Raw genomic sequence first — 68,702 nt, 5'->3', positions numbered from 1 at the left:
CGGCATTTCAAACTCCTTACGTACAGCTGCAACCGAAACCATTGGTTTTCGGAAAGTGCAAAAGAGTAGCTGGTACGACGAGGAGTGCCGTGTCGCAGCGGAGAGAAAACAGGCTGCCTACCTCGCAACGTTACGATCGACCACAACACGTGCGGGATGGGATAGATACCGAGAGTTGAAGAGGGAAGCGAGACGCATTTGCAGACAGAAGAAGAAAGAGGCCGAAATGCGTGAGTACGAACAGCTGGATAAGCTGGCCGACAGGGGTAATGCTCGAAAATTCTACGAAAAAATGCGGCGGCTTACAGAAGGTTTCAAGACCGGAGCATACTCCTGTAGAACCCCCAAAGGTGATCTAGCCACCGATGTCCAGAGCATACTTAGATTATGGAGGGAACACTTCTCCAGTCTGCTGAATGGCAGTGAACATATAACACCAGGAGACGGCGAACCCGATTCCCCAATCGGTGACGATGGAGCAGACGTTCCATTACCCGGCCATGAAGAATTTCGAATAGCAGTTGCTCGCCTGAAGAACAACAAAGCGGCAGGGGCCGACAGATTGCCGGCCGAGCTATTCAAACACGGCGGCGAAGAACTGATGAGCATGCATCAGCTTCTTTGCAAAATATGGTCGGATGAAAGCATGCCCAACGACTGGAATTTAAATGTGCTATGCCCATTCCATAAAAAAGGATACCTCACAATCTGCGCCAACTACCTTGGGATAAGCCTCCTCAACATCGCGTACAAGGTTCTATCGAGCGTATTGTGTGAAAGATTAAAGCCCACCGTCAACAAACTGATTGGACCTTATCAGTGTGGCTTCATACCTGGCAAATCAATAGCCGACCAGATATTCACCATGCGCCAATCTTGGAAAAGACCCATGAAAGGAGAATCGACACTCACCACCTATTCGTCGATTTCAAAGCTGCTTTCAACAGCACGAAAAGGAGCTGCCTTTATGCCGCGATGTCTGTATTTGGTATCCCCGCAAAACTAATACGGCTGTGTAAACTGACGTTGAGTAACACGAAAAGCTCCGTCAGGATCGGGAAGGACCTCTCCGAGCCGTTCGATACCAAACGAGGTTTCAGACAAGGCGACTCCCTATCGTGCGACTTTTTCAATCTACTGCTGGAGAAAATAGTTCGAGCTGCAGAACTCAACAGAGAAGGTACCATCTTCTATAAGAGTGTACAACTGCTGGCGTATGCCGATTATATTGATATCATCGGTCTCAACACCAGCGCCGTTAGTTCTGCTTTCTCCAGACTGGACAAGGAAGCAAAAGAAATGGGTCTGGCAGTGAACGAGGGCAAGACGAAATATCTCCTGTCATCAAACAAACAGTCGTCGCACTCGCGACTTGGCACACACGTCACTCTTGACAGTCATAAATTTGAAGTTGTAGATAATTTCGTCTATCTTGGAACCAGCGTAAACACCACCAACAATGTCAGCCTGGAAATCCAACGCAGGATTACTCTTGCCAACAGGTGCTACTTCGGACTGAGTAGGCAATTGAAAAGTAAAGTCCTCTCTCGACGAACAAAAACCAAACTCTATTAGTCGCTCATAATTCCCGTCCTGCTATATGGTGCAGAGGCTTGGACGATGACAACAACCGATGAGTCGACGTTGCGAGTTTTCGAGAGAAAAGTTCTGCGAAAGATTTATGGTCCTTTGCGCGTTGGCCACGGCGAATATCGCATTCGATGGAACGATGAGCTGTACGAGATATACGACGACATTGACATAGTTCAGCGAATTAAAAGACAGCGGCTACGCTGGCTAGGTCATGTTGTCCGGATGGATGAAAACACTCCAGCTCTGAAAGTATTCGACGCAGTACCCGCCGCGGGAAGCAGAGGAAGAGGAAGACCTCCACTCCGGTGGAAGGACCAAGTGGAGAAGGACCTGGCCTCGCTTGGAATATCCAATTGGCGCCACGTAGCGAAGAGAAGAAACGACTGGCGCGCTGTTGTTGACTCGGCTATAATCGCGTAAGCGGTGTCTACGCCAGTAAAGAAGAAGAAGATGATTGCGAAGATAGTGTAACTTTATACTCATATTTGCTCCTAGAATCTGAAAATATGTCAGCATAATTTGCACAATTGTTTCATAATTTGGTGCTTTATGAATACCTAGGAAATTTTTGACTACCAATACAAAACTTTCCCAAGCTTTACTTTCCGGAACAGTCATGACTTTGATAAAATCTGAGTCTTTCATCATTAGCCGTTTATGAGGACCATCAAATATTCCACCTTTTAACTTTACTATACTTAGGAAATTTTCTACAAATGTAATTAAAACAGTCTCCGTCTTTGTCTAATGCTTTTACAAATTGCTTGATCATTCCTAACTTAATATGTAATGGTGGGAGTATGATTTTGTTTCTGCTTACCAATGGCTCTCTGATTACATTGGCTTTACCGACATTTAAAGAACCTCTCACAGGCCAAACATCTTGATTCCAATGATGTTGCTTTGCTCTACTGTCCCACATACAAATAAAGCACGGGTATTTCGTGTATCCACTCTGTTGACCGAGTAAAAAATTACCCATTTTCAAATCTACACAGATGTCTGTTGCCACTGTTGTTCCGAGTATTTAATTTTTTCTAAAACTAATTTTACATTTTAATACTCCTCTTTGAGTTTTGTTGAATGGGCGGTTGGAATAGATGCAAATTTATTACCATTGTGCAGTAAAACGCATTTCAAACTTCTTTTAGAACTGTCAATGAAAAGTCGCCACTCAGTAGGTTTATATTCTGTTAAACCCATGTCTAAAAGTAGTTTCGCGATATCATTACAGTACACCAGACCTTCATCTTCATTAAAAAAATTGCAATAACTCTTTTTCTCGTGTCCTGCATGTCGTAATTGTCACTGTTGGGGCCAACAAATTTTTTTCTTTCAATCTTGAGGCTAACAATTCTGATCCTTGTTTTGATAAATAGAGATCACGTATTAAGTCACTGAGTTCATTTTGAGAAAATAACTTAGGCGTAAATGTTTCACCTTCCCATTCACTTCTACTTGTAGACTGTCCCGATTTCTGTGAATTTGGTAACATCATTGTTTCTGAGGGCATTCGAATTACTTTTGGAACGTAAATAGGCCAAGGAAGATTTTCACTGTGTAGCATAGGGCATTTTGTAGATTGTAAATCTGGATATCTCCAGGTCTGATTGCGATTAAAACCTTTAGCATCAACAACGCAAAAGTAACAATCATCGAAATGGTTTGTAGGCTCCAGCCAGATCATCGGAATGCCAAAGTCTAATTCAGAACGTTCTCCTTTTTTCCTTAACAAAGTCTGTGATGTTTCGTTGTTGTTTTTTTGTTAAAAAAAAAACACCGCAAATATAACAAAACAAATCAGTACTATATTTACACTTTCTTCTTGACGAACTCATATTTTAAAAGACAAAACAAATATATATTTAAATATGTGCAGTGATTGAAACGAAATATTAACTTATCAGAACTTATTTAGATTCACGTAGAGGTACTTCGTATTGTCGAATAACTGCGATCTCAGCTGTTCTGCGGAGCAAAGGGTGGGGATCGCTAAGAGTAGGGATCACGTGATGTTTGCATGCGCGAAAAAGTTGTGCAGAAGCCTAATCATGACTGATAAAATCGTTTTTTATGAATAAAAAGCTGATTATTGTTGAAATTATAAGATTTGTGAAAATCATAAAAATAAGGGCACATTCAGTACTTTCATATATATAGATTCGTGATCTGGACACTTGAAAACATAAAACTTTTCACAGATATCCAGGGCAACAAAAAAAATCTTTTTTGTAGAGCTGTGAAACCAATGATTTCGGTTGCAGCTGTACGTAAGGAGTTTGAAATGCCGTCCCACAGTTCCCTTATACCGAGTTGTGACGAGTGCTCTCAGAGAGCAGGAGTGCAAGTCGAGTAGAAAATCATTCGGATGTCTTTTGTGATTGCTGCTTCTTGACGTCGAACCTTCCTTGTGTTTGTTGGCGTGCGTTTTTTGCTGCACAGAGGCGGGTGCGAATTTTGGCTGCAACAATATAGTGGTCCGAGTCGATGTTAGGACCTCGGAGCACACGCACATCCAAAACATTGGAGACGTGTCTTCCGTCTATCACAACATGATCGATCTGGTTGGTGGTTTTTTGATCCGGACACAGCCAGGTAGTTTGATGTATCTTCTTATGCTGGAATAATTATTTTCTACTTAGTCATTATTGATACTGCATTTCTTCATGAAAGATGCAAAAAGTTGAAACAAGTTACTGAAACTTTTGGATATATTTAATGCTAGAGGACCCGTCCAGGATTTACTGTGGGTGACTTATAGATAAGAGTACTACTACTACCATCTTTATGGTTTCTGTTGGCAACCCTTGCCCATATACATATACATAAGTATTGTAATATTCAATTTCTATGTTTATTTTACAGTTGAATGTTTCATTTTCATTTCTCTTCAAATTGCCGCGAGCTTCATATTATATACATTATTCCAACTGTAAAGCTTCTGCTTACTTGTTTGTGCAATTTGTATATTTGCCATTTCCCCTTCTTCGCATAAGCATAAGCAGGTAGGCGCAAGCTCTAATTAGTTTGGGCTTACATATGCTATATACTTGTTGTTTGTAAGCTGCAATATGTTTTCCCTCTATCCTAGCTGTGCTGATCTACACGGTAAATGCAAGTGCCTTTGTGCATATATGCCAGTGCATATCGTGTTTCAGTTTATTCATCGATCTGCCAGGAAAGTGGAAGGACATACTGCGGTAAGTAATAATCAATAATGTATGTAATTATTTATAAATGTATATTGCCTTACAAATTATTATTTAGAAATAAACCATTTGGAACCATTTTGAATTATTTGGAACTATTTAAACACTACTCCATTTGAAGCCGTTCGGAAACAAACCAAATGCGTTAAACTCGCCCCACTTGATTGATGACATATCTTTATTTCGCATTCCAATTGTTTGCCTATTTGGTTTGTGAATTTTAAAGATTCGATGGGTAAATCACCTCGCCGCCAGACTTCAGTAAATTTGCCAAATATGGACAGCGGTGCTTCTACGTCATCATCATCAAAACCCAGCCAGGGTAGCAGTGCATCAGCCGCCGTCAATGTAGCCAGAGATTTACCAGCCGCCCCTACAGCCACCGGAGCCACCACTCGATCATCGTCAGCCGCTGCAATTGCGCGTCAGGAAAACGTGATTGCGGCTCTACAAAAACGAATAGCCATGCTTGAGATCAGTTTATCGGCCTCTCAACCCCAGACACGTGATGAAGCGCTCAACGTGGGTACATCCAACACTAATGTCGCCGCCGAAGTTTCGTCGAGGATAGCAACACAATTGCCAGAATCGCAGCAGCCAGCTATTGCCAACTGTACAGTTCCGTTGTCGCAACCTACCGATATCCGTTACACGCCGCCGTTATTTGCAGCAAGTACCGCTGCTGCAAACCACATGTACAGTTCAACTATTGTTACGCCTTCGACCCATTCTAATTCGACTACAATGCCTACATTTGTTAATACAAGTGCTACATCTATACAGTCATAGAGTTTGCCGAGGAAATTGCTGGAATTGCCCGATTTTTGTGGAAAGCCGGAAGATTGGCCAATATTTTATACGGCTTACATAGAGTCAACTGCAATTAATGGATATAGCAATTACGAGAATAATCAACGTTTGTTAAAGTGCCTGAAAGGTTACGCACGTGAAGCGGTCAAGTCCTTGCTAATCCACCCGGACAACGTCGGTAATATAATTGATTTATTAAAATTTGGATTTGGGCGCCCCGAGCAGTTGATCCGCAGCCAGCTGTGTCAGGTGAAGGAAATCGCACCTATTTCGGAAAATGCCATGATGAAAATAATACCGTTTGCAACGAAGGTATGTAATATTTGTGTATTTTTACAATCTGCTCATGGTGGTGAATTGCATTTGTCAAATCCTACGTTACTCGACGAACTTGTGTCAAAATTGCCTTTGAGCAAACGTGTCGAATGGGCCAGCTTCGCAGCGCTTATGCAGCCTCATGCAACAGTGAAACATTTTAGTGATTGGCTATCAAAATTAGCTAATATAATTTGTACGGTTTGTGAAGACCCTTATAAGGATTCGAAGTGCCGCATGGTTCTACATACAGTTGAGCCACAACGATCAGTGAGATGTCCAATTTGTCAAGAGCAACACAAGGTAGCAGAGTGTGCGCGTTTTGTAGAATATTCAGTGCCGAGAAGATAGGCAGAAGTGAAACGACGTCGTTTGTGTTTTGCGTGTCTCAATATAGGCCACTGTACAAGCAATTGTCATCGGCGCAGGTTATGTTCAATTGATGGTTGCCGGAGAGTGCATCATAAGCTCTTACATGAAGTCGCGGAGAACATTTCCAATTCGTCAGGACAGCCAACTCCAACTTTCTCCGCTGCGAATATACAAGGTAATCGTTAGCCTATATCACCAAATCGTTCACTCAACAGCCAGCAGACATCACTGGAAGCAAGATCAGTAGTTCTGAGTTGCAGTTCCACTGAAAACAAGCTCCTCTTCCGTATTTTACCGGTCACCGTATACGGAAATAACAGACGTGTTGATACATACGCACTGCTGGACGAAGGTTCATCTATCACGATGATTGACAGTGCCCTTGTTCGGGAACTGGGAATGCAAGTAAGCGAGCAATCTTTGTTGTACAGTGGTTCGGAGGACGTGCAGCGCAGGAATCAGCATTTGTAGTGGACTTATTCATCAGTGGCGCCGGTATGCAGAAACAACACAAACTCCGTAACGTGTATGCTGTGTCGAACCTACAGCTTCCTGTACAGAGTTTAAGCAGAGACGATTTGTGTCATGAATATAGACACGTAAGCCAACTACCGGTACAACCTTACGCCCAAGTCAGGCCCAAGCTGTTAATTGGCCTTGACCACTGCCATTTGGGATTACCATCGACGACTGTGAGGGTAAAGGAGCACGGACCATTCATTGCTAATACAGAGTTGGGTTGGGTTGTATTCGGCCCCACATCTTCTACACAACCGTCCCCAGTAGCGTGTTTATGCGTAAATAGTCAAGCTGATCAGAGACTTCACAATATGGTATCTAACTTTTTCGAAATTGAGAGTTTTGGTGTTAGAGCTGCACCGCCGATAGAGAGTGAGGAGGACATCCGTGCCAGAGATGTCTTGAAGTCTACCACATGCCGCGTAGACGGACGTTTTAAAACGGGTCTTATATGGAAAAGTGACAAACTTAATTTACCTGATAGCTACAATATGGCGTTGAAACGATTAATCAGTGTAGAGCGAAGGATGAGTCGTGACGCAGATTTTGCCGCCGAATACAAGAACATCATGGACTCTTACGTCACAAAGAAGTATGCACGAAAACTGCCGCCAGAAGAAGCTGCTGTGTGTACACCTACAACTTGGTATTTGCCACACTTTGCCGTTGCTAATCCCAACAAACCCGGAAAACTACGTATGGTTTTCGATGCCGCTGCTGAGGTATGTGGAATCTCCCTCAACTCACAGCTCTTGAAGGGTCCACAAGAATATCGCCCATTGCCGTCGATATTATTTCGTTTTCGCGAGGGCGCAGTTGCTGTATGTGGAGACATCAAGGAAATGTTCCACCAAGTCCTTATACAAGAAGATGACAGATGTGCACAGCGGTTCCTTTGGCGTAATGGTGATGCTACGCAACCGCCGGATGTTTACGAAATGTGCGTGATGACGTTTGGTGCGCAGTAGAAGCAATATTGGACCACCATTATGTCGATGACTTCGTTGATAGCTTCAGCTCGGAAGAGGAAGCAATTTCCGTGTCAGAGCAGGTCCGAGCGATTCATATGGATGCTGGGTTCGAGCTTCGCAATTTCGCATCCAATTCTTCGAAGGTATTAGCCGCGCTTGGTGGTACTGATGTTACACGATCGATTAGCAAGAAAGAAGGTGTCGTTGGTGAGAAGGTACTAGGCTTGTTTTGGCAGCCATCATCAGATTGTTTCGGCTTCAAACTGAAATTTCATAACGTTTCTGAAGCGGTGATAAATGGGTAGAGACGCCCTACTAAAAGAGAACTTCTAAGTATCGTCATGTCGATTTTTGACCCTCTTGGGTTTCTAAGCCATTTCGTCATTGGGGCCAAGTTACTTATGCGTGAGCTTTGGAAACACGATGTCCACTGGAACGACCCATTGCCAAACGACGTAAACGCTGCTTGGACGAAGTGGCGTAAACAACTACCCGAGATTGTCAAGTATGCCATACCTCGTTACTATTTCAGAAATGGTGCACCTCTAGTACTTCAACTCCACATATTTGTTAATGCTAGTGAAGATGCCTTCGCCGCCGTTGCTTATATTCGATCTCAATCTATGTCTGGTGAATTTGATGTTGCATTCGTTTGTGCCAAGACAAAATGTGCGCCAATAAAAACCCTTACAGTGCCACGCCTCGAACTTCAGGCAGCGGTTTTGGGCACTCGTCTTATGCAGTGTATCCGCGACGAACATTCTCTAAACATCAAAGATTGTATCCTTTGGAGTGACTTAAAAACGGTCATCAAATGGATACAGAGTGAACATCGTCGTTACAAGCCTTTCGTTCAGCATAGGATAGCAGAGATATTGGCTTCTACAAGCATATCAAATTGGAGATGGATACCCACTAAGCACAATGTAGCCGATGAAGCGACGCGAGCAAATGATTGTATCAATTTTAATCCAACAGCACGTTGGTCACGGGGGCCTCCGTTCTTACGCCAGAACGAGCAAGCCTGGCCTTCTGAAGACATAACAGTTTCTGGAAATGATGAACCTGATGAAGAGCTCCGGCCCAAATTCGCTTTAGTCATCGTGAATTGTAATTTTATTGATTTTAATAGATTCTCTTCTTTTCAAAGATTGGTAAGAACCGTTGCCTGGGTATTACGCTTTGTCAACCATTGCCGTCGTCGTACACAGCCAAATCAATGTTATGGTTTAACAGCCCAAGAAGTAGGCAATGCTAAACGCCTTTTATGCCACATAGTACAACGCGAAGTGTATGCAGCCGAGCTCCAGTCCATTGAAAATGGTCACGACATTGCCCACGACAGTACACTGTTACAACTCTCACCATATATAGACAAAGAAGGTGTTCTTCGAGTATAGGGACGCATTGACGCCGCCAGCTGGCTTTCAATCAGCACACGACGTCCTATTATTCTACCGCCTGATCATGCCTTTACAAAATTATTGGTGCTACATCACCATAGCGTTATGTGCCACCAAAACATTGAAGCTACTATTGGTGAGATCCGCCGTAATTATTGGGTGCCACGACTAAGAAGTGTGTTGCGCAACGTCATTGCTAGTTGCAATGTATGCCGTTTGAATAAAGCTACCCCGTCAGCGCCTTGGATGGGACCGCTTCCGTCGGACAGACTTACTCCTTACGTACGCCCGTTTAGCTACACTGGCCTTGATTACTTTGGCCCAGTCACTGTGACTGTTCGACGCAGTACCGAGAAGAGATGGGTTGCGCTTTTTACGTGCCTTACAGTGAGAGCTGTGCACCTAGAACTGGCTCACGATTTGTGTACTGACTCCTGTATTATTGCTTTACGTAATTTTGTGAATAGGCGTGGTGCGCCCATAAGGATAAGGTCCGACACTGGAAAGAATTTCGTTGGCGCCGACCGAGAAGCAAAACGATTTGCAGAAGTGTTCGCCTGCGGTCGCTTACAAAGTGAATTATCACAGAAAAACATCCAGTGGGTGTTTAATTCCCCATTTAACCCTTCAGAAGGTGGCGCGTGGGAGAGAATGGTACAGTGCGTGAAGCGAGTTCTACGTCACACATTAAAAGAAGTTTCACCAAGAGAGCATACTCTGATTAGTTTCCTGATTGAAGCTGAGAACGTCGTTAACTCTCGCCCACTGACGCATCTGCCTATCACTGCCGATCAAGAACAGCCTCTGACTCCTAACGATTTCATTCTGGGAGCAGACAACACGCCCGAGACTCCTATAGCAGACACTGACTTGGGAAATACTTGTATGCTACGCAAGCAGTGGCGCATCGCTCGTCAATTAAGGGATCATTTTTGGAAGAGGTGGATTACTGAGTATCTACCTACATTGACTCGCCGTGTGAAATGGTGCCGTAGAACGAAGCCATTAAAAGAAGGAGAATTGGTGTTTATATGCGATCCTAACGTTCCACGACGAGAATGGTGCCGCGGTAGAGTGGAGGAAGTATACCCTGGGACTGATGGCGAAGTGCGACGAGCAGATATACGAACTTCCACGAGAGTAAAACAGAGAGCAGTCTCAAAACTAGCCGTTCTGGACATTGATGGTGGTGAATCTGGTTGATTCACGGGGGTGGGGATGTTGGCAACCCTTGCCCATATACATATAAGTATTGTAATATTCAATTTCTATGTTTATTTTACAGTTGAATGTTTCATTTTCATTTCTCTTTAAATTGTAGCGAACTTCATATTATATACATTATTCCTACTGTAAAGCTTCTGCTTACTTGTTTGTGCAATTTGTATATTTGCCATTTCCCCTTCTTCGCATAAGCATAAGCAGGTAGGCGCAAGCTCTAATTAGTTTGGGCTTACATATGCTATATACTTGTTGTTTGTAAGCTGCAGTATGTTTTCCCTCTATCCTAGCTGTGCTGATCTGCACGGTAAATGCAAGTGCCTTTGTGCATATATGCCAGTGCATATCGTGTTTCAGTTTATTCATCGATCAGCCAGGAAAGTGGAAGGACATACTGCGGTAAGTAATAATCAATAATATATGTAATTATTTATAAATGTATATTGCCTTACAAATTCTTATTTAGAAATAAACCATTTGGAACCATTTTGAACCATTTGGAATTATTTGGAACTATTTGAACACTACTCCATTTGAAGCCGTTCGGAAGCAAACCAAATGCGTTAAACTCGCCCCACTTGATTGATGACAGTTTCTATTAATAAGATTATAACTACTAGTTAATGAGCTATGCATTTTTGTAAAGCAACTTGTGTTAGTTTACAAAAAAATTGATCTTAAAAGCATTTCGTGTGTTAATAAAGCATTGCTTTTTGGGGGAAAATACTGGTGAATTTGGGCTCTGCACCAGGGAAATCACCCGTTGACAAGAGATTTGCTTAGTGGGAAAGAGGCGGTATGAGCACCGAGGAAATTGAAGGCATTGGACGCCCTAAAGAGGAGAAAACTCTGTGCAAAGTGGTGACTCGCAAGTTCATAATCTAACGAAATCTAACAAAAACAACGAATTGCTGATTCTAAGAAGTGTTTGAGTTCTCTTTAATCGTAATAAAACCGAACTTTTGCGCCGGTGTGTGGCAATGCGTCTCTATCATTTCACACTGGAGTATAATCGACAGACATTATAGTGGACTGCACATGATGAACCGGTCTTCAAACGTGGAAAGACGAAAAAGTCGGCTGGCAAGGTTATGACATCAGTCTTCTGGGATGCACGTGGTATAATATTCATCGACTGATTACTGAGCCAGTTACAATCCTTTACACTGTGTATTTGGTTGCTGTTCAATTCCACTATTCCAAATATTTGAAGAAGGATCAGTTTGAAATAGTACGCATATACTTCATCGTTTCCGTTTAAATATTCCTCGCTAGAGAGCTCCGATAATAAACGCGTCCGATCGCTGCTAAATTCAAAGACACGCCCACAATTTTCAAATCTGTAATATACTCGAAAATATTTATTTAAGTCATATTTTTTACAATATCTTTTTATGAATTGAATCTGCTTTTTGTTTTAAAGCCTAACAATAAGTTATAAAATCTTACATCTATTTAAAAAGGAGACAAGCTCAATCAAGCGATTGAGCTGTTTTGATTCACGAAACCCGAATGGATGCGTTGGTATTATATTATTTTCGTGGAGGAAAGGAGACATCTTTGATAGTAACACTTTTTCAAATATTTTAGAAGGACAGGGTAGAAGACTAATTGGTCGGTATGAAGACGCCTGTGTTAAGTCTTTCTCAGGTTTATCTATCAAGATAATCTGCGACTGTTTCCTTGAATTAGGATAGTATCCGAGATTAAGAATTGCATTGAAAAGCAAAGAGAGCACTTCTACAGCAATATTTGGTACTTCAATTAGCATTTTTGGGGTAATATTATCATGTCCTGGTGACTTTTTTGGGTTAAGTTCTTTATTAAATAAGGGCCATATAGATCTATATTAAATCAACAATGTATTATATTTAAGGTATTTAATTGCATAACGATTAATACTGATTGGTTAAAATCGCTTCGAAAATTAGCCATTATTTGCCGTAAAAAGTAAATTACAAAAAAATATTATTGTAGGACATCCATAACAGAGAGACATATTCCATCAGGAAGTTTTCTATAGACCTTTCCAATGTGTACGATACATAATACATTATTTTGATAAATTTCGTAGGGTTCAGCCTGCACTGGCAACATAATTGAAAAAAATAAATTATTTACGACATCATAAAATAATCATCACTCAAAAATAACAGTATTTAATAGATGTTATTATACAAATAAACCTTCCTCTTCAATCACTCTATCTCCTAAAAAAACCGCATCAAAATCCGTTGCGTAGTTTTAAAGATTTAAGCACTCGTTTTTAGACTTCTAACTCTTCTTCAGTTTTCTTTGTTTTATCCACTACTACTAAAACCATGGCTTTTGCGTTACGAGGGCTGTTATATATATTTCTGGCCTAATAATGAAAACAGGAATATTTATACACTTTTGCATGTGCTCAAACCAATTTTCGAAGCACGACCTTCACGGAATTCGTCTTTGAGCGAGCGTCGGCCACGATTGAATTTGTTGTACCAGTTTTTCACAGTGTTATAGGATGGTGCTTCATAGCCATACAAAGATTTTAGTTAATCGATGCACTCTTGTCGTGATAATCCACGTCGAAAGTTGTGAAAAATGATCGCACGAAAATGTTCACAAGTTAATTCCATTTTTTGGCCGAGATGAATTTTTTAATTCCCTGTAAATAAAACAACTCACGATTAAATGACAAAACGTTCTGAGTGATGTTATGCTAAAAAATGTCAAACTTTCCAATGGAAATGTCAGATTGCACCTGGCAACACTTAGTGTTTCCTAGTCCAGAAATATATATAGCAGCCTACGTACGAGCTAGCCATTGAAAGCATCCAAAGCAGAGAACGTATATAATAGAGAAGGTACACGATTTAGATATCGTAACTCATCGCAGGGGTAATCGTCTGAGATGAGGGAGTTTCATCACAGACAAATTATAAGCGTGTTTCACCAGAGTTTTTCACCAGGGGACTCTTAAAAAAGAGAATGGAGCATTCTCAGTGTTAAATTAAAAAAATAATGATAATTTCAATCTAATATGTAGTTTGCTTACAGATTCGCCAACAAGCCATCGTAAATATGTATGTTTACAAATTAGCTTGCATACATATTGCGAGCCTCGGAAAAATATTTTAGAATTGTCAAATATTATAAATCGACAACAGCTATGTTGCCACTTTTGTCACTCATTTCTGTGTTTTGCGAGTTTGTAGGGTTGTCAGTTTTCCATTCTAGAAGAAACATCAGACAGTTGTTCAATTTATGATTTTTAGCGTTTACCATCGTCGCAAAACGCCGCTTGTAAGCAAACGCATGGTCGGAGTTGTGATGGTGTCTGCTTTTATGAATGGCTTAACTCTGATTGTTTGTAGTGGGATTGGGTTAGTTACATGAAGTAAAAATTAGTCAAAATAATATATTTTTGAGCAGCACCGAAATGTGTACTCTTTATTAATACTCTTAAGACTAATTTATTACATGTTTCTTACTTCTTTTTATACTAACTAGTATGTTAACCTATTAGTATTTTGTTTATGTACAGATGTATGTAGATTATATTATTTGTTTAGGTTTGTTTACATACACATATATTGTTTCCTTTCCTTTGTTCTAAAGGGTTGTTGTGGTATTCAAACTCAAAGTTGTGTGATGTTTTTTGTAGGGATAGTGCATTTATAATGTTCCAAAGTAAGGTTGTTTTGATGCGTTTTCTTTAATTTTATTTTGATACATTCTGTTTATATCATAAGGAATACGTTCCTTAACTCTTTCATGAATGAAAATGTTTTTATTGTAAGATTTACATAATTATTATACAATTTGAAGAACTAGATTTTCTGTGGTTGGGTCTGTCCCGAATGCGTTTTTCAAAATTTGGTTTTCTTTGTCATATTTCGCTCAATGGAACATTTTGTGCTCCACATTCTCGATAATCCCATATTTCGTTGCCTTCGTGTTTGAATCACTTTAAATATGGTTTGTTATGATGAGGTGACTGCTAATGATGTTTCGTGTTGAAGGTATGTTGACTACGCTGTAATCGTTTGTTGATATTTAGCCTTTGCCCACTGAATTCACCTCGAAGGTAGATGGTGCAGCAACTAAGCATGTAGCTCTGTAGTATAGGCATTGCAGCCTGACGGTTCGGTGATCGGTGAGTCTTGTTGCTCCAAGTGAATGGAATAAAGTCCGCATTGTTACTAGAAAAGGTATTTGCCGCTTTGGCGTTAACTGACATTTCCTCAGATATTCCTAGAGCAATCCACTAGTATTGGTGATACTCGGAAATTCCTCAGGATTAAATCCTGTGGGTTGCGGTATCTAATGTTTCAGTGAGAGGGAGAGAGAGAATATGCCCCCTTTGCGAATTCTCTTTTCTGCGAACGAACGTGTTTCTGTGAGTGGTACAAGCCAAAAATGCAGCGTTCGTTAGAGCAGAGGTACGCGATTAAACTGTGTATGAAACTCGGTAAATCTGCGTCAAAGACGTTTGATATGATCAAGCAGGCTTACCCAGATGTAGCTTTGGTAGTGGTGTGTTTCGGTGGCACCAGGCCTTTTTGAAGGGCCAGTAAGAGGTCGCTGATGAAGACCAAAAAAGGGAAGAATAGGTAGGTAGGTAGGAGTGCAGCCCTACCGGGATCAATTAGCACTTGATGTGCCATTTTGATACACTGTTCGTAGAACCTCCTGTATCTACTATTACGTTTCACTTTCTCTCTCAAACCATTTTGAGGTTTCGATGAAACTACTTAAGTCCGATATGCTTTTAGTTGAAATCCATTTAGGTTTTGGTGCTTGATGGATTCCAAGTGTTTTGTGTCGGATATGTGCTAGAGCTGGGCATTCGCAGAGAAAGTGGAAGATTGTTTCCTTGTTCCCTGCTTCTCCGCAGCCACGGCAGATGTCGTTGTAGGGCAGACCCATTTTGGATGCGTGTTCCCCAAATGGCCAGTGCCCTGTTGTGGTAGCTGTTACTCTGTAAATACTTCTTCTTGACCTATTCTTTTCCTGTCATACGAGTATGTTGGCCATAATTGTTTTGTTATGACGCATTTTGTAATGTTTTTCCACTTGTTATTTGCAACTTGTTGAAATTGTCTACTGATCTCTCTTTTGATCGATACTAGCGGGCTTGATATTAGCTCCGCCTCGGATTCGTTGAGGAAAGCTCCTGCCTTTGCCAACTCGTCTGCTTTTTCGTTACCGAAAATGTTCTTGTGGCCGGGAACCCAGATCAAGTTTAGTTGGAGCTAGTCTTTTATTGAGCTTAGTGCTCTCTTGCAGTTGTGAACTACGCTGGAATTTGTCATGGGTGAAGACAATGCCAGGAGCGCCGCCTGGCTATTCGTAAATATAGTTGCTTTATTTGTATTCCCGTGGTTTTCTAATAGAGCTTCGCAGGCTTTTTCTATGCCCAGTACTTCTGCTTGGAAGATGCTAGCCGAGTTCGGTAGACGTATAGAGAGAGATATGCCCAGATCAGCAGAGAACACCCCCTGCCTTCTCCGCAGTCCATTTTGGACCCGTCGGTATACACTGAGATGACATCCTCCTCTCCTATTGAACCTCTTTTCCATTCTCGTCTAGATGGTATCCTCACCTGGTAGTGTCTATTGAAGTCCTGTTTTAGGAGAATGTAGTGGGATTTATTAATGGTGAGCTTATTTAGGATAACACTATGTCCGTAGTTCTGCTGATTCCAACCACCCAATTCTTTTATTCTTGTCGCCGCAATAGCTGCTGTTTTGTAAAGAAAAATGTCCATTGGTAGTTGATGCAGGATCACATCGGACATGACCTGATTGCACCAGTAACACCTGCACATGCTGCTCTTTATATAACATTTAATTTTTTAATGTTGTATTCTTTGTTTGGCGCTGGCCACCATACCAGAGCTCCATATGTAAGTATAGGTCTTATGACAGCCGTATACATCCACATGATTATACTTGGTTTGAGGCCTCAATTCTTGTTCACGATTCTTTTACAAGTATAGTAGGCCACGTATGTTTTGTTTATTCCTTTTTCTATATTTATTTTCCAGGACTGTTCGGTGTCAATCTCCACCCCCAAGTATTTAGCTGTGAGTGATAGAGTGAGTGTTGTACCGTTTAGTACCGGATGTTGAAATTGAGGTATTTTGGATCTGCTTGTGAATAGCATCAGTTCTGTTTTATTCGGGTTAACTCCTAGTCCATTGTTTTTAGCCCACAAGTTTAACTTTCGAAGTGCTCTTTCCATAATCTCGCTGACTTTTGAAGGATACATGCCTGATACCAACAACCTTACATCGTCTGCATACGCTACTGCTTTCACTCCTCCACCGTTTAGTTGAAGGAGTATTTCGTTCAGCGCTACAACTCATAGAAGCGGAGAGAGTTTTTGCAACATTATGGGCATAATCCCGTCTGGACATGCTGCCTTAAATGGTGCAAAACTATTTATGGCATATTTGATTTTGCTTTTGTCTACTATTTGGAATATCATAATCAGCTGCGTTCAACGGTGGTTCTGATTGAACCCTCGTTTAAGGTGTTTGCTGACTCCCGGGGAAGTGCGTTGTAATTAGTACCTCCAGAGACTCTTTTGCCGAGGAGGTCCAATCACTTCCCTCCGTCCTAATGTAGCCAGTATTAATATGATCTTTGGATAGCATTTTGCTCAGCCTAGCGGTTTCTCTGCAACTTTCTATAGATGTGCAGAAAGATCGCCATGAGTCGTTTTTTAACTTTCCGGACTGCTTTTTTGTATCTTTTCATAATATCTTTATATGGCTGCCAGATTTTGGTTCTAAAACTCTCATTGAAAGCTTTCCTTAGTTGTGTTCTCAAATTCTTGAGTTCACTGTCCCACCAAGGAAGAGACTTTCTCTTTTTCAAAACTGTTAGCGGAGTAGATTTATTGAAAGTTGGGGTTAAGATTTTTTCCAACTTCTCTACTTCTGAATCTAGTTCCTGAGGATTTCCGATACTCTTATTGCCTCCCTTTTCGAGGCATTTTGTTGCTATACTGGGTCCGAATCGCGGCACACGTTAATGAGCGAAATTTATGCAATTTTTTTGTTTTCGGATCGTTGTACTCGCTATCAAAAACGCACTTTCGAAATTTGAAATTTCCTCATTCCATTACGTGTTCTCGTTTGTACGAAAGAATCGAAATCTCACTCGTTAGCTATTTGAGAAACGTTATAGTACAATTAAAAAAAAAAAAGTTTTGAATATATCAGTTAAAAATAATCGGAGGTAAAATGTAAGTTATTTTTCTCTTATTGAGTTTATTTAACATGTATTTTAATTATAGCTGATGATTTAAGGACAAATGTAAACAAAATAAATATGAGTCAAAAAAAGTTGATAAGTAGCTTTATGGTACAGCATCAGAACTTAACAAATAATATTTTGCCTAATTGTGGGCAAGGCAAAGTTGCATTAAATAAGTTATGGGATGCACTGTCGTTAAAACTTAACTCTGCCGGGCCGCCGATGAAAGACGCTAAATTTTGGCGAAAAGTAAGATCAGTAAATAATATTAATTAAATAAATAAAATAATAGATGATTAAAATAATAATAATATACAAAACTAGGTATTTGCTGACCACAATATAAAAAAGAAAACTTCATTCAACAAAGCCTCGAAAGAAATGACTGGTGGTACCGTACGAGGAAAAGCTTCGAACTGTAGCAGAAGAGCAACTCCTTCAAGTTACAGGGATAGATGTTGCCCTAGAATTAAACGTCTTGAGAAACTAATTTCTTTAAAGAAGAGATCGCTGCAAATAAAATAAGAGGTACATAAAGCAGATATGCAAATAAAGGCTGCGGAGTTGCAGATTAAAACTCATGAGCTTGATATTTTAAAGAAAAAAGTTCAGAAATAAACACCAATATATACGATATGTTAATTCCAAGTTCCTGTTTTTATTGAAAATATATTTATTAAAACAAAATATGAATGCAAATGTTGTTAGAACGTTTAATTCATTTATTATCTAAAGACAGCATAATGTAATATCTAATTTTATGACCAATTTTAGTTAATTGAGTCTCATTTCCCGTATCTATTTCTGTATCATTGTTTTCATTTACAAAATATCTGCAATATGTTGAATTTTTAAATTGTATGCAGATGTTATGCAACGCTGCACATACATTGCCGAACTTTGCCATCTTTTCAGGACAATACCGACATATTTTATCATTATGTACTGAGAATTTTCTACCGGCCCACCGGTTGATTGAAGTATTGATGCTACTGCGGTTGTTAAATGCCCGTTAAATTTTATTTCCGATAGGATGAAAGTAAATGCGTCTTTGGTCAGTCTAAATCACTTCCTGTAACTGATTCAAAATTATATGATCTATACTAAGTTAAACGCTATAATTATTTTTTTTTCTTACGCTGCTTCAGGTAAAGCCATGGGATTACTCTTATTACGAATCCTGAACCTTATGGCCATTTGGTGATGTTTTTCATCTGAATCAGATGAACTTGTATAAAAAAAAACACTTTGACCCAGGTCCGTTTTATTGAATGCAAAAACTAAATTTAGTGAATTTATATACAATTTATTACACATATTGTATAAACGTATATTGAATATTTACATTCAATTCAAATTCAAATACTTGTTTTGTTTCGTATTTGAATGTATTCGAAAATGTCATTTACAGCTACACCAGGGAAGTTATTTCATAAAATTTCTGTTCGTTTCGTATCGAGTGCGACGATCCGCACACTCGACACGTTTCGAAATTTCACTCGATACGATTACTTGCTCGCTCACGACTGCCGCGATTCGGGCCTTGGTAAATTTTTCCCATGCTGTTCTTCTAGGGTTCCGGTATGTGAGAGGAGCACTGTATTTCTCGCAGATGCTGAAGAGTATCCAGGAGTGATCCGACATGGAAAGCTCATCGGATACCCTCCAGTTATCCACAACGAGACTGTCTGTGTCTGTTGATAGCGTGAGGTCAAGGACTTCCTCCCACCCCGGAAACCTATCAGAGCTTGGGAAATTAAAAGTTGGCTTATCGCCCTTGTTGCATATACTTAGATTACTATTAAGAATATATTGCAAGAGTGCCTCACCTTTGGTGTTTATGCTGGAGCTACCCAATACGGTTTGCCTTGCGTTTGCATCACACCCTATTAGGATATCTTCCTTCCTGTTCTTCTCTACTAGTCTGGCGAGCGGGGCCGGTGGTATGTGTTCGTCATGGGCCAAGTAGGCCGAGACCAAGAAGAAAGGCTTTTCCTTTTGTTCCACCTTTACCACTGTAATATCTGCTGTGCTGTAATAAGGACAAAGAAATGCGTTTATACCTTTATTGATAAGAATGCATGCCCTAGGCTTATCTTTGTTCCGTGTGTAAAACAGGTTGTAGTTGCTGCTGTTTAGCCCTTTAATGGTATCTTCTTTCTCTTCGAGTGCTGCAGGTTTATCTGTACGCATCTTAAGTTATTGGGCATTTCGGATTTCTTCGATGCCCACATTCCTTAGCAACTGGCTGGCGTCGTCGACTTCTTCCGTGTCGTCTTCGTCAGCCGTTTTGTCGCCTCAATTGGAGGCCTACAAAGGCGTTGCTGATTTTCGCAACACTAGCCGTCAGGAAATCTAGCGAGGCCTGGTCCGCGCACTTGATGACCCTGTAGCCCCTAAGGGTCTCAGAGGAGTCAAATTCCGTGTGAGGACCCGCAGGATTGTCGAGTACAAAGGTTAGCACCATACTCGACAATCTGACGTCGATCTCCACCCATCTTTCCTGTACCGTGCTCTGAGAGGAGGAATTTCCATCTATGATGGTCAAATGCAGGCTATCCCTGGCCACATCGCAGAAATGCCTTGCCGTTGTTGCGCTACTGTGTTCGCCTTCACTCCGCCTCGGTTTTTTAGGCAGAGTTTCTGATGTTTCTGTAATAGAGCGATTCCTTTTCTGTGAAGTGCTCTTCTAGAGGTTCTGATTTCTTCCTTTTCAGGTAGCTTTCATACTCCTCCACTATTAATTTGAGGCGCTTTGTTTCTGCCTCATCAACTGAGGTACCGGCTGCCTGGTCTTTGGCTATCTTCCCTAGTATGAAAACTGCCCTCTGGTACCGGTTTTTCCTCAGCTGATTCTGGGATTTCTTGCGCTTTTTTTTGTTTTCTTCTTTAGCCGCCAGTGCACTTTGGTTGGTGCTCAAGGCAGCTTTGGAGGTGGACGCTTCCTCCCTTAAGTCTTCTGTTTTCACTGCTGTATCTACCGGTATACTTTGGTTGGTATGTCCGGCAGTACACTTACTCGTCTCCTGGCTGGAGGCGAGTAGTTCGTCTTCTTCGGATTCCGTAATGGGAATCCTGTAGTTCATGTCCTTAGTCGTCGCTGTTGTCGTCATTTTGGTTGTTGTAGTAGTTGTTGTTGTTGTTGATGTTGTTGTTGCTGTTGTATTGTTCATATTTGGTCCCGCGAATAAAGCGGAGCCGGTATGCGGAGAGAAGGCTTTTATACCTCCGACCTCGCCCGGGCATCGGAGGGGACCGTTCGCAATCAGCTATTTATTACCCCCCGTTGACCATTCAGCCCTCGGCACGGGTACCTCGACACCTTGGCTTAGGGTGGTGTTAGTGCGGGTATCCTCATACTTCCACAATAAGAGATGGGCGTAAAACCTAGGGTTTATTCATCCATATCACTATTGTCGGATTTATCAGGTGTCCCTCTTAGTTCGTAAGATTGGAGTGCGTTTCCTTTGGGATGCACACTTTACTCTTACTTAAGCCCCTTCGCCACGACAAGGCGAAGAGGAGGAAAGAATAAGCAAATCCAAAATGAAAACGATGCTCATTATGTTTTTTGACATCAAAGGCATCGTCCACCATGAATTTGTTCCTCCTGGACAAACCGTCAACGCCAAGTTTTACGTGGAAGTCCTCAAGAGACTCAAAGGGTCCATCGGGTCCGACAAGACATCGCAGCCGATTGGAAGTTGCACCACGACAACGCCCCCGGAACAGCTATCTAACCAAGGACGCAGAAGGAGCCTATTTTGAAATTTTTTTTTAAAGAATTGTAACGATTGGTTCAATATTTTTTTTTTTAATCGTCTCAGTCTTATTACTTTCCGGACAAACCTGGATATCTAGGTTTGTGTATGCATTATCTGTGTGGCGATGAGAAGATGGTTTTCCAACTCGGGAACACGCCACGCATAACTGGCACGCACTCATGCAATCGTAGTTACGATAATTTGGCAAATTTAGCATAAACATTCGTGATGAGTTCATATTTCGTCGAAGTAAATTGACAAAAGGCAGGTGGAATTGATATCAAACCACTGGAACCGAAATTTGCCTATTTTCAATTCTTATCGAATACGATGTAAAATGTCTTCGGCAATGTAATTTTGTTCGTATTCCAAAATTGACGCGGATTTGAAGGCTGATATGTCGAAGTGACCATCGCGAAAAGTGTGCGAACTTCAGTGGCATCGTCCATCGTTTCCATTGATTATCATGTTCCAGCAATTGTAATTGCTTGCATGCGTCTCAAATGAAATTGGACCACGTACATTTATCAATAGCAACCGAAGGTATTCGCAATCGTCGTTTTTCGGGTGGATTATGTAAATTCGTCCTCAGGAATTAGTTGAGAACACACCTGGATGTCAATCTACTGGTTGGCCTTGCTTTCTGCGTAACTATTTCTTCGACGATGCATTCCATGTATAATATCAAGGCATTTCCGAATAGAACAGTGTTCTCGCAAACGAATCACTGACGCAGAAAAAACTCGTCAATGTCAATGTTGCTGGAAGTGTTTTCGCTGGCTGTATTGTATTCTCTGGGTTGAAAAACACTATTTAGCCATTCTGCAAACGAACTGCGAGACGCACAACAGTCGAAAAACGTTCATGAATTGCAAAAGTAAATACCCTACAAAGTGCTTTACTGCAGCTCACGTATCGACCGTATCGTTCAAGACCAATAACCGCCATATTGGTTCCTTTGGTGGCGTACTTACAAACGTATTTTATAGATTACACCAAACTGCAATACTAAATATTGATATGCGTTTTGAATGTGAATTAGACAACAGTGGAGAATATAGTACGATCCATATGTTGTCAACTTCGATATTCACTACTCTAAGTTGTATGGTCATTTGATAAGCTACGACGATAGAGTGGATATCCATCATTTCCAGTTTGCGATTCCGAAAGAAAAGCAAGTGGATAATGTTTCGTGCATTTATTGTTAGACATACAAACCGAAGTGGGATTGTGGTGTCCGCAAGGTCCATGAACCATATTGGTTTTCATCAATTCGTTTGATACTGGATCTTTCTCTGCATCAGGAATTTCCGCAGAAATGATTTCATCAATTTGATCTGGTGGAACCACTATCCACCATCCAAAGAAGAACATCGTAACTGTTGTTTGAAAAGTCGTGTTGTGACAACGCGACGTTCGCTTGCTGATTGACCCCGATCACGTATGTCATCACATCCTGGGTGTACTCGTTCATGTGCCTTGGCGTTGATGGCAAAAAGAACGCCGACCGATATTAGCGCGATGTCTTCGTTGCTTCGTAACAAATTTCAATCTGTAATTGATCACTTCATTTGAAACACACATAGAGTTTTCACTGAATAATTTTCAAAATTTTTTTTTTTTAAATAGCCGGAATAAAAGAGCAAGCGACCGAAATTGAACGATTCAAATAATTTACAAATCAAAATATTGAAAAACAAAAGAAAAAAGAATTGTATTAAAAAAGTCAATTTTTGCAAATTTCCAATTTTTCGACTTTTTCTTGTGAGAAGTTTTTGTTTTATTTCTGAACCTTTCCAGATCCACAGCGAACAACTTCTGAAAATATCATGAAGATTGGTTTCGCCGTTCTCGAGCCTTAGCGTTACTAACAAACAAACATTTATTTTTACTTACATATGTACATATGTATGTATGTATATACAAAATAAAACGTTTGTATGGGAAAAAGAAAAAGGCTGTTTTTAGGGGTTTTCCAGCAACTTTCGTAATTTTTTCTTACATAAGAACCTTCTCCTAATAATAACAAATACAACAAAAAAAATCAGCCAAATCAGTTCAGCCATTCACGCGTGATGCCGTGACAACGAAAACGGTTTCATTTTTATATATGTATATATAAGATTTTAAAATCGTATTTGAAAATTTATTTTCTTCATATTTTTTTTCGGAAAATTTTCCAGAATTTTCTTAAGTATTCTCCTTGTTTTTGCGGAGACCTGTCCGAATTGGTTGTAATCACCGAAATCGGTCCCGGGGTGCTCCAGTTATAAGGGTAGTAACTAACGTCACTTTCTTTTATATAAAGGGTGATTTTTTAAGAGCTTGATAACTTTTTTAAAAAAAAAAACGCATAAAATTTGCAAAATCTCATCGGTTCTTTATTTGAAACGTTAGATTGGTTCATGACATTTACTTTTTGAAGATAATTTCATTTAAATGTTGACCGCGGCTGCGTCTTAGGTGGTCCATTCGGAAAGTCCAATTTTGGGCAACTTTTTCGAGCATTTCGGCCGGAATAGCCCGAATTTCTTCGGAAATGTTGTCTTCCAAAGCTGGAATAGTTGCTGGCTTATTTCTGTAGACTTTAGACTTGACGTAGCCCCACAAAAAATAGTCTAAAGGCGTTAAATCGCATGATCTTGGTGGCCAACTTACGGGTCCATTTCTTGAGATGAATTGTTGTCCGAAGTTTTCCCTCAAAATGGCCATAGAATCGCGAGCTGTGTGGCATGTAGCGCCATCTTGTTGAAACCACATGTCAACCAAGTTCAGTTCTTCCATTTTTGGCAACAAAAAGTTTGTTAGCATCGAACGATAGCGATCGCCATTCACCGTAACGTTGCGTCCAACAGCATCTTTGAAAAAATACGGTCCAATGATTCCACCAGCGTACAAACCACACCAAACAGTGCATTTTTCGGGATGCATGGGCAGTTCTTGAACGGCTTCTGGTTGCTCTTCACCCCAAATGCGGCAATTTTGCTTATTTACGTAGCCATTCAACCAGAAATGAGCCTCATCGCTGAACAAAACACGCGCGCGAAACACATTTCGAACCGAACACTGATTTTGGTAATAAAATTCAATGATTTGCAAGCGTTGCTCGTTAGTAAGTCTATTCATGATGAAATGTCAAAGCATACTGAGCATCTTTCTCTTTGACACCATGTCTGAAATCCCACGTGATCTGTCAAATACTAATGCATGAAAATCCTAACCTCAAAAAAATCACCCTTTATATACATAGATACATAGATGATAGTTTGTTATATACAAATGTGATAAAGTATACACATATGTATGTATGTACATTTCAAACATATGAAATAATTAAAAAAGTAGGTCTTATTTTCACATTAGCTACAAATATTGTTTTCAAAAAGTATATTCATTAAAATGTATTCAATGTATTGTATCGAAAAGCATCGAAAGCCGGAATGCGGGACTTTAATCCGCTGAACCTATCCTACTCCCAACTCAAGACTCTCCCACGGAACCACCAGATAAGGTATTACTTCATGGGAGTGACAAGATGTTTTACGTCTCTTCTATTGCTCAGACGGACTGACGCCTATTCTGCTGTAACTGTCTTAGTATTGTCATGATGGAAGTTGGCGCTTCGCGAACAACAATTGACCTATATTCATAAATATGCACCGAACGAATTCATATGTTTGCATATACGAGTAAAAGTATAAAAATACTCGTATAAGCAAAACAGCTAACATACGTCTGTAATAGCAATATACTCGTATAGTCCTGAGCATAATTTTTATTCAATTCTCTGTTAAAAATATTTTTAAGTTCTCTGCGCAGTGAACCTTCTCTATACTATACATTCTCTGCATTCTCTATTATATACGTTATCTGATGAAATTGTGTCTGCGGAACAATCCGGCAGTTCTTATATAGTAGATAATAAAACTTCGCCACTCGAATATTCTGGCAACTACGATTTTAGCTGCCTTGTTGTTTATCACATTTTATGAATTATGACAAAAATGTACAGAGCAATTATAAATAAAACACAATTTAATTATTCTTTAATATTTATTTTGTCGCCTTCAAAGTAGTTGCCACCAGATGTAATAGACTTATGCCAACGATCTTTCCAGTCCTGGAAACACTTTTCATAAGCACCTTTTGGGATGGCCTATGCTCTTTCAGCAAATTTTGTTTTATCTCTTCGATCGACTGAAAACGGGTTCCACGGAAGGACAAGGGGAGCAAGAAAAAAATCACAGTAAGCCAAATCTGGTGAATACGATGGTTGATCTATGGTATTCTTTGTGGTTTTGGCTTTAAATTCAGTCACAATGGTAGCTCATTGCGATGGTGCATTATCAACGACTAAAATCTACAAATTGTTCTTTCACAATTCCGGTCGTTTTCAACGGATGTTCTCAAGCCAACTCTGATCCTTCTGATTGACCGTCTGTCCCTAAGGAAAAAATTCATGATGCACCAAACTACGAATATAAAAAAAACAGTAATCAAGCGGCATTTTGAGTGGCTTTAGCGTGTTTTTTGGCTGAACCAATATTGATGAAATTTTAAGAGGTTGTTCGTCATGGATCGGGAAAGGTTTAGAAATAATATGTATGTCTTTCATGAGGAAAAGTCGGAAAATTGAACAATTCCAAAAAGTTAATTTTTTCCATACAATTGTTTTTATTGAATTTTTTTGTTTTGTTTTTCAATTATTTAAATCTTTCAAATTTGGCGTTTGCTTCAAAAATTTTTGAAAATTATTCCGTGAAAATGTTATGTGTTTTTCACACAAAGTGTTCAATTACAGCTTGAAATTTGTCACGATGCCATGAAGAGGTTGCGCTTATATCGGTCGGCGTTCTTTTTAGCATCAACATACATTAGCTGCCCAAGCCACATGAACGAGTACTCCCAAGATGCGATGATATACGTGCGGTATTATGGGTCGCGATCAATCAGAAAGCGATCGTCACGATGTCATAGCAAGACTTTTCAACAGCTTCGATGGACATTATCTTGAAGCAACGCATATATGGTGCTGTTAGATGCTAGATGTACTCCGTTGAGTGGCAAAAGAGAGGTTTGCCGCACGCACACATTGTTCCTTGGATGGTGGAAGGTGGTTACACCAGATCAAATTGATGAAATCATTCAATAATGCGGCAATTCCTGATGCAAAGAAAGATCCAGTATTATACGAAGTGATGAAAACCAATAAGGTTCATGGACCTTGCGGACACCACAACCCCACTTCGGTTTGAATGTCTGTCAATAAATGCACGGAACAGTATCCACGTACTTTTCTTTCGGAAACACAAACTAGAAATGAAGGATATCCACTCTATCGGCGTTGCTCACCAGACGACAATGGCAGAACATTTAGCATTCAATTTAGAGGCGTGAGTATCGAAGTTGACAACACATGGATCGTACCATATTCGCCACTGTTGTCTAATTCACATTCAAAATTCATGTCAATGTTGAGTATTGCAGTTTGGTGTAATCGATAAAATACGTTTGTAAGTACGTCACCAAAGGAAGAAACATAACTACGATTCCTTAAGTGCACGCACAATGTTAACTGCCAAAAAAACCGATGTTGTTGACTTCAGCTGGAAGATTCAAAGTCAAGTTCTGGGAGACTTGCGCTCATACAAATCGATCGATCGTCTTGACTATGAAGACGACGCTGTGAATTATCCAGTGGTATTCCTAAATTCTTTGGACAGGCTTGGTATGACACCGCATCATTTGCGTCCCAAAGTAGGATCTGTCGTTATTATGTTTCCCAATCTTCATGCGCCGAAACTTTGTAATGGAAACCGACTGATTGTGACGCACCTATCGAATACAAAGGGACAGAATGCTTGATCCTATGAATTCCTTTGAGTTCTAACGATTTGCCATTTTCTCAGAAACGTACTCCGTTTTCGTTGAGATGACAGCCAACAAGACCTAAAGATAGTCGCATAGTGTGAGGCATAAATTTATAAATGCTATGTTTTCTACACGGCCGTAGCGTGCTCACGATATGGAAAACCATCTTTTCTGTACACCGGAACAGAAACCGAAAAATGTTGTTTATACAGCTGTGTTACATTGAAAAAATAAATAAATAAATAAATGAGATGATACATTTAACTTTCTTTTCATTTCAAACCATATAATATCACGCAGGACAACGGCTGCGGGGTCAGCTAGTATGTATATAAAAATGAAACCCGTTTTCCGTTGTCACGGCATCACGCGTGAATGGCTGAACCGCTTTCACTAATTTTTTTTTTTTTGTATTTGTTATTATTAGGAGAAGGTTCTTATGTACAAAAAAAAAAATTACGAAAGTTGTCGGAAAACGCCTAAAAACAGTCCTTTTCTTTTTCCCATACAAACGTTTTATTTTGTATATACATATGTAAGTAAAAATAAATGTTTGTTTGTTAGTAACGCTAAGGCTCGAGAACGGCGAAACCAATCTTCATGAAATTTTCAGAAGTTGTTCGCTGTGGATCTGGAAAGGTTCAGAAATAAAACCAAAACTTCTCACAAGAAAAAGTCGAAAAATTGGAAATTTGCAAAAATTGACTTTTTTAATACAATTCTTTTTTCTTTTGTTTTTCAATATTTTGATTTGTAAATTATTTGAATCGTCCAATTTCGGTCGCTTGCTCTTTTATTCCGGCTATTTAAAAAAAAAAAAATTTGAAAATTATTCAGTGAAAACTTTATGTGTGTTTCAAACGAAGTGATCAATTACAGATTGAAATTTGTTACGAAGCAACGAAGACATCGCGCTAATATCGGTCGGCGTTCTTTTTGCCATCAACGCCAAGGCACATGAACGAGTACACCCAGGATACGATGACATACGTGTGGAATTATGGATCGGGGTCAATCAGCAAGCGAACGTCGCGTTGTCACAACACGACTTTTCAAACAACAGTTACGATGTTCTTCTTTGGATGGTGGATAATGGTTCCACCAGATCAAATTGATGAAATCATTTCTGCGGAAATTCCTGATGCAGAGAAAGATCCAGTATCAAACGAAGTGATGAAAACCAATATGGTTCATGGACCTTGCGGACACCACAATCCCACTTCGGTTTGTATGTCTAACAATAAATGAACGAAACATAATCCACTTGCTTTTCTTTCGGAATCGCAAACTGGAAATGATGGATATCCACTCTATCGTCGTAGCTTATCAGACGACCATACAACTTAGAGTAGTGAATATCGAAGTTGACAGCATATGGATCGTACTTTATTCTCCACTGTTGTCTAATTCACATTGAAAACTCATATCAATGTTCAGTATTGCAGTTTGGTATAATCTATAAAATACGTTTGTAAGTACGTTACCAAAGGAACCAATATGGCGGTTATTAGTCTTGAACGATACGGTCGATACGTGAACTGCAATAAAACGCTTTGTAGGGTATTTACTTTTGCAATTCATGAACGTTTTTCGACTGTTGGGGGTCAGCTAGCAATATAATAAATGTTCATTTCGGTTATATTGTTTAGAGACTGTAGTATGTGATGTATGCAATGGAAAGAATCGCAAATGATCCTAAACTAAGATAATAAGAAATAGTTGTGTGTTCAGTTGAGAACACTTATGTTTAAGATATGTGAACATACTGTCGGTATGTACAATAGATTAGTATTAATTTATTATATGTGTATGTACTATACTCTGCATGTGGTGCATACCCGAATTAGGATAATAAAAGCTTTAAATAAAGGAGCTTTGCGCAACCAGACTTGAGTACTGTTTCAATCTCAAAACCCTTCGCATTGTGATCTTACATGTTGGTAAGCCCTAAGTTTTTAGAACACACAAGTGAAAAAAGTTGAAGTGAAAGTGAAAAAGTGTGTTTAAAAAAATATTTTTTTACTAGTATTAAAAAAAAAACGAAAAGTTATCAAAACAAAAATTTTTATAATAACCAAATTCGCATCATAAACCAAATCCACAGTAGGACCAAGGTAAGAACATTTTTAATTTTTTTATTTATTTCATATACAAATATTTATTTTGTTTTTGGGAGAATGGAGAATCAAATTAAATTAGCAGAAGAACTGCAAAAACTTCATTTTAAGTCCATGAGTATGGATATAAATGAATATTTAGGAAATTTAGAAAAACTCCAAGATGGTTGGGACAAAAGATGGTCAGAGTTTCAACAAAACCATTTAAAATTGTCCAAAGATCTCAAAAATAAAAAAGATAATTATTTTAAAAATGATGAAAAAGGGACGGTAGGTACGCTTTATTTAACAGCGTACGCCAAGTTAAGCAAATTGATTGCAATAATTTAAGAAAATAGAAAATGCTCCCAGGAAAATGCAATGCCTTCCACATCCTGGTTTAGTTCGCAGGCTTCAATTCTTATTAACAGAATTAGAAAAAATATATTGAAGACTGCGAAATAAACGATATATGCTATCTAGTCAGCATAAAGAGACTAATAGAAAAAACTCGTGACACTGTGCTTCAATTTATTAGCCAGCACGAAAATCAAGAGTTAAAAAATAAATTCTATGATTTAAGAAATAGATTTTACAAACTCAAAATCTATTACCAAAAAAATGCTGCCAATTTTACGTGGCCTCAAGTTGAAATTCCCATTTTTTCAGGAGATTACGCTCAGTCGCAAAGTTCTAAAGAACTGTTTGAGCAACTGGTAGTCTCTCAAAATGTTTCTGACACGTATAAAATGTGTATTTTAAAAACTAAATTAAGAGGATCGGCTGCTAGTTGTATTGCGACCTGTCTTCAACCTCAACAAATTTTTCAGTTGCCTGGAACCTTCTTAATGAAAAATATACTAATAAAAGGTTACTAGAAAATACTTATTTCAAACAAATTTTAGGTGCTTTTAGTGTACGAAAATTTCAAGAAAAAATTTCTGAAAGTACACGAGCATTGGAAAGCCTCAGTTTGTCTGCAGATAATTTGTTACAAGCTATATTAGACTATAGGTTTGTGCAAAAATTAGACAACAATTTAAGACTTAGGTATGAAAATTCGCTTAAAAACCCTAAGGAAATAGCTACCTTAAATTCACTGCAGTCGTTTCGGAAAAGGAATGCACTAGAAGCAGCACAAGCCTCAAAAACATCATCTAAATTTCAAAATGCAGAATTTAAATGCATAATGGAATGTAATACGAGTACTTCACACAATATATTTTATTGTTATAAATTTAAAGCTCTTTCTACCCAGGCCAAATGGGATGCAGTAATGAAAAACAAATTATGCACCAAATATCTTAAAAAAGGGCACAATATTTTTTTTTTCCAAGATTATTTTATTTATTGAATCTGCTTTTTCTTAAAGCCTAACAATAAGTTATAAAATCTTAAATCTAATTAAAAACTAGACAGGCTCAAGCAAGTGATTGAGCTGTTTTGGTGATACGTCGCTCTTTAATACGCAGGCATACATATGTATCTCTTCTTTTAAGTCGTGTTACGCATGTACCATGGTGAACACCTGATTGTTCTAAGTATTTTTGATTGAAACCTTTGTAATATATCAATATTAATTGCATAGGTCGTACCCCACAGTTGAATGCCATACATCCAAATCGGCTTTATGGCCACATTATATAAAAGCACTTTGTCGTCTAGGCTAAGTTTGGAGTTTTTATTTAAAAGCCAATTTAAATTTGCAGCTCTAATCTTCATACATGTTATTTTACTAGAGATGTGTTTTCTCCACGTGAGCCTTCTATCTAGGTGAATACCAAGATATGTTACTTCGTTCGCTTGGGGTACCAAAATTATATTTATTTTTACTGCCGCGCACATCTTTGGTCTAAAATGTGGCATTTGTTACGGCTCACTATAGCTGTGTCGTCCGCAAAAGTTGATGTTAATACATTATTAGCTGTTGGAAGATCTGCTGGATATATGATGTATAGTGTTGGGCCTAAAACACTACCCTGTGGTACACCAGCCCTTATCTGTCGTTCATCAGATATGAAATCTCCCACTTTTACCATAAATTTTCTATTTTTTAAATAAGACTCCAATGTTTTATACAATTCTAAAGGTACAGTTTTTTTAATCTTATATAAAATCTTTTTTTAATCTTATTGTGTCACATCTTATCAAACGCCTGAGCTACATCTAGAAATATTGCTGAACAGTACTCCCTGTGCTCAAATGCTTTCCTTATCTTGTTAGTAATTCTACTTACTTTCTCTATTGTGCCATGTTTCGCACGAAAACCAAATTGATGCATTGGTATTGTATTATTTTCGTGGAGGAAAGGAGACATCTTTGATAGTAATACTTTTTCAAATACTCTTGAAAGACAGGGTAGAAAACTGATTGGTCTGTATGAAGACGGTTGTGTTAAGTTTTTCCCACGTTTACCTATCAAAATAACTCAATTAGCATTTTTGGTCTGTATGAAGACGGTTGTGTTAAGTCTTTCCCACGTTTACCTATCAAAATAACTCAATTAGCATTTTTGGGGAAATATTATCATGTCCCGGCGACTTTTTTGGATTAAGTTCTTTGATGATTTCAATAACTTCAGAAGGTGAAGTCTTAAGAGACTCGAGCGACTCTTTAGCTGTGTTGGATAAAATTGACAGCTTAAAGTTGTTCTTTGGCAAATTGGATTAGAATACCTTTTCTAAGTGATTTGCAAAGCAATTAGCCTTTTCCTCGTCACTTCGAGCCCAATTTCCACCCAAGTTTCGTATAGGCATGTTTGAGTCAGTTGGTGGCTTCATGGACTTTTGGACTTTCCAAAGGGAATTTTGATTGTTTGAATTTGGACACAGCTTCTTAATATACATTTCGGTGTTCAATTCTTCCTCACGTTTAAGCGTTTTTTTTTTTAATTTACGTATAGCAGATTTTAATTGAAGCTGAGTGGAAGTGGAACGATTTATCTGCCATTCACGTCTTGCACGCCTTTTTTTCATTTACAAGCATTTCTATTTCTCTATTAGAGATTTTTCTGAAACCAAGGGGCTTATAGCTTTTGTTTGGTGTTGCTAAGACAGCTGCGCTAGTTTTTATGTCATTGACTTCTCTTATGCTTTCGTTAATATCTCTTTGTACTCAATATTAATGTGGCTACGGACGTATTTTTTAGATTTTAACCATTTAGACCCACTTTTGGATAAACGAATATGGGTTGTTCATATAACTTTATTATTACAAGAAAGTGATGAGAAGATAGATCAGTACATGTATCAGCCGTTATGTGCGATTTATCTATATTTTTGATTACAGCAAAATCAATTAAATCTGGTATTTTCTTACGATCACTAGGCCAATATGTCGGCTTACCAGGAGATGTTATTTCAATCCTTTCGGATTAATAAGACGTGAGCCCCAGTACGTGTGTTTTGCGTTGTAATCTCCACCTGCTAGAAATCTTTGACCTAGTGTTCCAAAAAAGTCTTTAAATCCGATTTATGTAATTTTAAACTGTCCCCATATAGCCGTAAGGGTTTAAGCCACAACCCCGATTTTTTAGTGATATTGTTGTAGCTTGTAACTATGGTGTAGCATGAGATTCTAGAGCAGTGTTTCCCAAAGTGGGCGATAACGCCACCTTGTGGGCGCTGCAGGTGTCAAGGGGGGCGGTAAGAGACCCAGAAAGAATATGGAGGCGTTGGGTAGAGGCCTGGGGAGTTATTTGTAATTTTATTTAGCTAGGAGGCCTCTTAGACAACGTCTACATGAGCTCTCGACTCTCAAAAACAACTTGTGAACATCAACTAATATGAATTAAAAGATTGCTCAAACTCGGTTCTATACTTCTCTCCGCGTAGTTCATACATCTGTCTTATTTTATTGAATATAGAAAAAATGAAAATCATGTCAATTGGTCGCTCCGTTTCATTACTGGGAATCTCGACAGGATAGAATTAATAGAATACTAACTGTCAAACGTATTGCTTTTGCCATTGCCAAATCTGTATGTGGGCATTTTCTATCATAGTATATTATAATCATTTGCGCAAAGGTGTAGGGTAGGTAGGTTCGAGCTGATGTAGCGCACGTTTTGAGCTTTTGAACTCCTTAAATCTTTTATGTGGAAAATAAAAAAGGATCTTTATCCTTTCTTACAAATGTATTTCTGGGAAAAATAAAATAATACGAAAAGGAGAAAGATCCTTTTTTACAAATGTATTTCTAGGAAAAATAAGAATTCATATTTTTGACTACTATATAATGATTGTGCTTAAGCATTCCTATATAAACAATGTAATATTTATTTTATATTCATTTGTGGTTTTGCGCGCTATAGATTAGCATTATTTACGCCCCCTTTACACTACTCGCGAAGTTAAACGTATTTCTCAAAGCAAAACAATGTCGGAAGTAAAAAAGAAGAGACGGAAATACTGTGCGGAATACAGTAAATTCGGATTCATTGAAAATCCCACAAACCCATCCTCGCCTTTGTGTCTTCTATGTCTAAAAACATTTTCGAATGAAGCAATGAGGCCTTCAAGACTGCAAGATCATTTGAATAAAATGCATCCAGATAAGAGAGACAAGAATGTAGCATATTTTCAAGACATAGAGAAGAAGCATAATACTCAGCCAAGTGTAGCAAAACTATTTTCGGCGGCTGCTAAGCAAGATGACGACAGACTTCGAGCTTCGTACAATATCTCTTTGTTAATTGCTCAAAAAGGCAAACCACATAACATCGGAGAAGAGTTAATATTGCCAGCAATAAATGAAGTAATAACTAACGTGCTTCATAAACCGACCGCAGATATTATCCGAAAAATTCCTTTGAGTAATAATTCTGTGCAAAGACGAATTGATGAAATGGCTGAAAACATTGAAGAATCATTGTGCGATCACCTGAGGACAAGCCAATTCTCAATTCAGCTCGATGAGTCCACTTTACCAACTAATGAAGCATTGTTATTATTTCCCAGAAATTTAGACGGATGGCGCTCCGGCTATGATAGGGTGCCATAAGGGCTTAATAGCGCACTTAAAAAATAAAACTACAGATGTCCTTGGTGTACATTGTGTTATTAATAGACAACATTAAGTTGCTAGAAACTTAAGTGAAAAACTATTTCAATCACTGCAATATGTCATCAAAGGGGTCAATAAAATCCGCAACAGCTCTTTGAGTGATAGATTATTTCATCAGCTTTGTGTTACTAATGACGAGGATTTCAATCGTTTGTTGTTTCATACTGAAGTTCGTTGGCTATCAAGAGGCAATTGTCTGACTCGATTCTACAACCTGTTTGACTCTGTTATAGATACAGAATTTCAAGACAAGCTCATAACATCAAAAAATGATATAGCCTACATGACAGACCTGTATAAACTGTTCAACGACATAAATCTCCAACTGCAAGGCGATAAACTAAATTTAATTAAAACAAAAAACGTCGTTGCTGCTTTCGCAGCCAAACTGCTTCTACTCAAAAACCGATCTCGCAATTGTACCCAGAATTGTGGTCAATCGTTCAACGATTCTTTATAGCATTCCCATTGTCATATTTGTGTGAACGTGGATTTAGTGCTGTGACAACACTGCTTACTAAAAATAGAAATCGTTTGCTTGGTAACCGAATGTTTCTCTGTTTTAATACTATAAAGTTGTGTTTCAATAATCATTCTTATTGGCAGGTGGAGCCCGTAAGAGTTAACTTGAGACCTAAGCTCCGTTGTATGTTACCTATTGCGCTCAGGTTTCAAGTTGGTGGTTATAGTAAAAGTTTCGCTTAGAATTCTCCGTTAATATACATATGTAGGTCACAATAATTAATTAGAAGTTATAGTGGTTTTTAAATAGGTGAAAAAGGGGGGTGCTAAAAAAATATTTATCCTCAAAGTGGGCGGTAGACAAAATAAGTTTGGGAACCCTGTTCTAGAGCATAGTGGTTTAAACGATTTCTAATCAACACTGCCGTGCCACCATGCGCTTTTCCATCCGGATGATTTGTAACATATAGTTTAAATCCCGGTATATTGAAATTATATTTATTTGTTAGATGAGTTTCTGAAATAAGCATTACATCTTTAGTTTCAGACAAAAATCTGATAATCTCTAATTTATGTTGGTTAACACCATTAGCATTCCATATACAGATATTTAGTAAGCTTATTTTTTACTTAATAAATTTTGCAGCATTTGATTTTGTGATTTTATTAAATCTTAGATCATGTTTTGCATGGTAGACATAAGTTGTGTCATACACTGTGTAAGATTTATAATCATAGTTTCAATACCTCCATTTGGAGGATTTTGCGGCAGTTGCATTTGCACAGTGTTGCCTTTCGCCACATTTGCATAACTACCTTGCATATTATTATTGTTAGAAGTTATAGGATTTGAAATTTTTTCTGAGGTTACTATAATTTCATTACGGGGTGTTTGTAACATTTGGTTACGACGTGCTTGAATGCCCTGTGACAACTTCGATTTCAAATCTTTATATACAGGGCAACCTCTGCAGTTAGCAGTGTGACTTCCTCCGCAATTGCTGCATTTTATATTTAGATCTTCTTTCTTAAGGGTGCATTTAGAAGTGGGCTGTCCGATAAATAACCGACCTAACCATGATGCACGCGACTTTTTCAATTTTTTTTTTTTTATTTTTCTACATAATCTCCTTGTAACTCCACACACTTCTCCCAGCGATGCTCCCATCTCTGCAACCCTTCCAAATAGTACTTGGCGTCTTTGTCTGCAAAATACGAGTTCACGAAAGAGATTGCCTCCTCATTTGACGAAAATCTCTGGCCGCCGAGCGCAGTTTTAAGCTGAGGAAACAAAAAAAAGTCGCTTGGTGCTAGATCTGGTGAATAAGGTGGATGGTCAAGCAGTTCGAACCGCAATTCGTGGATTTTCGCCATGGCGACTGTTGAGGTGTGAGATGGTGCGTTGTCTTGGTGGAACAAGACTTTCTTTTTTTGCAAATGTGGCCGATTTTTCGAAATTTCTTCCTTTACCTTGTCCAATAATGATGCGTAGTATGCTCCTGCTATAGTTTTTCCTTTTTCAAGATAGTCGATAGAAATAATTCCATGGCTGTCCCAAAAAACACTCGCCATCACTTTCCCAGCCGAATACACAGCTTTAGGTTTTTTTGGGGCTGGTTCCCCCTTTTCAATCCACTGTTTAGATTTTTTTGTTTCGGGCGTATAATGATGAATCCAAGTTTCGTCTACAGTTATCAATCGGCGCCAAAACTCGGTCTTATTGTCTCTAAACTGAGCCAACAGAGCGCTGGAAATGTTCATGCGCGCACGTTTGCGGTCTAGCATAAGCAAACGCGGCACCCAACGAGCGGACAGCTTTCTCATGCCCAAATCTTGGTTTAATCTGTGACAAACAGTTTCTTTTGACATCTTCATAATCTCAGCTATTTCCCTAACTTTAATCCGGCGGTCGTCTAGTACCAATTGATAAACTTTAGCGATGTTGTCGTTAATGGTTACAGTTTTGGGACGCCCAGGACGTTCATCATCTTCCAAGCTCCTGCGACCACGTTTAAATTCAGCTGCCCAAAATTTTACGGTGGTAAACGATGGTGCAGAGTCACCATACACAGAGTCCACCTCATCTTTGATTTGTGAAGGCGTATTGCGTTTCAAAAAGAAAAATTTAATTACAGCTCGATATTCAATTTTTTCCATTTTGGGGAAATCACCGAAATAGACTCACAAAAACGACTGTCAACAGATAATTGCGCAAGATAAATTTCTGCAATTTTGGCGAGTAGCTATTATAATATGCACAATTTGAAGTAGAAACTTTTTTTTCAGATGTGCCGCTAGCTTCACGTTGAGGTTGGTTATTTATCGGACAGCCCTCGTAAATCACCACATAGCACACAAACACTGCGTAGAGTGCAGTATGATTTAGCATGCCCATATTCTTGGCAGTTAGTACATTGTACCGGACCGTTTCTTTTATGTGGTTCCTCCACAGCTACTCTACGAAGCAGCAATTATTATTTCAAATTATATATTGGATGTGTTTCATTTTTTTTACGATGATTTGAGTTCGGCAACAATTCAATTTTAATCATTGGCTGTGGTATTTTGTTTCTATTACATATATTTACAACTGTTTAAATTCCAAAACCGCATTCTTCCAATGGTTCTTTGCTCTTCAGTTGATACGAATAATAATTTTTGTTTTTATTCGACAAAAATTTAACGATTTTTTCAGTGTAGGACTGAATTTTTGTTTCGTCTATATTGCCTTTTTTCAAAGGCACTATATCAAAATTGTTAGCGCCAACAATTTCACTTAAATTCGCAACAAGAGTATTACTGCTACGCTCGCGCAAATATATTGGAGGTGGTTTGGCATTAACGACTGTGGTGGTACCCTTCGCATCGTCGTCTGAACCATTGCTTAGTATGGCAAATCTGTTGTCATTTAAAACTTCCGTTTTATTTTTATTTGGTGTGCCGCCTTGAATTTTTTTAGGATTGGCTGCTGACTTTGAAGGACTTAATTTCCTTTTTATATTAACGTAGCGGTCAATGCCAGTTTGTACAGACGGGCCTTTTTTTGTTGGTACACTCTCATCTTGCGTTGTGATTCTCTTCGCTGCCTGCGCGTTTGCTGATACCTGCAGACTGGTTGCTGTCAGGGCATTTGTTGTTGCCTGATTGTTGTTTTCGGCTGCTACTACTGACTGCGTTCTTTGCTTCGATTCCTTTTATGCCGATCGCCGCGATGACTCATCATTGCCGTTAGACTTTTTATTGCCAGTTGTTGTTGTTGTTGTGTCGACAAAGCTGAAATACGCATTTAAGGAATGCCTACGGCCTTGCTGATGAGGCTGCGAAGCACTCATTATTGTTTGTTTGATTTTTTGTTTTTTTGTTTTCACTTGTTGATTCGTGCACTATTTGTTTATGTTTATTGTTCTTAATTTGTGCGCACTGATTTTAATGTTTGTTTACAATTTAATAAATTGTTTTTTTTTTTGTTTTACTTTTTGCTTGATTTTATTATTAATTCTTTTTTTGGAAAGATTGAATTCACGGAGCGAATTAAATAACATGTCCGTATTCTTTGAACACTCTCTACGCGACACACAATATAAAGGATATAAAGGTATGTAAAGGCGAAAGTTGCCTCACTTGTCAAGGAAACTTTCATTTATGGCTCCACAAAGATAAATCTTCTAAAGCGAAAAGCACAATCATTAAAAATAGGGAAATGATAGATTAAAAAGTGATTGTGAATATGCCCTGCTAACAACAGCAGTTCTTGGTATAAAAGGCCGTAATGGAAGAATTATAAAGGCGCGTGCTTTATTAGATAGTAGGTCTCAAGTTCACCTTATAACCAAACAACTGAAAAATAAATTAAAACTTCCTTCCAGGAGAGAATCTATGACCATTGAAGGAGTTGGTCAAAACAACACAAATACAAATGAAAGAGTTAATCCTATTTAAAATCATTAATATATCCTTTCGAAACAAATTTAAACACCATTGTAGTACAAAAGATTGTGTCCAATGTGCCCACAGAACACATAAAAGTCAAAAAAATTCCAGAGAATATAAAACTGGCCGACCCCTCATTTGGTGTTCCGGGTAAAATTGATTTACTTTTAGGTGCGGACATATTCTTTGATTTGTTAAAAGAAGAGAAAATATCTATTGAAAATGTTAATTACAAACTGCAGAACAGTGAGTCTGGCTGGTTGATTTACGGATCAACTAACATAAGCTCCAAATTTGCTCACTGTGGTGTTGTAACATATTTAGATTAAAAAATAGACAATCAATTTAAAATGTTTTGGGAAATAGAATCAGTTGCAAATAAATGTGTTAATCAAACTAAAGAAGAAACACATTGTAAGGAGCATTTTAATAATAATTTTAAAATTTCTGTAGATGGTAAATTTACTGTAGCTCTTCCATTCAAAAAATAAAATATAAATTTAGGTGATTACAAGCAAAAAGAAGATTTCTTTTTCTGGAGAAAAAACTGAAAAATAATGAAAATGTGAGAGAGCAATATGAACAATTTATGAATGAATACATAAGATTGGACCATTTAGAGGAAATAAAAAATGTTAATATGTTTAAATCGAAATATTAATTACCACACCATTGCGTACTTAAACCAGATAGTACAACTACTAAATTAAGAGTCGTTTTTGATGCATCCTGTAAAACAGATAATGCATTCTGGACCTAAGAAGACTTATTTAATATTTTACTGAGGTTTAGAAAGCATATATATATACATATACAAGTATATGTCTTCACAACAGACATCGAGAAAATGTTTAGGCAAATAAGGATTCGCGCAGAGGATGAAAAATATCAATTAATCTACTGACGCGATGAAGATAATGAAATACTGCGAACATATACTCTTAAAACATTTAGCAGTTAAATGTTTGCAGAAAATTGCAGAAATGGAGAGAAATGATTATCCAGAAGTAGCGGAAATTATTAATGTAGATTTTTTTTACATGATGTCAAGTTAATCCAGGACAATATCAAAATAATTAAAAAAAATATGGATTCAACTTTAGAAAATGGCGTTCCAATAACATAGAACTTTTAAAAAATATTCCTCTTTAAAATAGGGAAAATCAACTTGACGTGAACAAGGAAACTAACAACGAAATTAAAGCATTAGGTGTCACTTGGACTCCATTCGACGACCACTTTCGTATAACTTGCAATTGGAAGTGCAACGACAAGATTACTAAAAGGACCATTCTTTCAGACATTTCCAAATTATTCGACCCATTGGGCTTTGTGAATCCCGTCACAGTTACTTCAAAAATTTTATTACAAGAGATATGGAAATCAAAAACTGATTGGGATGAAAAGCCGTTACAGGAAATAGTGGACACTTGGTTAAAAATCAAAGACGAGCTTCCATTGTTAAATAAAATACGAATATCCAGACGTATTTTATGCAATGGCTCGGTAAATATTGAGTTTCATGGTTTTTGTGATGCTTCGATGAAAGCGTATGGGGCCGTAGTTTATGCAAAATCTGGAAACCTAACAGGTGAAAATTATGTAAATACACTTGCAGTCAAATCACGAGTCGCGCCAATAGAGATAATAACATTACCGCGGCGTGAACTAGGTGCGGCTGTCCACTTAGTAGAATTTATACAAACAATTTTGGAAAGTTTTAAATTTAAGTGTTCTATTTACTTTTATACAGACTTCACAATAGTATTGAATTGGTTACAGCTAGATCCTTGACGTTTGCAGATATTTATGTCGAATAGAGTAAATTTCATATAAACCAACACCAACATAAATAATTGGAGGCATATCTGATCAAAAGACAATCCGACTGATATTATTTCTAGAAGAGTGACACCAAGCGAACTTATCACCAGCAAATTATGGTTTAGAGGACCGGAAATTATTTATACAAATAATTATAAAATACAACAAAAGGTAAACAATGATAATTTAATTATTCCAGAGATAAAGAAATCCAAGATTGTTATGATTCTAACCGAAAAACAAACAATTCTAATAAATATAAATCATAAAATAGTTTCGAATCCCTGCAAAACGTTAAAGCTAACACATTGAAATTTATAGATATCATTAGGAAACAACCATTAATGAATAAAATTTTTTATAAACGACAAGCATTAAATTATATAGTATGTCAAATACAAAAAAAAATACTTTGATCTAGAACTAAAACTAATCAATTTCAACAAACGAATTCCAAAAATTTGCAAACTAGCCACTTTAGCTCCAATTGGCTCCAATTGTAGACAACAATAATATTATAACAGTAGGAGGTAGGATTCAAAGTAGTAATCTTTCAGAGGATGCTAAGCACCCTATACTTCTCCCTTATAAAGATGAAATCGTTCGTTTATTAGTGAATCATATACATGTTAAACATCTACACATTGAACCACAGGGCTTACTAGCAATAACCAGGCAAAAGTTTTGGATTTTAAGAGGTAGACAATTAGCAAGCAAAGTTGTAAATAAATGTTATAGATGCTTTAAAGCAAACCCTCGGCCCCTACACCAGTTAATGGGAAACTTACCGCAAGATAGACTAATAGAAACGCGCCCGTTTTATATTGTAGGAATGAACTTCTTCGGTCCAATTTGGATACATCATAAAATTCGTGGAAAAAAGGCTGATAAAGCATTATGTCTGTGTCTTGGTATCCTTTACCACCAAGGCAGTACACTTAGAAGTAGTATCAGATCCTTCCTCAGCAGCCTTTATAGGTGCCTCAAAAAGATTTATTTCTAGGAGAAGTTGCCCCCACAAAATCTATTCAGATAACGGGACCAATTATATTGGAGCAGTCAGTAGTCTTCGCGAAGTTTTTAAATTATTTGAGAAAGACTCACATAAAGCAGAATTATCACAATATTGTAATCAAAGAAAAATAACCTGAATAAATATACCAGCAAGATCTCCACATGTAGGAGGACTGTGGGAAGCGGCTGTTAAATCAGTTAAAAAACTTTTTTTCCGAGAAATTGAAGGAGTAATGGCTTTTGAAGAAATGTCCACACTCATGACACAAATAGAAACCGTACTTAATTTAAGACCTATTACTCCACTATCAAATAATCCAAATGATCTCCAGGTATTAACACCAGGCCATTTTTTAGTGGAAGAACCATAATCAACTATCGTTGACACGAACTACCAAGGGTTAAGGGACCATTGGAAATCGGTCGAAAAGAATTTTAAAGAATTCTGGAAGCGATAGTCCAATGAATATTTAAATGAACTGCAAAAATGAAATAAATGGCAAGTTCCTTTTGAAAATATTAAAACTGGTACCTTGGTACTTCTAAAAGAAGAAAATATCACACCATTACAGTGGCGCAGATGTCGTATTGAAAACGTCATTTGAGGCCAAGATGGCAAATGTAATGGCACATCAAAAAGAACAATACACAATGTTTGTTCTTTTCCTATCGAAGAAAAAATAAGAGAAGGTCCGATTGAGATAAGTGATAATATACCAAGGCGGTCGACTCGTATAAAAAAAAACTTAATTTTAACATTATTAAGCTTACTTATAGTTTTACCATTTGTAAATGCGTATGGTGGATGGAGTCATGTGTAGAAATTCACGCAAGTGAGGAAAGTTCTCTGATTGCCATTCACTTGGGAGTGACCAGAAACGATTCTTTTACATGTGACTCAAGCAGCTCACGACTTCCGGTCTTTGACCAAGTATCCTCTGGGTAGCCTAGGAACATCCGTTTGAAGGCGAGCTAACGTGAGAAGGCGAAACATCCCCTGCATAGGGTTGTGCGCTGGGTTTGGGACCCGCCACGTAAAAAAACACCCCCAGTGAATAGTCACAACCAGCCTCGGATGAGAGACCCCCCTTTTGATGACGACCATGGCAAACGAAATAAGGACTATGATTTGAGGGCATGCACCTGGAATGTCCGGTCCCTTAACTGGGAAGGTGCCACTGCCCAGCTGGTAGATGTCCTCGTGAAAACAAAGGCTGACATCACCGCCGTCCAAGAAATGCGATGGACGGGACAAGGACAGAGACGAGTAGGTCCTTGTGACATTTACTACAGTGGCCATATAAAGGAGCGCAGGTTTGGTGTGGGATTCGTGGTGGGAGAGAGACTCCGTCGCCGAGTACTATCATTCACTCCGGAGAATGAACGTCTAGCCACAATCCGCATCAAAGCGAGGTTCTTCAACATATCGCTGATTTGCGCCCACGCCCCGACGGAAGAGAAGGACGATGTGACCAAAGATGCCTTTTATGAATGCTTGGAGCGCACTTATGTGAGATGCCCCCGTCACGATGTAAAAATCGTGCTTGGCGACTTCAACGCCAGGGTGGGCAAAGAAGGTATCGTTGGTACTACGGTCGGTAAATTCAGCCTCCACGACGAAACATCCCCAAATGGGTTGAGGCTGATCGACTTCGCCGGGGCCCGAAATATGGTTATCTGTAGTACTAGATTCCAGCATAAGAAGATACATCAAGCTACCTGGCTGTCTCCGGATCGAAAAACTACCAACCAGATCGATCATGTTGTGATAGACGGAAGACACGTCTCCAGTGTTTTAGATGTGCGTGCGCTCCGAGGTCTTGTTGCAGCTAAGATTCACACCCGCCTCTGTGCAGCAAAAAACGCACGCCAACAAACACAAGGAAGGTTCGACGTCGAGAAGCTGCAATCACAACATACAGCCGAACGATTCTCTACTCGGCTTGCACTCCTGCTCTCTGAGAGCACTCGTCAACAACTCGGTATAAGGGAACTGTGGGACGGCATTTCAAACTCTTTACGTACAGCTGCAACCGAAACCATTGGTTTTCGGAAAGTGCAAAAGAACAGCTGGTACGACGAGGAGTGCCGTGTCGCAGCGGAGAGAAAACAGGCTGCCTACCTCGCAACGTTACGATCGACCACAACACGTGCGGGATGGGATAGATACCGAGAGTTGAAGAGGGAAGCGAGACGCATTTGCAGACAGAAGAAGAAAGAGGCCGAAATGCGTGAGTACGAACAGCTGGATAAGCTGGCCGACAGGGGTAATGCTCGAAAATTCTACGAAAAGATGCGGCGGCTTACAGAAAGTTTCAAGACCGGAGCATACTCCTGTAGAACCCCCCAAGATGATCTAGTAAACTGAGCCGTTCGATACCAAACGAGGTTTCAGACAAGGTGATTCCCTCTCGTGCGACTTTTTCAACCTGCTTCTGGAGAAAATAGTTCGGGCTGCAGAACTCAACAGAGAAGGTACCATCTTCTATAAGAGTGTACAACTGCTGGCGTATGCCGATGATATTGATATCATCGGCCTCAACACCCGCGCCGTTAGTTCTGCTTTCTCCAGACTGGACAAGGAAGCAAAAGAAATGGGTCTGGCAGTGAACGAGGGCAAGACGAAATATCTCCTGTCATCAAACAAACAGTCGTCGCACTCGCGACTTGGCACTCACGACACTGTTGACAGTCATAACTTTGAAGTTGTAGATAATTTCGTCTATCTTGGAACCAGCGTAAACACCACCAACAATGTCAGCCTAGAAATCCAACGCAGGATAACTCTTGCCAACAGGTGCTACTTCGGACTAAGTAGGCAATTGAGAGGCAAAGTCCTCTCTCGACAAACAAAAACCAAACTCTATAAGTCGCTCATAATTCCCGTCCTGCTATATGGTGCAGAGGCCTGGACGATGTCAACAACAGATGAGTCGACGTTGCGAGTTTTCGAGAGAAAAGTTCTGCGAAAGATTTATGGTCCTTTGCGCGTTGGCCACGGCGAATATCGCATTCGATGGAACGATGAGCTGTACGAGATATACGACGACATTGACATAGTTCAGCGAATTAAAAGACAGCGGCTACGCTGGCTAGGTCATGTTGTCCGGATGGACGAAAACACTCCAGCTCTGAAAGTATTCGACGCAGTACCCGCCGCGGGAAGCAGAGGAAGAGGAAGACCTCCACGCCGTTGGAAGGACCAAGTGGAGAAGGACCTGGCCTCGCTTGGAATATCCAATTGGCGCCACGTAGCGAAAAGAAGAAACGACTGGCGCGCTGTTGTTGACTCGGCTATAATCGCATAAGCGGTGTCTACGCCAATTAAGAAGAAGAGAAAATGCGTAAATGTAAGTTATTTTAAAAATAGTTCTGGAGTATTTTTGGAAAAAAGAGGGCCTGTTGGGTTGACTAGGACAGCGTGGGATATAATTGTCCAAATCGATCTTGTTCAGTACTCGGTTGAAAAGCAGCAAATTTCAAATCCGCTGAAATATTTAAAAGACTCAACAATATTTGAAAAGGATAAAGTGAACGCAATGGCTTAGCAGCTGCACAACAATATTTAGAGATTGAACAGCTTTACGACATCATCGCGTTCACGGGGAGGAGGATGCAACGGAAGACAAGGTCAGTGTTACCCTTTATAGGGTCATTATACCACTCCTTGTTTGGGCTGATAGATGAAGAGCATGCAGAAGTTCTTACGGAAAAAATAGAGAAGGCTAAGGAGAACGAAAACTACTTGCTGGGATTGCTGCGAAATCAATATTCAGTGGAAGACGTTACTTTAGATGTTCTAAAACGCCAAAATCAAGCTTATTGGGATAACTTTAAAATAATGAACGACTCAATTTATTCAATAAGTTCAATACTCGATGAGCAATTGAAACGCGAGTTATTCATTGAAGCAGCCACCAAACTCAGCACAACAATGGAGACTTTTGAAATGCTTCAAAGACACATTGTAAGCGTCCTTTGGAACTGTAGAGGTAACAAATCGTCACATTATTTTCAATGAAAATAAAACGGTTTTTTATAGCATGACTGATGAAATGTTGTACAGATGTCAACGTATGGTGAGAATGACAATATGTCGACAAGTGCATCCTATCTTTAACGTAGATCATATGCAGAGTTGTGAGATGATGTGAGATTATTAAGATATAAAACAGACATACCACTTACATCGGTATTCTGCTTGAGACGATTGTCTCATGTCTCTAATTGTCACAATCTTAGTTTAATGACTCTGTTAGTCAGGAGTCTAATTTTGGTATTCTGGCAGATACAGTATACTACTATTCAATATAATACTACACTGTATCTGCCAGAATACCAAAATGAGACTCCTGACTAACAGAGTCACTAAATTACTATAGTCACTATTAGAGACATGAGACAATCGTCTCAAGCAGAATACCGATATTAATTTGAAGTCAATATTATGCCAACGCAAGAATTTTGATTACAGCTCTCCTCACCTAACACATGGATATTTTCAATGCCATGAAAGATATAGGCCAAAACTAGTAGTAATCAAACTACCATCCTAGACGGACAAGGCATCATAAAATTAGACACCAATTGCGTTTTGAGGGCGGAGAGGGTAAACTTTTAGGTATACAATCTGAAAAGTTCCGGAATTGAGTTTGAAATACCAGAAACTAACCTTACAACTCCCTAAAACATTTTATGTTAAAAGGATCCATTCAGGCATTCAAAATACCTGACATTCCGCGACCAACTACCATTTGGGGATTTCCATTGGACTAAGAGTGGCATCATATGGTGCACTACGGCATGAATACCACCAAATCCTCTTAGTTGCTGGTGGCGTAATCCTAACAATAATCCTACGACGCATCTGTAAAACAGCAAGGAACGTACATAGTCACATATTGACATTCTTACACCCAATAAATAATAAAACATTATCCACTTCACGAAAGATTTCGAAACCTGAACTCTTTCTTGAAATAAGAGAAGCTTGCCCACACATTTTCTGCTGATAAAACAAATTCTTCTGGCATGCATGCAGATGTGTGTATGTATGTAAGTAAACATAAACACATGTCAGTCACCGATTGATACTCATCGCGTACGGTTGTCGAACAGCGTATTATAGTGATAACAGCGTGATACAGTGATAGCGATATTCATGCTTTCCAGTACACAAGGCATTAAAAAATATTTCATCTGAAAAAATGGAAATTTCAAATTTAAAAGACGGCAGCCTGCTGCTTTTTGTTAAAAACAATCACATCGCAAAAAAAATTTTGTCTACAACATATTTAATCGGCGTGTGTGATGTAAAAATAGAGCTACACCATAACCTTAACTATTCAAAGGGCACTATTTTCGCACCGTGCCTTAATGATATACCTGAGACAGAAATAATTGAAAATTTGGCTGACCAGGGCGTCGTCTCTGTTTATAAATTTATCAAACACATCGACGGAAAGGCTATCCCTAGTGGCGTAGTACTCCTCACATTTGATTTGTACCAATTACCCACAAAATTAGAAATATCTTGGTGCCCTACTAAAGTCAAGCCATACTATCCTAACCCCATGAGGTACAGAAATTGCCAAATGCTTGGCCACACAACAAAACGCTGTAATAAACCGGCAGCATGCGACTCATGTGCACTCCCACCCCACTCTCCCACTCCGTGCTCTCGTACTCTTTGTACAAATTGTTCAGGTAGCCACGCTGCTTCTAATAAGACATGCCCGAAATTTACACAAATGAAACAAATAATTGTCATTAAAACAGACAAAAAATGTACAATGCGTGAAGCATTAACAACATACAAAGCACAGGTGCCTCCAGCTCTCAATGAGTCTTCGATCCTCTTCTCTCATATTATAAAAAATAGACCCAATTCACAACGTAACAATATCAACACAAACACAAATAATTCACAAGCAAACCAAGCATTAGTTAACAACAACAACACAGATATCCAAGTGACAAACGACGCACCAAAACAAAATAAGCAAAATACAACAAATATAATACAAACCCTACCAGTTTCTACTGCAACAACAGACATTAATAACTCTTTTGCCAACAACAATGCAAACAACAATTACAATAACTCAGCAAACAATAACATACACGAAACTAATTATAACACCCAAAACTTTATTGACTCACAAAACACAAATACCTAAATCTCTTCCTTAATTTCTCACCTTTCTACTGACATCCCTCTTTCTTCCATCTCACCATACCCCTCTGATACTACACCACAATGATACAAATACTACAATGGAATATAAACGTGCTTTTGAACAATTACGTAGATTTGAATATTCTAATAAATGAATTTAACCCCGAAATTATTGCGTCACAAGAAACGCATATTCCATTCAACAAAACAGCATACCCACCCAATAAATATCATAGTTTTTTTTCATAATAAACCCTTTATTGGCTCCTGCAAACAGGGAATCGCTTTTTTTTTATAAAAAAATCCATAAATCATAAACTAGTCCCTGTTACATCAAATATTTCCTGTTTAGCAATTGAAATCGATGTTGAGCAAAAAATCACATTAATTAATTGCTACATCCCACCCAACCAAAAATTTAACAATAAAGATATAATTGATTTGTGTAATACATTCTCCACTCCCATCATAATCCTAGGAGATTATAATTCGTGGAGCCCATTGTGGGGCTCCAAATGTGTTAATAAAAGAGGGAAAATTATTGAAGACGTTATCCTTTCCCAAAACCTTATTGTTCTAAATGATGGTTTACCCACGCATTTTTCAACCCACAAAACCTTTACCCATCCTGAAATAATCCTTGCCTCAGCATCTATTGCCCCCAAACTCTCCTCCCGCACATCCACAATAGTGACCATTTCCCACTCCTAACAACCATGTCCCTTCCTATTTGGTATCAAGTCAAACCTCAACCAAAATTACTGATAGAAAAGGCAGATTGGCAGAGATTTCAATCTGCTGCCATATCTGCATCAAATAACAAACCGGTTTCAATTAATATCAACGCCGAAGCCTCTAAAATTAAACAAATAATTCGCCTATCATCCCATACGACAATACCGCAAACAAACTCAAAAAAATTTACTGCCAAATTGCCTTACTGGTCCAACTTGCTTACCATCCTACGAAAAAATAAACAAGCATTTTGGCATAAATACAAACAACACATGACTGATACAAATCTTATTAACTATAAAGAAGCAAATGCTACGTTCAGAAAAGAACTAAAATCAGCCAAAAGACAATCCCTGGAAAAACTCACCTCCAATATAATCCAAAACAAATATGGTCAGATATAAGAATGCTCACAGGTTGCACTTCGCGCACTCGTATCTCATTTAAATATAGCGATCTGGGACCACTCCATGAACCACAAGATATTTCTGAACAATTCGGCAAAACATGGCCTTCCTACTCCCATGACTCCAACTTCCCTCCCGCCTTCAATGTCCTAAAAAATCAAATCATTCAAGAAGATTATTCCAATCCATCCCCTTCATCCTCAGCATTCCTTATAGAAGTCCCGATAATTTTATCTGATTTTGAATCTACAATTTCAAGAATGACAGGGAAAACACCTGGTGGACAAAATTTCCTATCCCATTCTAAAAAATTTACCCTCTACCCTCAAAATCAGACTCATTAACCTTTACAATAATATCCTAGACTCCGGAATCTATCCCCAAGAATGAAAAACCGCTTTAACCATCCCTATTCCAAAGCCAAATAAATCCTCCACGCTCAAATCAAGTTTCAGACCAATATTCCTTCTACCATGCATGTCTACAGTCCTGGAAACAAAATTTACAAATTTGTAAAATCCTTTTTAACCAATCGGAAATTGGCAGCCTATATTAATAATTACACTGGTATACAGTGGTTTTGTTGCTCTGGATAGGAGACTAATTTTAGATATATTTGTGCTCACAATTCACGAAACTATCAATGATTTTGTAAGAATTGCTCTCAATTTTCTTAAAATGTTGATTTTAATTTTAATTCAAAAAAATCGGAAAACAAGAAATAAAATGACGTAAATGTTGAAAATTTTAGTTTTATTTTGAAAGATTAACAAACATTGAAGTAAATAGAGAAAAAAATTTTAAAAACTTATACTATATTCCCTTAAAATGCCTTTTATTAGCTTTTCTTTTATAATTCTTCTTTGGACAATCTCTTTTTAAACACCAGCAGTAATCTGCCATCATGTGACAATCCCAGCGACCCTGATACCGTTCTTCCATCACTTTTAGATCCTGGTGGAACCGCTCTCCCTGTCCTTCACTATAATTTTCTAAATTATCCGGAAATTTATCTAAGTAGATGATTGGGAGGATGGAGTCATGTGCAGAAGTTCACACAAGTGAGGAAAGTTCTCTGATCGCCATTCACTTGGGAGTGGCCAGAAACGATTCTTTTACATATAACTCAAGCAGCTCATGACTTCCGGTCTTTGACCAAGTATCCTCTGGGGAGCTAAAGTGAGAAGGCGAAACATCCCCTGCATAGGGTTGTGCGCTGGGTTTGGGACCCGCCACGTAAAAAAAACACTCCCAATGAAAAACAGCAAACAGCCTCGGATGAGAGACCCCCCTTTTGATGACGACCATGGCAAACGAAATAAGGACTATGATTTGAGGGCATGCACCTGGAATGTCCGGTCCCATAATTGGGAAGGTGCCGCTGCCCAGCTGGTAGATGTTCTCGTAAAGATAAAGGTTGACATCACCGCCGTCCAAGAAATGCGATGGACGGGACAAGGACAGAAACGAGTAGGTCCTTGTGACATTTACTACAGTGGCCATATAAAGGACCACAAGTTCGGTGTTGGATTCGTGGTGGGAGAGAGACTCCGTCGCCGAATACTATCATTCACTCCGGAGAATGAACGTCTAGCCACAATCCGCATCAAAGCGAGGTTCTTCAACATATCGCTGATTTGCGTCCACGCCCCGACGGAAAGAAGGACGATGTGACCAAAGATGCTTTTTATGAGTGCTTGGAACGCACTTATGAGAGATGCCCCCGCCACGATGTCAAAATCGTGCTTGGCGACTTCAACGCCAGGGTGGGTAAAGAAGGTATCTTTGGCACTACGGTCGGTAAATTCAGCCTCCACGAGGAAACATCCCCAAATGGGTTGAGGCTGATCGACTTCGCCGGGGCCCGAAATATGGTTATCTGTAGTACTAGATTCCAGCATAAGAAGATACATCAAGCTACCTGGCTGTCTCCGGATCGAAAAACCACCAACCAGATCGATCACGTTGTGATAGACGGAAGACACGTCTCCAGTGTTTTAGATGTGCGTGCGCTCCGAGGTCTTAACATCGACTCGGACCACTATATTGTTGCAGCCAAAATTCGCACCCGCCTCTGTGCAGCAAAAAACGCACGCCAACAAACACAAGGAAGGTTCGACGTCGAGAAGCTGCAATCACAACAGACAGCCGAAAGATTTTCTACTCGGCTTGCACTCCTGCTCTCTGAGAGCACTCGTCAACAACTCGGTATAAGAGAACTGTGGGACGGCATTTCAAACTCCTTACGTACAGCTGCAACCGAAACCATTGGTTTTCGGAAAGTGCAAAAGAACAGCTGGTACGACGAGGAGTGCCGTGTCGCAGCGGAGAGAAGACAGGCTGCCTACCTCGCAACGTTACGATCGACCACAACACGTGCGGGATGGGATAGATACCGAGAGTTGAAGAGGGAAGCGAGACGCATTTGCAGACAGAAGAAGAAAGAGGCCGAAATGCGTGAGTACGAACAGCATGATAAGCTGGCCGACAGGGGTAATGCTCGAAAATTCTACGAAAAAATGCGGCGGCTTACAGAAGGTTTCAAGACCGGAGCATACTCCTGTAGAACCCCCAAAAGTGATCTAGCCACCGATGCCCAGAGCATACTTAGATTATGGAGGGAACACTTCTCCAGCCTGCTGAATGGCAGTGAACACATAACACCAGGAGAAGGCGAACCCGATTCCCCAATCGATGACGATGGAGCAGACGTTCCATGAAGAATTTCGAATAGCAGTTGCTCGCCTGAAGAACAACAAAGCGGCAGGGGCCGACGGATTGCCGGCTGAGCTATTCAAACACTGCGGCGAAGAACTGATAAGGAGCATGCATCAGCTTCTTTGCAAAATATGGTCGGATGAAAGCATGCCCAACGACTGGAATTTAAGTGTGCTATGCCCAATCCATAAAAAAGGAGACCCCACAATCTGCGCCAACTACCGTGGAATAAGCCTCCTCAACATCGCGTACAAGGTTCTATCGAGCGTATTGTGTGAAAGATTAAAGCCCACCGTCAACAAACTGATTGGACCTTAAAAAAAAAAAAAAAAATCCTTTTTAACCAATCGGAAATTGGCAGCCCGTATTAATAATTATAAGTCCCAATTATACAGTCTTCATAATGGCATTCCGTAAGGATCGCCACTTTCAGTAACATTGTTCGTAATTGCGTTCAATGAAATCAACTCAATCATTTCCTCCAACTCGAAAGTAGAACATTTCACTTATGCCGATGACGTTTTAATTTTTTCTAATTTAAATGATCTCAATGACGTTAATTACACCATCTTAAACATCCTAAAAAATATAAACAAATGGGCAGAAACATCAGGTGCCAATATATCAGCAAGCAAATGTTCTACTTTCCACATCTGCAGAAAACGCAGATGTTTTTCCCCTTCATTATCTCACTCCAATATCCATATCCCGCACACTAATGTACTACAAATTTTAGGCTTAACTTTTGATCATAAGCTAACGTATAAAGAACATTGTAAAGCTATTAGAGCTAATTTATTACTAAGACTTAACATAATTAAATTTCTGTCATCCAAATATTGTCAAATTCACCCACATACACTTGTAAATATCACAAAAGCATTAATGTTATCAAAAATTGACTTTGGATGTTACATCTACGGACACTGTTCTGAAGCTGTTAAATGCACCGTACCACACCGCTGCGCGTAGAAGTATCCGCGCATTCCCAACGTCGCCAACAAAAGTTATCCTGACAGAAGCTGGATTACCAGAAATCACGTCCAGAGTAAAACGTAATACAATGATGCTGATTCATAAACTTTACCACTGTAAAAACCAAGTTTTATTCGAACAAAGAAAACGAAATGTAAATTTTCCACCATAATAATGAAAAAGAAATCATATGTGAATTCCTGGAATGTAATTTTAACAAGAACTTTGACGGACTCATTGGTAACAATATCTTAACGAAGATAAATGCGATAATAGACTACCCAAACAGAATTATAAAAACAAATAAAACAATACTGACTTTTTATCTAACAAAAGAAGTAGAAATATATAACGAAATGAGCTATAAAGAAAATGAGGTGGAAATCTTCTGTAATGACATAAAAGATAAATGCGTCACAGAATTCGTCGACACCAATCACCTTCACGGTGTAGACAAAAATAAACTTGTAAATATACTAAAAAGATATAAAGGCGTATTTTACAACGAAGATGATAATTTAACATTTAAAAGTTCAACAAAACATGGAATAATAACCAAAAATGATATTCCGGTTTACTCTAAAATCTACCGATACCCAGAAATACACAAACCGGAAATAGAAAAACAAATAGATCAAATGTTAACCCAAGGTATAATTAGAGCATCCTCTAGTCCTTACAATAGCCCTATTTGGCTGGTACCAAAGAAGCTGGACGCAACCAATGAAAAATGGCGTCTTGTGATCGACTACAGGAAGTTGAACAGCGTAACTACAGAAGACAGATTTCCAATTCCTAATATAGATGATATATTTGACAAATTGGGAAGATGCCAATATCTTTCCACTCTCGACTTAGCCAAAGTTTTTCATCAAATTGAAATGGACGAACGCGACATACATAAAACAGCGTTCTCCACTGCAAATGGACATTGAATTTCTAAAAATGCCCTTCGGATTGCGAAATGCACCGGTAACGTTCCAAAGGCTAGTGAACGATATATTAAAAGAATATATCGGCAAAATCTGCATTGTGTACATAGACAATATTCTAGTATTTTCTACAAGCGTAGAATAGCACCTAGAATCATTGAGCAAAACTTTAATGAGAATAAAAGAAAAAAATCTAAAGATCCAATTAAATAAATGCGATTTCTTAAGACAAGAAACAAAATTCCTAGGTCACTTGATTACAAAAGATGGTATAAAACCAAACCCTCAAAAAGTGGAATCAATAGAAAATATTCTACTTCCAAGAAGCGTTAAGGAAATTTTTAGGTATTACGGGATACTATAGGAGATTTATTAAAGATTACTCTAAAATAGCATACCATTTAATAAAATATTTAAAAAAGGGCTCAAAAATAAACATTAATGACCAAGATTACAAAGATTCTTTCTTTAAATTAAAAATGTTGATAAAAAACTATCCCCTTTTAATCCACCCAGATTTCACAAAAACTTTTACTCTTGTGACAGATTCGACTAATTTTGCTCTAGGAGCAGCCCGTATGCAAGATAACAAAACAATTTCATTTGCCAGTCGTACTTTGAATGGACATGAGAAAAATTATAGCACTATAGAGAAAGAGTTGTTAGCCATAGTGTGGGCCACTAAATATTTTCGCCTTTTTGGTCGCAGATTCACCATTAAAACAGACCATTGTCCATTGGTTTAGTTGAATAATATAAAGGAATTTGATTTCGATATTTTATACATTAAAGGTAAAGAAAATGTAATTGCAGATGGTCTAAGCAGACTAAATTATGAAAATAATTATATGGTACAATTGAATTTAAATAAAATATTCAATGATGACGACATAGATACTGTACATAGTGCAGAAACGGATAGTACATACTTCATAAAAATAACAGAAAATGCAATCAATATATATAAAAATTAACTTATAATTCAAAGAGCGCAAAGGCAGTCAATAACAAAGAAAATAATACATCAAAGGAAAATAAGAAACATAATAAATATAACACTTGAAAGCGACATTTTAAAAATAATGCAAGAGACCCTACCGGAAAAAGGATTAATCGTAATTTACTGCCCAGATGACAAATTATTTCTACAAATTCAAGAGTTATATATAAAATTTTTCGCAAAAAATGCAAATCTGAAAATAATGAAATCAAACATAGTGTTAAAAGATGTAACAAACAAAGGAGAACTCTTGACGTTGATAGAAGGGAAACATCTGAAAATAATCACAGGGGAATAAATGAAATATTTGAGGAAATAAAAAAACACACTACTACCCTAAATTACAAAAAGAAATACATAAATAATTGTGAAATATGCAATAAGGCGAAGTTCGACAGAAACCCTATCAAACATAGTTTAAATATTACGGAAACTCCTAAAAACATAATGAAATTGTTCATTTTGATATTTGGTACCCACAAAGAGGCATAATGTACCTTACAAGCATCGACAAATTAACAAAATATGCAACAGCCAAATCATTAAGGGACAGAACTTGGATATCAATTGTAAATGCCATAAAGGAAAGAATTCAATATTAGGCAAACTTTAGTAACAGACAATCAATTAGATACAAGTACAGTACCAATAAAACAATTCTTAAAAGATAATAAAATAAACCTACACCTAACGACCACTTATAATAAAACAGGAAATGCAGATGTTGTAACTGCTTATAATAATACCATACATTCTACGACAAAAAATAGGCCAATTGATTTCATAAACAACTTACTTTCCGAACAAGAACTAAACAAACTCGCGGGAAAATTACAAAAGCAAAAAGAAAATATAAAAAATAATATCAATAAAAAAGAAAACAGGGTAAACATACAAGATTTTCAGAATAAATATATTTATAAAGAATCATAGAGTTAACAAAACACAACTACATGGGAGTAGACAACTTTAAAGAAGAAGGAAATCACTTAATATCTAAAGATTCAAAGTTTAAAAAAGCATATAAGACTCAAGTTAAACGAAAATTTAAATTTCAGGAATGGCAAAATTACAATACTTTTAACGATAATAACGGCAATCAATGGACTTCTACAAATAAACAAGCTTGAAAACCAATCGGGATACGCTAAAATAAGAATCAGAGAGATAGAGATAGTATATCAAACTGCAACGGTAATCCAATTAAACAAATTCAAGAAAACATAGCTTCGCAAAGCATAACATACTACACCCTAGTATATTATCAACAGAAGAAATTGAAAAATTCAATATTGACATTTTTAAATTAAAATACGTAAAGACAGGACTCCTTTCATATAAAGATGACGCATTACTTTTAACTATAAAAATACCAATCACACACGTTAAAGCAGATCTAATACTAATAAGACCCTTACCTAATAGGCAACATTTTGAAATGATAGGGGAACAGAAATATGCAATTATGTACAATAGGAAACAAAATATAGAAATATACAAAAGGAGCACATTTCAAAAGCTTAAAAGAAATTAACGTTTGTCCTTTTAATCAATGTAAATACGAATATAACAATGACACAATAATCGAAGATATCGAAGACGATACTATCCTGATTAAAAATGCATATAAAAAAATGAAACAAGACTGTGACAATAGAAAAATTGTACTCGAAGGAAATGCATTAATAAATTTTTATAATTGAAAAGTTGAGATAAAAAATAAATCATTCCAAAGCCAAAAAGTTATTGTAGAAGAAAGATATATTTTCCCTGAAAAAAAACTGATGTATTACAGTTTGAGAAAGTAATACATTTTTCAGAGATAATAATAAATCAGAAACAAATTATAACAAATTGGAAGAATTAAAAATGCACAAAAATGTAAACTATGGCAAAGCATACTAATAATATTATTAATAGCAATAGGAATATTGGTAAAATGTATAATATATAAGAGAAATAAAAATACGAATTTAAACGTAGAGCTACAAATCCAACCTCTTTTAAATGAGGAAAACACAAGAAAAATAATTGGTCTAATGTCAAGCTCAAAACTATAACTATACTTTTATAATCATAAGTAAGTTTCATAATCACTAGTAATAATAAGAAAACTTGGCAGCATTCAATATTAGATATTCAATGGAGACCATTGATAGCGGGATTCTGTAACCAGTCTCTAGTCTCTATTTGAGACATTTTGAGGCAAAGTCTCAATTTGAGACTAGTTACTATTCACTAAACAGTCTCTAGCGTTAGTCTCAAAATATTGAGACCTGGTAGTTAGCCGGTCACAAAACTAAAAAGAGCTCTTGTCTGTCATTTTGAATATACTGAATAGAGATCATCATAGATATTAATCGATTGTCGTATTTTTATATTTTGTAAGCAACTCAAACACGAAAAAGTTAAAAATGAATAAATTTTACATAAATTTCGTAAATATTATGAAACAAAGTCAACATATATTTTCATTTTTATTGATAACTATGTTTTTTGACGATGTTATAGATATTTTAATATTTGTTATCGACATATTTATTTCCATTCAATTGTAAAAACATCTCTGAATGATGAAATGTAATAGATTTTGTGACTGTCACTTACAGAATAGCAAAATCGTCTCAAGTCTCAAAAATTGTCTCTAACTTAAAATCTCAAATTTAGAGACTTGAGACTGTCTCACGTTACAGAATCGCACGGTGAATCTAGGGATGGAGGAGTAGGCTTGCCACCCGTACTTTATTATAAAGTATTTTACGTTATTTCAGGTAATTGTACTATATACTTTATGAGAACAATAAAGTTCACAAAAATGCTTTAATCCGCATGATTTGATTTCTTTGAGATTTTGAAAAGTTTAGTCGATTAATTTGTTAAACGAAATTTATACATTGGTGATTTAGTGCTGAATCGATGTTACCACTCGTCGGCGCCACATCACTCAAACACTCGTTTTGTACAATTACGGGGCATCTCGACAGGATAGAATTTATAGAATACTAGCTGCATTGCCGTGCCCATTGCCTGTGGAGACTCCACATTGCTCATAGCTTACTAGACATAGAATACTATCTAGTTTGCCATGTATCGTAAGCTAGAAGCTGTCACTTCAGCAGTTTGACAGCGCAGTTTTCATTTCTATGAAAATTTTGAAGAGGCAACATATCCCATTTGCACATATGCCGATGGCATTTTCAATTTGGCAATATGAAATTTATAAGAGCGAGTATTAAGACGGTTGTGTTATATTATAAAAATAAAGTACATGTTCAAAATACCTGAATAAATGGTTTGATTTTAATAACACGAACTGGTTATTTACACTGGGTAATATAAATTTAAAGAGTAATATAGAATTTGACAATATTGTAAACATAATTGAAAATTTAAATCTACAAAAACTTAATGTGGATATGGATGATCTTTATGGAGAAATCGCTTTATTAAACCAAGTTTATAATCAATTATGTACTTCTAAGGGTTTTGCAGAGCTATCAACTGCACAAAAATGGCAGCAGGTATTTAATATGAGTGATAATTTTTTAAACTTGTATAAGGTAATTTCATTTTTATTGTCTATTCCCGCCACGTCAGCATTCACAGAAAGAGTTTTTTCTGTGATGAATAGCAAATGACGAGACGAAAGAAACAAGGCGTCTCTGAATTTGATAAAAAATGAATTACTTATTTATTTTAATTTAAATATAGAATGTAAAGATGCTGTGCAATTGTTCAGTAAAGATGCTAATTTGATACAAATTGCAAAAAGCAATAAAAAATATGTTTTTAAATATAATAATAAAGAAAAATAAACTATACTTTATTTTGATAGTATGTACTTTTTTTTCTTATCTATAATAACCAACAAACATATTGACATACATACACCCAATAAATAAAAAAACATTATCCACTTCAAGAAAGATTTCGAAACCTGAACTCTTTCTTGAAATAAGAGAAGCTTGCTTACACATTTTCTGCTGACAAAACAAATTCTTCTGGCATGCATGCAGATGTGTGTATGTATGTAAGTAAATGGGGTATTCCATATCAAATCGACTACTCATGAACCCGACCCCTTTAGATTTTGCTGAAACTTATCCATCCTTTCTACCCTTTGAAAAACATTTTTGAGAATTTTTTCAAAATTTTTTGTCCAATTTCAAAAAAGTTATGAATTTTGCAATTTTTTGCTAAAAAAATGGCTTATTTTCAAATAGCCATAACTTTTGTAGAAATTGACTTTTGGGGACCTTTTTTTTTAATTTTTGTTTTTGAAAGAACTTTTCGAAAAAATACACGAAAAATAATTAACACCATCAACTATATAAAATAATCGGTTTTTTTAAGTAAAATCGTAATTTTTTTTTTGGAAGTTCGCCATTTTTTTCCTTGAAAAAAACTTCAATTAATTTGACAACTATCCCTGCTAATCTCGGAGTGGGCCGATTTGTTTGTTTTTTTATTTATTTATAAAAAAAGACAATTTTTTTTTTCCGTAAACTTTATTTCTATCATATGAAAAATATAATTTAACGATTTTATGATTTTACAAAAACAATACAAGAATAATTTTTTAATTTTTTCTCTGGCGTTTGCATATTTTACAAATTTTATGTTCAGTAGAGTTTGAAAATTTTTTAACATACAAACAACCATTTTTGTTAATAAATAATTTTTTGTATTGTTTCTGTGAAATCATAAAATCGTTAAATTATATTTTTTATATGATAGAAATATAGTTTAGGGTTTTTTTTTTTTTTGGCGCGCTGGGGTGCGCCACGAGCTGCGGATTGGAATCGGGGTATGCGGCCGCGATGGATGGGTGGCCGATTCACTTCGCGAGCCGCGCTACGATGTAACAGCGTGTGATGCGGCCTGTGGCATATTTGACACAGCCCTCGTGACTCACACTCCTGAGTCGCATGTGTATGTGATAGGCAATTGTGGCAATGCCGTGTGCCTGGGCAACTTGTTGCCGATGCATGGGTCGCATACCCATAAATATCCCACAATAATGCAAGCGATGTGGACGCCGACGGATGGGGCACCTTAGGGTCTCCGAAGTCCGTGATGGGTGTGGTGGTGGTCGAATACCACCACGAGGTGCGGATGGAAGGACCGCTGCAGGCGTGGTTGCCGGTACAGGTGCCGGCGTAGTTGCAGTTCGGGGCGATGGTGTGGGCCCGGTGCGTGGCGCATTGGTAGCCCGAGCGGTTGGCGTGGTTATCATTGGCGTATCTACCTCCATAGTTATCTGTATAGAGAAGATTCTTGATTATTAATCTATCCTACACTGAGCTATGGGCCATCGTGCCACGATATGTGGCATGAATGGGTCGTCGTATTGGACGACTGTTTTTAGTAGTTTTTTTTTTTGTTATTTGCTTGCGGAATATAAATTTTAACGGTTGGAATTAGCGCGTTTCTCGTTTTTTTTTTACGTTTTATTTAATTAGTTATTGTATAGCGGGAACATCGGCGTGTTGTTTGCGGTTGATTTCGGTTTTATTATACGGATTGGTCATTACGCGCGTTTTCGCTATTATCTGCGGTTGGTAGGAAGCACAGTTTAACGAGCGGTCTGGTCAGCGTTCCGTTTTGAGTACGCAGATCAACTACTCGGATATGACCGTCGGAGCCGTGATGTAGCTTCTCTATGCGGCCAAGCCGCCACTCAGTAGGGGGTAGACAATCATCATGAATGAGGACGCAGTCTCCAAGTTTAGGGGCTTGTTCAGGAGTCTTCCAACGGTATCTTTTGTGGAAATCCTTTATGTACTCGTCCTTCCAGCGGCGGCTGAAATCATGATGGAGAATTCTTATTCGTTCCCATCGATTTAATAGGGATAGCGACTCCACGCCTGGCTCCGAAATGGCCAGGATGGGTGCTCCTTTTAGAAAATGCCCTTGAGTTAAGGCGGTGAAATCTGAGGGGTCTTGCGATACTACTATGAGTGGCCGTGAATTGAGAACGGCTTCAATTCGATTTAATAACGTCGTGAACTCTTCGTAATTGAATTTATAATTTCCAGCTACCAGTTTGAAATGGGATTTGAAGCTTTTTACCGCGGATTCCCATAAACCGTACATATGAGGCGCGCTTGCCAGTTGATACCTTGAGCGGCGTACTTTTGTACGATGTCGGCCGACACTTGCTTTAGGAAATCCACAAATTGCTTTTTTGTGGCTCGCTGAACTCCAATGAAAGTTTTGCCATTATCGCTCATGACTTTTGATGGGTAGCCATGTCGAGCGACGAAGCGAGCAAATGCCGCGAGAAAAGCTTCCGTCGTCAGATTACTACATAGCTCAAGATGTACTGCCTTTGTCGTGAAACATACATGGCATAGACGCCTTTACCTGGAAAGGCCCAGCAAAATCAACACCTGTTGTGGTAAAAGGCAGAGCGAAATTGCAGCGTTCAGGTGGAAGTACTGCCATAATCTGCGTTCGCATCTTCTGTTTGTGCATAGTGCAAATCTTGCACGTGAAGATGCACTTCTTGATTTGCGGCTTAAGACGGGGGATATAATACTCCTGGCGTACCATATGTTGCATGAGGCGATGTTCGGCGTGTAGCATTAAGATGTGGATGTAATTGAGGAACAATGTGGCAAATGGTGACCTCTCTGGAATTACTATGGGATGGCATTCGTTATATGTTAGGCTCGAATTAGTAAGCCGACCATTGGCACGAAGCAGACCTTTCGTGTCCAGAAATGGGTTTAGATCTAAGAGTGATCTCTTTTTATCAATCGGCTTCGATTCTCTTAGTAGTGATATATCGCGGCTGAAGTAGCGCGCTTGTGTGTATGCTATTAGTGCGACCTTTGCCTTTTGTAACTCTAGGTGCGTCACTGTGTTGCATGGGAAATTATGTGATCCCCTGATTTTGCTTTTGAGTTGCTGTATAAATTTGAACATATAAGCAACTACTCTGAGAGCTTTTGGAAACGATGAAAATCGTTCAAGGATGTCGGTATCATCCAATAATGTGTGAAAAGTAGCGATTTTTCGACCTTCTGGGCGATAATGATACGCATGGGGGATTGTGGCTAATAATCGGGAGATTCTATCAACCATTGGGGGCCATTCCACCAGAGGGTGCTAGTGGCAAGGTGCAGTGGCTTGCACCCTCTTGTACCTAGATCGGCAGGATTGTCAGCACTGGCTACGTGACGCCAAGCGGCTGATCCCACTAGGTCAAGAATTTGAGACGTTCGGTTAGAAATATACGTCTTCCAGGCATGTGGTGGTTTTTCCAACCAGGCTAGTACAATTTCTGAATCGGACCACATATATAGTTTGCATTTAGTTATGTTTAAATGCATTTGCACCATGGCTACTAATTTGGAAAGTAGCAGTGCGCCACATAACTGAAGTCGTGGGAGACTTATAGTTTTTAAAGGTGCCACCTTTGCTCTTGCTACTAATAAGTGGCTTGTGGTCGTGGTGTCACTTTGCGTGCGCACATAGATAGTAACGCAGTATGCCTTTTCAGAGGCGACACAGAAGCCATGTAATTCGAATTTATGATCGGGGGAGTAATTTACCCATCGCGGAATTTGAATCTGAGAAATATCATTCAGATTATTTGCGAACTGAGACCATTTTTCTAAGCGAAAAAGTTTCACTTGTTCGTCCCAGTCGGTTCCATCTAGCCATAATTCTTGTATTAAGATTTTCGCTTGGATCATAATTGGAGAAAGCCATCCTGCGGGGTCGAAAAGTTTTGCCACCGAGGATAGAATCTGTCTTTTTGTGATGGCTGATAATGCGGATATGGACTCTGTCGTGCATGAGAACTGATCCGATATCGCATACCATTGGATGCCTAGTGTTTTTGTTGTACTTTCCTTTTCGAATATAAGGAAATTAGTGTCCAACAAATTTTCGTTTGGAATATTTTTGAGTATATTTGGGTGATTTACCGCGCTGTGGCGCGCCACATTTTCGCACGTATCTCGGGAACGGTTCGTCCTACGGCCATGATCACATTTCGGTAGCAAATGACGTGACAAATAACTTTTGTTTTATCCATTTTGCCATGAGATGCGTATTTCAGGCGCTAGGCAGACAATTTCACGATTTAAGGCGAATTTCCGAAATTTCCAAGGCCGGAGTTGGGGTTGAAGATGCAATCCGATCTTAAAACAAAAAGTTGCATTGGAATCAGGAAGTACTAAGGCAACTTTTCCGCACTATTAGAAATCCCGAATCGAAAAAATTCCGGAATCGACCCACCCTAACGGCTGCTGTTCATAACCACCATGAAATATATCTGTGGCGCATACTGGCACTTTAAGGTGAATGCCTGAACTTGCCTCTTTGTGGCAGCTCTACTTTCGGTTGTGGAGTAGGTGCAGTTGCTCTTAATAGCTTTAGTTGATCAGAAATCATTGCTTTTGTGTCTTCGAACTGGTCTAGGCAGTGTTCATATTTGGAGTAAGCCGAGGATTTAAAATTTTTTGGTAGATCTGAGTCGTCAGATTCTACGATTGCGTCATATGCCGCTTGGAGACGCGTCCAAAAATTATCTAAATTGTCTTTTTTGATTTCTAAGACCGATTCCGAATTGTCTTGAATCGGTGAAGATGGAAATCGAGTGCAGTATCGTATCAAACTGTCACTCTCAGCAATGAATTTTGTGTAAGAAATGTCTTTACCCCTCTTTAGTTTTGTGGCACCTTGCTTTGAGCGTGTAGTTTCTGCCCGTGTACACGGACTTTTTTCGTCTGAAATCGTTTTTGGAACTTTTAGTAAGTTTTTGTTTTAGATTCCTTTGAGTCTGAGCTCATTTAAAAGATGTATATAATAAATCAAAACGTCTTAGTGAAAACTAGACTTGTAGATGTTTTGAAAATATTTCGTATATTAAATGTTGAATATAAGACTCTTTTGTATGTAAGAGTTTCAAAAAAATCAATAAAAGCAATGGCTTTTTAATCAGCTGAGATTTGAAAATATTTTCGTATATGTATATAATTAGACGAGAACTTTTTTAGGTAAATAAGAGTTTTGAACGAAATTGAAATAAAGATAACGCTTCACGTATTTAATAATATGCGCAATCGCGAACTCTTTTAAGTTAATAAGAGTTTTAAAATGAAGTAAATAATTAATCGCTTAAATTTGATTTAATTATTTTTTAATGACCGGAAATATTTTATATGTTTTATTTTTCTATATATAGTTGTCTTATATATTTTTTATGTCCAAATGTCCTATAGGGTATACCTATAGGTGGATGTTTTATTTATTATGTGCTAATGAGCGCTCGTATTAGAGATCACTGCACTTTGTACATATGCATGTATGTAAATATGTATTACGCTTTGGTTTTTTACACAATCCTGCTTGTTTTTGTTGGTCAAAAGTGAAGGGGTAAAACTCCAATTAATAATTTGTTTTGAGTTTCGTGGGCAACCACGGGCAACTCCGTGTGGTCAACTGCCTGTGGGCAACTGCCTCGTTTTCTTTATTATATTTTCTTATATACAATATTTTACTTAAGTCTAGATACAAATATTAATCTTACATTCTAGTAAGTACATCTGCAATCCACTTGAGATAGGACATATGTTACAAGTGGAAAGATTCATCTTACAATCTATGAATTACATTTTGGGACCACCTAAGGCGGACAGTATTAGCAAAGTACATATAATGTTTCAATACGGACCATATGGGTCGAAAGTGTCATGTTACATATGTATGTATTTATGACAGATAAAGAATAAGTTCATGTAATATGAACTGGTGGTATTAACTTGCATTTACATGGGTCAAACCACGTCAAGTGGTCCATGAAATTTTCGAAAATTAAAAAATTATGTAAAATATTATTATTTAAACAAGTGGACCGTGAAAAACTATTTATAATTTTTCTTTGACTTCACAAAATTTCATCGATTTATCTCTGGTAGTTTATGAGAAAATAATTTTAAATTTTTATAGTACACTAAATTTCAACCTTCAATAACTTTAACAAAAAAAATAGAGTTTTGCCCGAATATTTATATCACGGGGTTTGCGTCTTATCCCCTTCCTAATGAACTGCTAATTTTCAAAATCAGTAATTTTGCGAAATTTTCATGGACCACATGCAATGCGCATCCAATAAAAATAAAAATGCATGGGGACACAAATCATAAATAGATTACAGATGAGATAACATTAAACACACACACATGTATTAAATTGTACATACACTCGAAAACAACCCCCTATCAAGCAGCATAAACAATATGCTGCAACACATACAAACATATATACATACCCATATATTTAGTTATTTAAAGCAAGGCATACACGCACCAATTATTGTATCAATTTCAACGAATTGTACAACTGATTGCTACGTATATCGGGCAGTTGTATGAGTTGTATCAACTGGTTGGATGAAAATCAAAATTTTTTGATATTTTGTGGAGTTGGTTGTGTTAGTTGGATAGTGTTTGAGTTGGTCGTGCGATTTCAAACGATTTCGCCATTTTATTTCGGCTGTCGAAGGGAGCGCGTCATATGTAATAATTAAAGCAACAACTTCCGAACTCATGTTTAAGCAACGAAGTGAATATTCAAAATGAAGTTAGCCTCAAAATTGTATTAAAAGTTGTGTCGTGTGTATCGGCAAGGGCAATTTCTAGCCCTTATGCGTGTATGCCTTGCATAAGATAGTTTCCTAAAATAGTATATAAACAATGAAAATAGCAAAATAAAATTAGAATACAAGATTTTTCACTCAAAAAAAGACTTTCCATTTCCCCCCACCAGTGGTAAGGTTTGACAAAATCTTTATTGAGTTATAACATTTGGTCCTATCGAGGCTAAAAAAAAGAGGTCAGCCAAATTCAAAAAAGCTCTGTTATATACATATACAGGCAAAATTAAATATTGCAATTATAATTGTAAGACGTATGTATATTCCCGCATATTGACTAAATAAAAATAATAATTGTATGACGGGTATTTCCGCCTATTAAACCGATCACATAAGCCGTTTTAGCAGACACTAAACGCAGTGATCTAACTGCTATCCAAGAAATATTCAGCGGCTGTGAGTCGAGGCACAGCAAGGTCAACTAGGCGACTAAATTAATATATGTATCTCCAACGATTTCTTTGGAGAAAACCCAGCAGTCAAATAAATAAGAGTAGTGTTGTGAAAAAAATTCTCATAATAGAAACAGGAAGAAAATTCTTAAAGCCCAAGGGGATTTGTCTGAAAAGGTGTTGCATACGTTCAACACTAGTCATTAAAGAAACAACAAGTTGACGATGTCATCAAAACTCGTGGAAAATATCAAAAAGAATTGGATGCCAATCATGAAAAACTGATGGCAGATGGCATTGGAACAGAAGACTACTTCATAAAAGAAGTATATAATAATGCAACAACTAAAATAGAAGACATGGTCAATCCTCTAAAAAAGAGCATTACAGAAGACATGGCTTTAATCGAAACCGAAAGAGAAATTGAAGAAATTCAAATCTAAGCTAAACACCAAGATTTGGATCGAAAAACTCCCATGTTCATGAGGAAAATTGAAAGCCTCAGAAAAAAATGAAGGATTAAACTATGGAATTAATCAGTGGCGTAGCTACAATTTTGGGCGCCCGGGGCCAAGGATGGGCTGCCCTTTATCTACCTACCTACAAGTTTCATGAAGTTGTTCGAATAAAAGTGAATTTTTACAAAATATCTTCGATATTAAGTATATAAAATTTAGGAACTAGAAGCCACGCAAATTCTGAAGTTCCAAAATTCTCACAATACGGTTTTTGAGGAAATTGATAGTAAATTTGCAGACATCTTATTAAAAGCCATAGAAAAAACCTTCTTTCGCCCTATATCTTGTTCACTTTTGACACAATTTGGAGGAATTTTTGAACGATTTGGAGCTTTTAAATACCATTTTTGAAAATTTCGAGAAATAAAAGTATTTGTTACATTCAAAGCATAGGGTAACTGTGAGAGTGACACGTCGCAACGACAGAGTAAAAATAAAGATATTGTTGCGATCAAAGCTAGAAAAGTGCATCTAAGTTCTATCACTATTTTTAAGAAGATATAAGCCAAAAGATATAAGACAAATCCAAGGACTGAAGAGTATTCGACTAAAAATTAATATTTTTCATTGTTATTCAGATTATTACATTGTGAGTGTACAACTCTTTATCATTTATAATAAACTAGCTTTTTACCCGCGGCTTCGCCCGCAGTAGAGCCATTAAATAAGTATGAGAGATAAAGGGTAAGGGTATAATAATAGAAATGAGTCAAAATGATAACTAAATTTTATTGCTTGGCTGAGATCAACAATTTTTAAAAATTCCTACAGACAATGAAGATTCAACACCTTAAAATATGCGTATTGAAATGCAACAACTAATGTTTAAATATATTTCACCGTAACAAAAATCAATAATTCTGAATTCTAACAATTTAAAAAAATAAAATACAAAGTATTAATCTAGGATATTTTTATAGACCATGTTATAAGTTTTCCCGTCGGGTGCAAATACATATATGTGTGAATTCTGGGCATTAGATACACGTGAACAGGCTACATAAAGTTGACCATGAGAGAAGTATGGGTTTTCTAAATGCACTCCTGCTACCAGTAATGATTGTCCTTGTGCCTTGCTTATAGTAACAGCAAAGCTAAGCTTTGCAGGAAACTGAACCCTTTTAAATTTGAATGGAAAGTCAGTGGAAATAATTGGTATCCGAAGTATTATAACAATATTTCCCTTACCGACACCTGTTAAAATAGTAGCACCAAGTATGTTCTGTCCCAATTTTGTTATCCGAAGCTTTGTTCCATTACATAGGAAAGGGGCATCTAGATTTCGCATAAGCATTACTGGTATATTTAGTTTCAATTGAAGTTTATGTGACGGTACACCCTATAGTTCAAGTGAATTTGAAAACTCCACAGGATATGAAGTACTTAGTTCCGTATCTATAATTGTATCCATTGACAAATATTCCTTCATTTTTCCTTGAACCTCGTTTAAAATATCAGTGCAAAGTCCAAAGCGTTCTTAATTCATTTATACCTCTTTTTTGCCGAAAATTGGTTTGTTTTAATTGTTCTATTAAAGTTTTAATTATCAAAATTTCAGATTCAGTTTTCTGTGTAATAATTCCTAGGCTGTGGTGATTTTGCTCGTTAATACTGTAAAAATTTCTATTTTCGTCTGCTATTATATTTTCAAAATAAGATAAATTAGTAATGTGGAATAGGTCCCCGTATTCTTCATAAATGGAAACATCTCCATTTTCGATAAGTACGTAGTCTTGTCGAGTATAGTCTATAACATCAGCGGCTGCTGAGCTGATTAATGCAGTCAAAATTAAAATGATCATATTGGAAACCTATAAAATTATGATTTTATATTATCTTTATGAATAATTCTATTTCTATTATTAATTATTATTTTATTCTCTAAATTTTCCTTAACTTGCTGTTTTTTATATCTAGGTTCTAATTTATTTCTCTCTCCTATTATTTTCTCGTAAATGATTTGGCCAGGATGATATTGCTTATCTGATCTATGTGTATTATGAAACGTTAGCATTTTCTCCTGTGCTTGTTTTAAAGTTGTTGGCAAATTTTCATGGTTTATTTTATTATAAAGTACTTCATTCGGTTTAAAATTTGTTACTGAATGTATTGTTGAATTGTATTTTTGTGCTGCTCTAAGTATTGTTTCTAAATTACTGACAATATTGTATTCTTCTTTTATACATATGGCTATTTCAATTATTGTTGAATGGACTCTTTCAACTTGTCCGTTAGTTACGCTGTGACGTGGATCACAAAAATAAATTTCAATATTTAACCTTTGCATTAAGGATTTAAATGTTGGTGTGGTAAAGCTTGGTTCGTTGTCTAAAGTAATTTGTTTTACATCTGTGAAGCTTTGAAGCAATTCTAAAACCTTTTCTTCAATATTTGATTTATCTCCTATATGTTTTAATACTAAGAATTTTGAACAAGCATCTATACATGTGATAAATTTAAGTTTTTGTGCGTAGAAAATGTCTAAATGAA

The 68,702-nt window shown here is 37.8% G+C and overlaps 1 protein-coding gene across 1 annotated transcript; it reads left to right on the top strand.

Moving 5' to 3' along the window:
- The first annotated feature begins 8,190 nt into the window (after window positions 1–8,190).
- LOC125779685 (putative mediator of RNA polymerase II transcription subunit 26) lies at window positions 8,191–47,867 on the top strand. Its single transcript, XM_049460957.1, has 3 exons — window positions 8,191–8,899; window positions 38,905–39,096; window positions 47,467–47,867. The coding sequence occupies exons 1-3, from the start codon at window positions 8,191–8,193 to the stop codon at window positions 47,865–47,867; spliced, it is 1,302 nt and encodes a 433-aa protein (XP_049316914.1).
- Window positions 47,868–68,702: the final 20,835 nt, after the last annotated feature.

This window comes from Bactrocera dorsalis, chromosome 6 (assembly GCF_023373825.1).
Source record: "Bactrocera dorsalis isolate Fly_Bdor chromosome 6, ASM2337382v1, whole genome shotgun sequence".
NCBI classification, from domain to species: Eukaryota; Metazoa; Arthropoda; class Insecta; order Diptera; family Tephritidae; genus Bactrocera; species Bactrocera dorsalis.
This window is presented reverse-complemented; position numbering and strand designations above follow the sequence as displayed.

What these genes read in the sequence shown, in the direction of transcription:
- LOC125779685 (XM_049460957.1), top strand. Translation starts at nt 8,191, where the DNA reads ATGCGTGAGCTTTGGAAACACGATGTCCACTGGAACGACCCATTGCCA. An exon ending in CGCTTTAGTCATCGTGAATT is followed by an intron (nt 8,900 to 38,904) that starts GTAATTTTATTG and finishes ACACCATTGTAG; the next exon opens with TACAAAAGATTGTGTCCAAT. An exon ending in TAATTACAAACTGCAGAACA is followed by an intron (nt 39,097 to 47,466) that starts GTGAGTCTGGCT and finishes TCATTAAAACAG; the next exon opens with ACAAAAAATGTACAATGCGT.